The following is a 72,089-nucleotide window of genomic DNA, read 5'->3' as shown; positions in this document are numbered from 1 at the left end:
AGTTATGTGTCCGCCCTTGAGGCGTGTTGTTTGTCCCCCTATGTGGGTGTTGTATGTCTGTCCCCCTATGTGGGTGTTGTATGTCTGTCCTCCTATGTGGGTGTTGGTGCTTTATTGGTGTTTTTATTCTAAGGGTTTTGTGGACGTGATCCATTTTGGGCTTGACCCAACCCTTACCCTGGCTGACCCTGTCTATTGCATGTACGACAGTTTGGTCCTTGTCCACTCCTTGGTTTCGTTTCGAACATTGTGTTCTCATGCAGTTATATTTGTACTTCTTTTAGTTATATGAATGAAGTGTTGTTTATGAAAAAAAAAAGATCAATTATTGGAGTATGACGTTATGATAATTCATGGAAGACGATCTTCCATATATGTTTAGTTTAGGGATAAATTAATTAAGGAGGATAATATTTTGATGCTTGAACCGTTCAGAATTAAAAGCTGCCAAAGAAAGAGACTTTTAAAAGAAAAGAGTAACGCCAAGCCCCCCTTTCCTCTCTTTTCTAACCTCCAGCATTATGCGTCAATCTCAGATCAGAGACTTTTACAATGAAAATTAAAGGTTCAAAAAGCGTAAAGAAAAGCGCCCCTCCCCTCACCCAAAAAAAAAATCATAGAATATCTTTTGTTGTATGCATCAACATCATGACAACATTTGGCAAAATATAAAATTAACGGTTGAGATTAGATAAAGACATTTTAAGTAAAAAGTCAAACCGTTTTAATCTTTATTAAAGAAACCCATTTATCCTATCCATCCATTTCGGCTAGATTAGCTTTGAAGCTTTTTGTTTCCCTTCTTCGTCTCTGAACGAATGAGTTCTAAGTTCAACGATACATTGAAGCTGATCACGAATTGCATGGAAGTTAAGTAGGAAGCCACGGATCTACTTAACAGATCACCAAGAATTTACTAGATTTTTTTCACCAATGCAAGGTTGGTAGAATGGTAAAGACTCATACTTCTTAGTGAAGAGGTTATGGGTTTGATCCTTGCGAAGACATATATAATTATCCGGCCCATCCCCTACATGTAAAAACTTATTAGATTTTAATTTAATTCTGCTAGATGCCCTACTGCGTCCTTGCATTACAAGGTTTTTACATACCTAACCAATATGAAGACGAGGGTTTATTGAAGCAACAACAAATGCAACAAAGGTAGATTTGTACTCTTCCCCAAAGCTTCAGTTTGATTCTTTTGGAAATTTTCCTCTTGAATTTCCATGTGATTTTTCTAAATTCCTTGGTTTACTTTCATCTGCAATTTTTAGAAAAGCTAGATAAGAATTCGATTAAGATCAAGATCACCAAGACACTCTCAACTCTCGTGGATGTTCGCTGGGGTTTTCGTTCTCATTCTAAACTATCTCCATGTTCGCCAACAATGGAGGGGATAGATGAAGGGGAAGTGTTCTTAACGGACAAAAACGAAGAAGGGAAGCCAGGAAGATTCGGGTGGGGATGAGTTAAAAGGTTTCTTTTGGGTGAAAAATTCATCCCATCTGGGTTTTCACCCTTAAAATATATTATTTTAATTTTAACCCTCAATTTGGTAATTTCATGTGTCAAGTTGTGGTGGTGCACTGCTATGGACAACAGATGATCCGTACAACAGAGATGTTTTCCCCTTCTCCTTTAAGTAGGGAATTTGGGAACGAGGAATGGAAGTAGAAGCTCTCAGCGATCATGTTCCAGAGAACTTTAATACAGATTCACAAACATTATAACACAAAATTGCAATTCTAGGGTTTCAATCAATATGGCGCGGATGGGGTGTTGGTGAGAATTTGGGTGGGTGATTGTTGTCGTTGTTTCCAGAGATGGTGACTTGTAGTGGGTGGAGAGAGTGAGGGAGAGAGAATTGTGTACATGAAGAAGAGGTTAGAGCAAAGAGGATGAGTGAATAATCAAGGGGTAGGTACATAATATACCCTTCAAAGGGTATTTGAGTAATTGAACTTTTAAATTTAAAATGAGACATAAGGGGTAGTTGTCATTATACTCCAATAAGGGTAATATGGTCATTTGACATGTGACTTGACAGAATCTTAGATGAAAGTCGACCAATGTGCAACTTGTAATTTTACAACTGAGTAACCATATAATTTGGGCCACTATTGTGAAATATCCAGATTTTCACCCCCTATTATAGTGTGCAACCTGTAAAAAACTCTAAAACGTTTTTTCCCCTTGGCTATGGATGTAACTTTCGATTGAACTACATAAATCTTGTCCTATAAGTGCTTTTTGCATTGCTTTTTCTAACACGATTTAGGTGGCAAAAGCTCTTTCTAAGGTTTTATACACTTTGGGTTATCAAGTGAGAGAGGGGTAAGCAAAGTTAATAATTGATGCGTCCAAAATCTGCTCAGCCCTTGGATCTCCACGTGATGTCCTGCAAAACGAAAGCGTCAGATGTGGCCCGACCGCTGGGGTCGGGAGTCCACCTCCGAAGGCTAAGTCAGTTGATGAACTTAATCACAAACGGCTCTGCTAGAAGCACAGAGCTAATGAATGAAGAAACGGGAAAGGTGATCTAGATAGCAGATCGCTGATAGTCTAGGTCTATCAGTATGTATCTGAACCTGAGTCTCACATAGTATTCTTTTTGATCGATTGATCCGTCCTTCACCTTGTATGGTAGTGAGGTTTATATAGAGTGTACCTTCGAGTCTCCTTCGTTGGATGCACTTGAGCCTTCTTCGGGTAGTCGTTGGATTTCATCAGTGAGATCCGTTGAGCGATAGACTTCTACTAGTTTGGGCTAGTAGAGGACTCCTGAGATAACCGTTAGGTTATGCGATAGTTATCCCTTTGATAATGATTATCCGCAGCCGTCAGTTTGAGTCTGCCATTATCAGGGTGATTACCCTAATCCATAAGTAAGATTAGGGCACGCTTGTAGCTGAATAAGCTTTCTTCTTCAGCAAGCCATCTTCCGGATCCGGTTCGCTCGGGAGCGATTGGGTTTTCTCCGTCTCGACCGGGGTCGAGGGTCGGACCAGGTATGAACCCGCTCTGATCATAAACTCTCCATATCACGAGCCCCCCAGACCAAGCGTTCGGTTGATCCCGAGGGCTTGGTTTTTAACTGGGTTCGTCGTCAGGTGATGATCTCTGCGTGCTTCATTAAATGTCATATCACATTTAATGCGGTGGTCACTTTTCCTCGAGCGTTGTGAGTGTAAGGCCACATATCTCGTTGCAGTTGATCTGTCGTGGCTCACGTCATCCAAGCGACGGTTTCCGAACGCCTATTTCAGATTCGTGAGTTCAAACTTTCAAAACGTCTTTCGATCTTGATCGTTGATTTTGAATCAATCTCAATCGTTCAGATTCCCGAACACTCGTGCGGGAGTTTTAAAAGCGGTTCGTTGTCTTCGTAGGTTTCATTCTTCCTGTCTGGAATTTGAACCTTTGTCGTCTGCTTCGCGCCTTCCTGCTCTCAAGCTTCCGTCTCACTGAATTAGTAAGTTCACCGGTCTTTTCTTTTTGTAGTTTACTGAAACGAGTAATGGCGGACGATAGGGCTTCTTTAGTACCCCATGTTGGTGATAGCAGTGATGCTTTTGCTTCTCTTGCTCCCGAACAGTCGGATAGTGATAACAAAACCCTAACCGTCCTCTGGCAAGAGTTCGCTGAAGTTTCTCAAAAAGGTTTTGAAAGAAAAACCGAAACTTCTCCTGTCCTCCTCGAGTCTGGATCTTCCAAGATTGTCGAGTCTTCTAGGCAGCCTCAAACCTCCGGGTCCAATGGTGGACTGGCTCGCGTTCCTTCCATTTATAATGGAGAAACCCGCTGTCCAAGATTTTGACCTTCCTTCCTCATATCAGGTTAGGGCTCCCCACCCTGATGAGAGGGTTGATTCATCCCTTTCGGGTGAATTTTCTCTGTATATAGATGCACTGGAAAGCGGGGTTCGCCTTCCCTTTTTTAATCCTTTGTTCTTCGCAGTTTTGAATCAATGGAACATTTGTCCCGGAATGCTCCTCCCCAATAGCTGGCGTCTCATCGTCGGCTTCTTGGGTTTGTGTTTTGAGCTTGGCATTACGCCATCTCTTTCTCTTTTTGTACATTTTCATGTTCTTTATATCTCCCATCCTCCCGGATGGGTCTTTCTTTCCAAACGCAATAAGGCTGAACTTGATTGGAGGGGCAGCATCCTTGTCAAAGGAACTTGCCCTTCTAACCACAAAAGATGGCGCGAACGATACTTTTTCTGTCGAGCGCCTCCATCAGATCTTAACTTCCCGACCACCTGGAGGAGGTTTACTTCTTCGTCCGAGAGTAACCGGGACCTTCCCTTATCCAGAGAAGACGAGGCGGCCATCAGAAAGATCAAATCCATTCCGTGGTATCAAGAGATACATGGATATGAAGTGGAGTATAACTCCATCCTTCAGTACTGGGGCTTGGCTCATTGTGAGCTTCTAACCATCATCCTTTGATTTGACTGAAGTGATATGTCTTGAATTTTGATTCTTGTCCTTCTTCTTTGCAGTGCCTCCCAGAATGAATCCTGAAAGCCTGCGGGTGAAGGCCGCTAGGACCGTTGTGACAGCCGAGCAACGATCGCCCAGGGTCTTGACCGTAGATCAAGAGGCTTCTCTTCCCTCTCTCGACCCCTCTTATAGGGGTATCAGGAATATCAGGCCTGTAGCTGATGCTTCGGGGAAAGGGAAGAAACCAATGGTGGAGAGGGCTAATGTCTCTTCTTCCGCCCGAACCAAGAGGAGGCATGACACAATTGATGCTCCCTCCAACAAAAAATCCAAAGCTTCGGCGGATGGTGAGGAGGTCTTCATCCCCCAGTGGACCCTGAAAATGACCGACAGGGTTACTCGGGATCCCGAGAAAGCTGCGAGAATGGAGCTCCCTCGGTCTTGCTCCTTCGATCGCCAGGAGTTTGAAGCCCTGGATGACACCTCCCTTGTTAGTCAATCTACAAGGTACCGGTCTTCTTGCTTACTTATGTTTTCATAATTTCTTATGACTTCTTCTGATATCTTCCGTCTTCCCAGGAATGCTGTGTTGAGCTTTTATCAACACATGGAAGCATTGAGCCGGGTTGGTCGCACCAGCTCCTTGCTGCAAACTTGTGAAGAGAAATTGGCCAAGGCCAATTCTGAAATAGACCAGTGCTGACTGCAGCCTACCGTGGAGCTGCAGAAAAAGCATGAGGAAGAAGTAATCTCCCTCAAGGAAGCCCTCGAAGCTTCAAAAATTCGTGTCTCTGCTGCCGAGCACGAGGACAGGAAGCAAAAGGCAGCTGCCACGTTGTTTGGTGACAGCCTTGAAATCAAAAGTAGGGAGCTTGAAGGACATCTGAAGTTGGCGATCCCTAGCAAGCCTGAGCATATAAAGCCAGAGCTTCGGAAGGAGTGCATTCGGAAATACCTGAACAGCGTACCTTTCTCCGAGTTGCTAGGTCTCTACAACATTCAAGCTTATCGCATGGGGCAGAACGACGTTTGGGAGCAAATCCTTGGAACGATCCCTGACTTCGACACTGCTCCTTTTCGTGAGGTATGCCACCAAGAGGTCTTCGGGAAAGTTGGTATGGATCTCCCAGACTGGGCTCAGGGAGAAGATGATCCTTTTCCAGCTGACCATCAATATGAGGCATATCTCAATGACGAGCCGGCACTTCCAGAGGAGAAATCACAAGTCGAGTCTCAAGTTGTTGTTGTAGAGAATTCAGCCGATGCCACTCTTGAGGAAGGCTCTTCTCATGGTCCTGAGAAAAGTCCTCCCGACCAGGGTCCCTCGGGCAACAATGAAGAAAAGGCTTAGGGAGTTGCTCTTTTGTAAAGATTTACCCTCAATTAAATGAATAGACATTTCTTTTTTCATGTTGGCCTCTGAATTTCCCCGTCTCCTGCCGAAATCTTGCCTTGAATATCAAAGTATTAATGATAAAACTTATCACTTAACTTTTCATTCCTCGCCGAATAATAATCTTGTAGAAATATTGTGAAGATGCGTTTCGGGAAGATGCATTAATCTTCCCCACTACTTCATTTATTGCAAAGTCCGCACGTTTCCCTTCTGCGAAGTTCAAACGTTTTCCTGCTTTTGTATACCATTCACTGTTTCCAATGAATCGGAAATACATCCATTATTTTAATGGCAGTGCGACGATTGGAGGTTTCTCTGCATCAGGTGCTCGCTTCCACATGTTTCCATGTGGCATCCCTTCGACCGTTGATCTTGCTTTTTGCGGATTTCGAAGCGTCATTTCGATCTGGGTTGTCGGTTGTCCTTAGCCTTCAACCGTCGTCTTATACCTGAGGCTATTTAAAGCCTTTGTGGGTACTCTCCATCTATCCTGACTTCTGCAAGATAGATTTGCTAGAGTGCCAAAGTAACCTTTCGTCCTTCGGTCTGCTTCCGTATTCCTCGTACTCCAACAACGGCTCTATCCACTTCTGAACAAGTAAGTTTTTTGGTTACTCATCTCTTTCCCCACTTCCCCCCTGAGTAAACTGCACAGTAGTTATACTTGGGGTTTAGTTTTTTGGTTTGTCAGAAGTTGTAGAAAACTAGGGTTTCCCCGCTGTTGCTGTCGTTTATTTTTGTACTGATACGGCTGTTTTTTTTTTTTTTTTGTTGTTTTGCACAGTGGCTCCCAAGATCAACCCGAACTTTATCAGAGCAAAATCTTGCAAGAAAAGTGTTTCGTCGGTGGTGGTTGGGGCCAATGTGGTGGTTTCAGCTAGTGAATCCTCCAAGCGTAAGGCGACTGCTGGCGGTGAATCTTCAAGTCAGATTCCTGCAGCTTCTATTGATGCCGTCCCTGCGCCTCCTTTGCCCGAAGTGATCGCCCGTCTTTCCCAGGAAGATCTTGATCACTCCGTTGCCGATGGTACTGCCGGCGTTCCTGCTGGTGAGCCTGTTGGTGCACCCCCGAAGGAGACTCTTCGGGCATCTGAGGCAACTATGTTGGCGTCTGATGAAGGTGTGGTCCCAGCAGTGCTGCTCCTATTTCTAACTCTAGTGCTTGTTTGGCATCCTCCTCCTCTCCTTCTGAGTTGGAGGATTTTGCCACTAGGAAGCGCCGTCGGGTGACAAGTGATGAAGCTCATCCTTTGCTTGGTGTAGTTCATCCTTCTCATCCTTCGCCTGAATTAGTATCAAACGAGTTTGACAGAGCGTTGGAATGGTGTACTGCTGCTCGAATGTCTTCTCGAGAGCGCAGCTTCTTTCCAAACTTCCGGATGAAATCTTTACGAAGTCACTTGGTGATGTAAGTCTTTCTTCATTATCCTCGATTCTGAAAAATTACTTTTCTGCTCCTCGCTAACTCGGAAGTTGTTTGCAGGAGTCTTCTTGGTAACTTCCACAACCAAGTGGAAGCAGTTACTAGACTCGGTAGGTTGAGCAATGAAGTTTCTAGGCTTCGGGAAATCTCTCGAAGCTAAAGATGTTGAGATTGCTCGCCTTCGGAATCTAGCTTGGGAGGTGGCGGGAGAAAAAAATTCGATGATTGGTCATCTTCGGTCGGACTTGGATGATGCCGGGGAGAAGATCCGGCGATCGGAGCGAACAGTTGGAAAGTCGGGAGCCAAAGGATCTGAAACGTTACCCGAAAGGCAAGCTGTCGTTCCTTTGCCCGAATCCCTTCCAATTGATGTTCGCAGAGCCTGCGTCTTCAAGTATTTACACAGTAAACCCTTTGTTGATATGTTGAATGCTTATAACTTGCGGGCGTCTTTCGGGATGGTGAGAACTAAGTATGGGAATCAATATTAAGGAAAGATCCTCATTTTGATACGACTCCCTACGGTCTTGTTTGCCATCCTGAAGTATTTACCGACACGGGTATTCCTCCTCCCGACTGGACCAAGGATAAGATTGATCCTCCACCTTCCGATCCAGATATTATGCAATATCCTGGAAGATTCTCCCTGTTTATTCTCCGCTGGAAGAAGTCAATTATGACGAGCTTGTACTGAATGCGAGTTTGGTCGATGACCATTCTTCTCCTGGACAAGCTGGACAAAGAGTATGAAATTGCGGAGGATTTTATGCATACCGAAATATTTTTGTAATCCTCATTTCTTCTCTTCTTTTCCTTGACTCCCCACCAATGGTTGACTCATATGTTTGTTCTAGCAAAGTCGCGTCGATCTTGTATAACTTGTTAACAGTCACCTGTAATGACTTTCTTCTTTGATCGAAGATTGTATCCAGCTCTTGTAATTGTTTTGATACTGGCCTCTTTGGATCTTTTGAAGAAATAAGAAATTACTTTATCTTGAACTTTGCTAGCCACTTGAATCGCCGTTGTATTAGGTCTTAGTTGTCTGAAACAATGCCTTTACTTAAGGATTTCCGGAGAAATACAATAAGTCTGAGAAGGAACTCACTCGGGTTTTAAACCGATGCCTTATACTTAAGGATTTCCGGAGAAATACAATAAGTCTGAGAAGGAACTCACTCGGGTTTTAAACCGATGCCTTATACTTAAGGATAATTCAAAAATTCAATAAGTCTCGAAGGAACTCACTCGGGTTTCAAACCGACGCCTTGCAAAAGGAACTCACTCGGATTTTCATCCGATGCCCCGACTTAAGAAAGTTCGAAAAATTTCCATAAGTGTTGAAGTGTTGAAGGACCCATACGAATTTTCATCCGATGCCTTATAGTTGGATCTTGTTCTTGGATGTGGTGTGTGATGCCCCCCAATCAAAAGATAGTTTGTTGAAAGCCAAAAATTGCATTGATTGAGTTGAAAATGATTACATCGCGAACAAAATTGAAATCATCCTCAAGGATAAAACTTTTTGAGATGCCTAGCATTCCACGAACGATCCAACTCTTTCTGGGAATCGATGTTCTTCATCCTGTAAGCTCTTGAACCGACCAGTTTCACAACCATATAAGGTCCTTCCCAGGAAGGGTCCAACTTTCTTTGGTGACGCGGGTCGGAAGCTAGGGTGTTTCTCAACACCAGATCTCCGGTTAAGTACCGACGATTCTTCACTCGAGTATTATAATGAGACGCTATCCTTCTTTGATAATGTTGAGTTCGTGCTATTGCCTTTGCTCGAACTTCATCCAACAAATCAAGACTATCAAGCAGTCCTTGTTCATTTGCTTTTTCCTCGAACTCACGATCCCGTAATGTCCCCGCCATTATCTCCACTGGTGCTAATGCTTCGGATCCATATGCCAACCTGAATGGAGTTTCTCCTGTGGGTGTTCGAACCGTAGTTCTATAAGCCCACAGTACATTATGTAGTTCTTCGACCCAAGAAGCTTTGTCGCCTTCGAGTCTTCTCTTTATTCCTTCCAAGTAGCGTTCGGTTAGTAACCTCTACTTGGCCATTGCTTTGGGGGTATGCCACTGAGGACATACGATGCTCGATCATATATGTTCCACAGAATTGCTCAAATTGTGGACAGTTGAACTGAGTACCATGGTCAGTGACAATAATCTTTGGTATCCCAAAGCGATATATGATTGATTCAAGCACAAATTTCTCCACTTTTTCTCAGTAATTGTCGCCGCAGTGCATCGGCTTCTACCCATTTTGTGAAGTAATCAATTGCTACTATCGGATATTCCCGTCCGCTTCGATGCCTTGGTGAATTTGCCCATGATATCAATTCCCCACATTGCAAAGGGAATGGGATTTAGAATTGAAGTCATAGTTTCCGTCGGGCGCTTCGATACTGTAGCATGAATTTGACAGTTACTACATCGACGAACATAGTCCATAGCAGCCTCTTGAACCTTAGGCCAATATAACCCAAGTCTTAAAATTTTGTGGGCTAGGGCTCTGCCACCCATGTGAGCGCCACAAATTCCTTCATGAACCTCAGCCAAAGCTGATTTTGCTCCTTCGGGGCCTATACATCTCATAAGGGGTCCAGCATAAGATCTTTTGTATAGTCTCCCATTCTGAATGACAAATCTAGCTGATCGAATCTTGATCAACCTTGCCTCCACTGGATCCTCAGGTAACTTGTCATCCCTTAGATACTCGATTATTGGATCCATCCAGCAACGTTCTGCTTCAATATAAGAAATTTCTTTCTCATGATAACTTGGAAAAGTTATCTCTTCAATGTAGACCGAAGGGTCTAGATTCTTTTCCTTGGCATTGGCTAGTCGGGATAGCTCATCTGCCACTGAATTTTCATTCCTCGAAATCTGAGATATCTTCAAATTCCGAAATTGGTTTTGAAATGCCTGCACTATCTCCCGATATTTTTGCAAGCGGGGTTCTTTAATGCCATACTCCCCTTGGACTTGGTTGACTATAAGCTGAGAGTCACTATAAATAGTAACATCCGCAATAGCTATTGCTTTTGACAACCGAAGTCCTGCTATCAGGGCCTCATATTCTGCTTCGTTATTACTTGCATCAAATGCGAATCTCAAAGCATATCAAATAATAAATCCTGCTAGACTTTTTAATAGAATTCCAGCGTCTGCTCCGTCTTTATTACTCGAACCATCCACATATACCTCCCAAGTGGTTGGTATAATGGGATCCTCAATGGTGGGTTCCACTGGTGCAGTAGTTTCTACTACAAAGTCGGCTAATGCCTGAGCTTTGATTGCTGTTCTGGGCTTAAAGCTCACTTGGAACTCGCTGAGCTCAACCGACCAGGATACCATCCTTCCAGACAAATCAGGTTTGTTAAGAACTTTACTAAGAGGAAAAGTTGTAAATACCTCAATTGGATGAGCCTGAAAATATGGCCTTAGCTTCCTGGCGGCCATCATGAGAGCCAGAGCCTGCTTCTCAATCTGCGAATATCTCGTCTCCGCATCTAGCAACACGTGGCTTACATAGTAGATCGGCCACTGTTTCTTATCTTTCTCCCGGACAAGTACTGCACTGACCGCCGAAAGGGATGTCACTAGATATAGCTGTAATATTTCCCCTTTCTCTGGTCTGGACAGAATCGGTGGTTGTCCAAGTGCTTCTTTTAATTCCTCAAAAGCTTTCTGGCACTCTTCAGTCCACTTTGCTTCCTTACTACCCTTCAAGTCTTTAAGTGCCTTGAAAAAAGGCAAACATTTTTCTCCAGACTTGGAGATAAATCGATTTAAAGCAGCAACTCTCCCTGTCAAACATTGTACATCCCGAACGGTTTTGGGAGCCTCCATATCAATCGAGCTTGTATTTTGGCAGGATTAGCCACAATTCCCCTCTGTGATACCATGAAACCCAAAAATTTGCCCGAGGAGACTCCAAAGGCACATTTTTCTGGGTTTAACTTCATTTGATGCTTCCTCAGGACTGAGAAAACCTCAGTCAAATCTGCAATATGATTTGCTTTTGTAAAGCTTTTTACTAGCATATCATCAACATACGCTTCAACATTCTTTCCTATCAGCTCTTTGAAAATCTTGTTGACGGCCCTCTGATATGTTGCTCCTGCATTCTTCAGGCCAAAAGGCATGGCCTTGTAATAATAGCTCTCACGATCAGTCATGAAAGCCGTATACTTCTCATCCTCCTTATTCATAAGGATCTGATTATACCCGAGTAGGCATCCATGAAACTTAAAGTTTCATATCCTGCAGTCGCATCTATCAAGAGGTCAATCCGAGACAACGGGTAGCAATCTTTTGGGCAAGATTTGTTTAGATCTGTGTAATCTGTACACATCCTCCACTTCCCATTCGCCTTTTTCACCATCACCACGTTGGCCAACCAAGTTGGGCACTCGATTGGTTCTATGAAACCAGAATTCTTAAGTTTTTCAACTTCGCTCCAAACGGCTTCATACTTTTCAATAGAGAAATTTCTTCTTTTTTCGTATCACTAGTTTCGCCTTAGGGTCTATCTAGAGTTTGTGCTCTGCAATGGCCCGATCGATCCCGGTGCATGTCCTCAGCAGACCATGCAAATACATCCTTATTCTCGTTGAAGAAATAACTTCAACTCATCTTTAAACTCTTCCACTGTTCGGACCCGATATAAGTAATCTTTTTCTCATCCTCGGTACACAGCTGGATTTGCTCCGATTTCTCCACTGGTTCGGGCCTTTGCATCTCTCGTCTCTTCCCGATCATCTCGAACTTCTATGGGGAGGGCAGTAACCTTCCTCGGACCCTCCTTGTCTTTTAAATAGGCAACATAACACCGCCGAGAGATCTTCCGGGTCGAGGAGACTTGACCAATTCCCATATCAGTCGAGAATTTTATCTTCAGGTGTTTTGTCGAAACAATAGCACCTATCTTGGATAAAGATGGTCGCCCGAGAATCATATTATAGGCTTGTAGTTCTCGAACCACCAAAAAATTGATTCGGACAGTTGTTTCTTTAGGAAAACTTCCAGTGGATAGATCCAACTGAACCGATCCTTCCGCTACCGCAGATGACCCCGCAAAGCCATATAGGTGTGTAGATGAAGGTTTCATCAAGTCCCGATCCACCTTCAATTTTTGATACACTTCGTAGGAAATTAGGTCAGCTGCAGACCCTGTATCAATCAAAACTCTATGCACTTCCAACCGTGCAATCTCTACCTTGATGACTATAGCATCATCATGAGGTAAACATACGTCTCTTTCATCTTCTTCGCTAAAGGTGATAGAATCCTCACCATTCAGCTTCTTTCGCTTCTGCGCCTCTCCGGCTCCAACAAATTTGGATTTGGTTTTTAGACTCCGGAATGATTCGGGCTCTGGACCCCCGAAGATGGTAAGGATCGGTGACCGAGTAGCAGCTTCAATCACCTCCTTGCCTTTTTTAGACTTCGGGGCCTCCCTCAATCGTTCTGAACTAACCGAATGATCCCTTTTTGGAGCAGCCGCACGTGGCCCACGTGGCTCCTCCCTTCTCCCGCTAACAAACTGGACAGATGTCCCCGAGATATCAATCTCTCAATATCCGCCTTCGGATGACGACAGTCATTAGTATAATGACCATAGTCCTTGTGGAATCGGCAATACTTTTCCCGATCCTGCTGCTCTCCGGGTTTCAAAAGAATTTTAGGCGGCCACTTCAAAATATTTTTTCTTTTGTGGATATTCAAAATATCAGCCCGAGGAGCATTCAATGGAGTGTACTCACTTCTACCGGGGGATCTTTGGCGCCAAGGCTGGGATTTTCCAACCCGATCGCGAACATTCTTCTTTGGCTTTCGCTTCGCTCAGAGCCTTTTGTTCCTTATTGGAGACTTTATTATCTCCTTGGCGCGCATCTAGAATCTCCATGACTTTAGCTTCGCTTCGGCATCTCTCGTACCAACTCAAGCATAAGTCGTGGGTATATCCCGTAGTAATAACTCCAGGAGTTTCCGATTAGTGAGTCCCGTGAATAGAGCGGTTCCGGCTACTTGTTCGTCCAAGTTTTCTATCTCCATTGTCACTTTGTTGAATCTTTTCGTAAACTCTCGATCGATTCGTTCCTTCCTTGTTTGACAAGTAAACAAGGTTTCTTCCGTTTTCTTAACTCGTATCCCACTGGAATCGCCCTATGAATTGGCGCGCCAATTCGTCAAAGTTTACGATCCTTCCGAGAGGGAGGTTAGAAAACCACTTTTGTGTTGCTCCAGTTAGAGATGAACCAAAAACCCCGCATAAAATTTCATCGAATTACCGAAACTGCCATGGTCTGCTGGTAATAGCCGATGTGAGCTGTTGGATCTCCGGAGCCATCGAATGTTGAGAAGGTAGGCAAACGAAAGTTATGGGGAAATCGATATCCCGCAATTGGCTCAGCGAAAGGAGTTTTCCGAATGACTGAGTAAATATCCTCAGTTATTCTTCCCTTAGCCAAGTGCCCTAACTTCTCATTGATGTTGGCCAATTCTTGACCAATCTGAGTCGGGTGATCTTCAGCAATATGATCACGACCTCGATTAACACGATCATCCCGCGCTACTCGATCATCACGAACAACCCGTCCTTCACGAACATTCCTCTCGTCACGAACTGCTCGATCATCACGAACGGTTCTTCTGACAGTGGGTGAGTGAGTTCTTACCCCAGTATCCAACCTTGTATTTGAATCAGTTGTACTCTCTTGCGGTCTATCGAACCGATCGCCTCGCCTCGGTTGATCATCAATCCTCCGAAGTCCTCGGTCTCCTTCACGGAAATTCTGATCAACATTCCGGTCTTCAGCCATTCTCTGGTCACGTGGCAATGCACGTCTCCCTGAATCGCGTTGATCAGGCTCTTGTGGTAAAACCACTCGTCAGGTGAGCACGCGGAGTGCTTGGCTCACCTCCAAGAGTTGAATCTTTACCTGATCCAATTGATCTTGGATTGTATCAGGAGGAGGATTACGTCCTCCCTGGCCATCATCCACTTCGATAGGATTTTGGCTTTCCTGGGGAATATCTGGATTATTCACTCTAGGTATCTGAACACTGGAATTGCGTTGTGCAGCGGCTGCTGTGGCTGCTGATCTAGTCACCATGGCTTTTCAAGTCGTTTCCCACAGACGGCGCCAAATGATGCGTCCAAAATCTGCTCAGCCCTTGGATCTCCACGTGATGTCCTGCAAAACGAAAGCGTCAGATGTGGCCCGACCGCCGGGGTCGGGAGTCCACCTCCGAAGGCTAAGTCGGTTGATGAACTTAATCACAAACGGCTCTGCTAGAAGCACAGAGCTAATGAATGAAGAAACGGGAAAGGTAATCTAGATAGCAGATCGCTGATAGTCTAGGTCTATCAGTATGTATCTGAACCTGAGTCTCAGATAGTATTCTTTTTGATCGATTGATCCGTCCTTCACCTTGTATGGTAGTGAGGTTTATATAGAGTGTACCTTCGAGTCTCCTTCGTTGGATGCACTTGAGCCTTCTTCGGGTAGTCGTTGGATTTCATCAGTGAGATCCGTTGAGCGATAGACTTCTACTAGTTTGGGCTAGTAGAGGACTCCTGAGATAACCGTTAGGTTATGCGATAGTTATCCCTTTGATAATGATTATCCGCAGCCGTCAGTTTGAGTCTGCCATTATCAGGGTGATTACCCTAATCCATAAGTAAGATTAGGGCACGCTTGTAGCCGAATAAGCTTTCTTCTTCAGCAAGCCATCTTCCGGATCCGGTTCGCTCGGGAGCGATTGGGTTTTCTCCGTCTCGACCGGGGTCGAGGGTCGGACCAGGTATGAACCCGGTCTGATCATAAACTCTCCATATCAATAATTTAAAATTCTGACAGCTTGAAGCCTTGAACGAGCTTTGTCATTCAAACCCCCGCAACACCTGAATAAAAAAAGCCAAAAAAAAAAAAAAAAAAAAAGGACTACCTGGAAAATAAAGTTTTTTTTATCATATCATACTACTATATAAAAGGAAAACCTCCAACACTTGTGGCACGTATTTTCTTAGACCAAAATACCCCTCCTAAATAGACATGAACCTTCTCAAAAAACCCATAATCAAACGACCGCACCCCTTAAAACAATTGAAAACTGAGCCCCTACACTCCCGTCCGTAGAAAAGTAAAAAAAAAATAGAAAACAACCCAAGAATGGAAAGCGAACCATCACATGACCTCACTCAAACAATAGCAACAAATATTACCTCCCACACAGATATAATAAACTGAACCCTCCAACCCCATATCCACACATTATCAATCAATTACAATTACACATTACACAGTTAAATATCCAATTACCATCAAATCTTAACTTAACTTTCTTCAAAGTTAAATATTCAAAGACCGAATCCCCAAACACGAGATTCTTAACTTAACTTTCTTCAAAGTTAAATATTAAAAGATTGATTCCCAAAACACGAATTGTATAAAAACAAATATAGCCACCCACAGAGATAAGTATTGAATTACCACTACCCCAAAGACGGATGAGACAAAAAACTGATGAACCACACCGAGTTACAAAATTAATCTTATAAACTACTCATATGGGCTGCTCGCCTCAAATTTGATGAACTGACACCTCTTCAGAAACACAACGACACAATCGCAACATGTTGCTCCACTAATTGGCAGCTCTAAAACCCAGAGTCAACAAGCAAGATGTCCCTAGGGTCCCACGAGCCCACCTACAAATAAAATAACACACAATGAATGACGCCCAAAGTTTAGACATTACCAACAACTGCAACTTCCAAAACAAATCACTCCCAATACACTTATGGAGACTAACAACAGCACATAGGTATGGGAATTCCACCTATTATTGTACTCACCATGCACAACCAGCAGAAAAACACACTAACATACAAATCTCCTGCAAGGCTCGACAAACCGGAACGAACTGTAAAACATCAACTCCCTCAAACTTCACCAACAAGAATGGAAACTCAAAGCGACCGTACTACAAAAAAGTTGCATCCACGAATACAACATTGCTAAGGGATCTGGCCGATTGCAAAAAACTATACTACTGGATGAAGAGGTCAGTAACCCTATCCACTCCTGTTTCCACTCCCCGTCTAAAAGAGCATTCCCTGGACTGGAAACACAACCATTAAAACAATTGCAGATTAAATATACCCACATACCCATCATAGCATGGAAAACATTGAAGAGGCATGGGCTACGAACCAAACCACTGGTGGGAGTGAACACACAACTAAGAGTAAACCGAATCCTCCCTTTTAGCTTCTGCTTGACGATTACAAGTTAGAGTCAATGTTTCTTTTGTGCTCTGAAACAACTGAACAGTACTTACAATCCTTGATTCCCTCACAGCAAATATGTTCTCTAATCTTTGTATCTCTAGGGACAAACCATCAAACACAACTAAACTAAATTACTAATATTCATACAAGTTTAGGACTACAAAATGGAATGCTTCAGTGAATGAGTGTGAACCAAATGCAGCATGACTTGCACCATGTTAATTGGGATGTCTGATTGTTTGTTGGTGAATGTTTGTTCATCTATAGCTTCGTGTTGTACTCTTGAATTCAAAAATGTGACTGATTGTCGTAGTTACACTCATTAATTTGTTGCACAAGAAGCCCACTGAAATCCCAATGCACAAACAACCCTTCAAATATAAACTATACTACCATATTCACCAACAGCCATGTAGGTAATACTCCATACAATTTTCAATTACATAATTGATAGGGGAAGATCCTTACCTGGATTCGCTTTCCTAAATTATAGAGTATCTGCAACGGAAGTAAATTGGATCCACGTCTTCATTCCTCCACCAAAGCTCCATTGGGGTGATTCCACAATCACTAGGAAAGGGAACAAGTTCCACAACCCAAATGCCGTGTGGAAAGGATGGTCAGGAGATCTAAGGCAAGGAACTCCTTTCCTGCGTTTTTAGGAGAGAAGGAGAGGGAGAGATGGGAGCCGCCTCTTTTCTGGAAAACTTACGCACGAATATTGTAATCACTCAAGTGATACAGTGGTTACAAATATATAACCTATATTTTGTAACCGCCCTAATAGTGAGTTTCCAATATTGCCCTTGGGCATATAATTAAATTAAGAGATAATTACTGTTGCCCCCTTGTACTTTGATTTTATTACTACTTTATCCCCTGTACTTTTTAAAATTACTATTCCAACATTTAACTTTGTCAACAATTACTAACCCCCTACCGCCAAGCTCCATCAGTCTACTGATGATGTGGCATCTATATATTTTTTCAAAATCTCAAAAATAACCCTGCAATTATCTTTTTACTTATTTGCTCTTTTTTCAAGTTATAATACTACCCTTAATAGGAAAAAATTAACTTTAATTTCATTTTTCTTTTTTAAAAAGAAACCACCAAATAAAGGAAAGATGTGATTTTTTTTTCTCTAAAAATGAATCACCAAATAAAGGAAAGATGTAATTAAATAGAAACTAAAATATTAAGAAATATCAAATTTAATTCAAAGCTGAAAATTGAAAATCACCTAATATATGTTGACCATTATGTATGTTACCAAATTTTCTATCAATTAGATCTTATATGCTAATTTGTTTGTAAAACTTCCATCATGGTGATTATGAAAAATTTAAGTGGAATGTGAAAGTTTTAACAATCATAAGTATGTGGTCCCACCAAATCCAAAACTAATTCTAAAATATAAGATTTTAAGGATATAATTGACATACAATATAGTTTCTATACATGAGGGTAATGCCATATTTTTTTACTTCTTAATTTTAAGGGCAAAATAGACATTTCATATTTGATGTTAACAGCCACTTAACACCTTTAGAAGTGAGGGGGGCAGTAGTAATTTCACAAAGAAGGGGGTTTGATTAGTAATAAAACCAAAGTATAAGGGGGCAATAGTAATTATCCCTTAAATTAATAATTATAAAATCCCAACAAGCCATTTAAACATGCTATCCTAATCCTAACAACTAAACCCACAAAAACAGGCAAACATACACCCAAAAAGAAAAACAAACATATTTGAAACATAGACAAAAAAAAAAAACATAGCATGAGAACACAACTGAACAGTACTTACAGCTCCTGATTTCCTCACAGCAAATATGTTCTCTAATCTTTGTATCTTTAGGGACAAACCATCAAACACAACTGAACTAAATTACTGATATTCATACAAGTTTAGGACTACAAAATGGAATGCTTCAGTGAATGAGTCTAAACAAATGCAGCATGACTTGCACCATGTTAATTGGGATGTCTGATTGTTTGTTGGTGAATGTTTGATCGGATTTACGTGTTGAATTTGCACCATGTTCGTTTGGGATCTCTATTCCATGGGAGTTGGTTCAGTCGCTCACAAATCTACTTACCGTCATTTCTAGGGTACAAAAATCCATGCAGTGCTATTCAACGAGACAATTGACAAATTCGAAAACAACTTGGTAGAAGGGAAAACATATACCATAGCAAATGGTATGGTCAAGAGTGTGAACACAAAGTACAAGAACATCCATGAAAGGTATGAGCTGTCCCTGAACAACCACACCACAATTGAAGAAGAACGTGCCAACCACACCACATACAGCATGAACTACAACTTCGTTGACCTCAAAGACATCACCCAAACCCTCGGCCAAGACATGGCATATGCTAAGAAGTGACAACAACAACCTTCTATACTGCATCATGAAGTCAAAAAACCTTAATCAACAACTCACCGTCAGCTACTACCTTGTTCTGCAGATGTGATTGGCGTACTCATACAAGCTGGACAAGCAATCCCACTAAAATCATCCATAGGTGCAGCAAACAAATACAAAAGAGAGATACAACTGGCAAGCCCCAGGCAAGTACTATTGAGACCTAAAACAAGCAACAACCTACATTATCATTACATTATGACTTTTACAAACTACCCACTCACTGCATCAAACTGGTTCTTCTACAGCTGTGACCCAACACTCTTAACACTATGGGGTGATTATGCCACCAACGAAGGAGAACAACTAATGAACATCTTGCCAAACAAGCCAGTAGTTGCAGTCACTTCAGTAATCCTGTCATCATACCAAGGTAAGAACATAAATCAACTACCTTCCACCTACTCTTGACACACCCAATGAACTGTTGCATACCATTACACTAGCATACCAATGACAAATTTTATGTTGTTATAACACAAGGGCATCAATTATGACAACAGCTGGTTCAACAGTCCAAATAGACCCACCCATCCAACAGACCCAACAATTGAAGCAATGGTAAGGTCAAACCCGAGACACCAACAACTACACAGAACATAATAATTGATACAAAATCTCCCCTACCAAAACCATGCAGGACTCAAACTCCAGCAGGAATATAGGGGACATCTCAAACTGTAGCGCAACACATAAAGTAGAAAAAGGCAGAGCATGTCAACATAAGAGATCTAACTTCCAGCCCCTCATCCTCATTCCAAGTAAGCAACTCACAACAGAATGAACCCCCCCCCCCCAAATACCACATCCCCCATTATTAAAATGGAATAAAGCTTCCAAAAACCGCATCAAATCCAAGCACCAAATCTGTATGTGGAAGGAGTGATCAAAAATCTAGAGGATGCTGACCCATGCTATAACACTTGCAAAACATGCAACAAAATGGTGCAACTAACAACGCAACATGCATCATGCGACAAGTGCAACAACACAAACTCTAAGTACATTAAGAAGTACAACAAATGCCTAATATCTAGCCCATTTCATGCTATTTGATTCACTCATGTTGTACACAACACTAACCCAATCTCCCATAATTGCAAGTACATGCTATGAATCAGGGTGACAGATACAACAGACATGATAACTATAACACTCTTTGATGGTGTTGAAGACTTCACAGGTTGCACAGCAAACGAGTACTGCAACTCCATCAAAGAGGTAAACTCTAAAACACAATAACTCGACACCCACCTCCCGTATTCCTCTTCAATAAATAAATTTAAAAAAAAAAACTAACTAATAGTCCTCCTCCTAAAATTGGACTCCCAACAGCATGAAGAAAAGTTGCAGAGCTGCATGACCAAAGCATATCGATTCTTCTTCAAAATGAGCCGAGTTAATAAACAAAGCAGGACATCGAAGAAAATAGTGGCAGACCATGTTATAGAAGTCAACAACGAAGAAGCACCCTCTACCTGAGACACAAAGCGAGCAGTCAAGAAAAGAAAGATATAGCGTTGATACCCCCCCCTCCATAGTAGTGACAACTTTGTATCCAACTATGTACAAGTCCAAAACCCTTTTTAATAAACTTAGGGCCAAGATTAACATATATGAAAAACATATAATTTATGCAACACACCTTCCAGGGTCTTTCACAACATTTATAAATGGTTTGAAAATTATAATTTAGAAGCATCTATTGAGTCTCTCTTTTTTTTCTTTTTCTTTTTTCGGATGAGGTTCATCCGGGCCACACACAAAGCATGTTATAGAAGTCAACAACGAAGAAGCATCCTCTACTGCAGACACAAAGCGAGTAGTCAAGAAAAGAAAGATATAGCGCTGATACCCCCCCCCCTCCATAGTAGTGAAAACTTTGTATCCAACTATGTACAAGTCCAAAACCCTTTTTAATAAACTTAGGACCAAGATTAACATATATGAAAAACATATAATTTATGCAACACACCTTCCAGGGTCATACACCACATTTATAAATGATTTGAAAATTATAATTTAGAAGCATCTATTGAGTCTCTCTCTTTTTTTTTTTTTTTGGATGAGGTTCATCCTAGCCAGCTTACGCGCACCACGATTACATCCTCAATGGAGATTTTATATATATATATATATATAATTAATGCTATCGAACGGGTGCGAACCCAAGACCTCCCCTAGGGAAGTTGGGCCTTTCACCGCTTTAGTAACCATCATTGGCGACCACATATCTATCAAATGAGATATGCAATAGAAAGAATACAAGAATAATACAATCCATGATGTCTACCTACATAATATGTTAGTAGTGAAGAATAATAATGAATACACGAAAAACCAGATGGTACGCTCAACCTAAAGTTGAATTAAAACAGTACTTACAATCCCTGATTTTCTCACAGCCAATATGTTCACTAATTAGAAAAGCATGCAATATATGAACAAAGTAGAATAAAGAAGTATAAAAGAGGCACCAAAAATAAAAGAAGAGAGGAAAATAATCACATCAAAGTGGAGAAGAATGATATGAGGTAGAAAAGCAGCAGCAGGAAGAAATTGTCGAAGGTTGGATAACTATTTGTTGAATAAATCAATGTGAGGATTCATAGATACGTCACTAACCTAATAGGCTCTTGACTCTGTTAACATCTAACTCAATCAGCAAGTAAAGAGGAGGACTAAAGTCTGAAATTAAACCTCAAGGTAAACAGAGAATTGATGTTTTGATTCTTACCACAATGCAGAGCTTAGGTGTGATGCTCTAAGGGTTTCACCCAGTGATTTATATAGCCTTAGACTGAATACGAACAACTAACAACCAATTCTGGCCAAGATATCGAACAACAGCCAACTTCCAAGTTGAGCAACTAAGGTTAGGGATGGAGAATTCTGGAACTTATGGTCTAACTGTGGAACTTGGGACTACCCCTTAAGTTGAATTCCAATAAAGGGAAATGGGTTGTTTTGTCCAGAAACTAGACAGACCTAATGGTTGGATTACATCTGGGGCTAAGGGTTATGCCTAGGAATTCAAAAAGAACTTTGTATGCAACCTAATTGCCCAAAGTGTATGCCCATAAAAAAGGTTATTTTATAAAAAACTGTAGGATCAAAGACCCAATCCTTGATTACCTAGCGCAATCAATAGGGAATTTAATTCTAAAATAAAAAGGAATGAGAGTCTACCCTAACTAAAATATTAGGAGATGAACCTGACTAATATAAACCAAAATATAAACCAAAATCCAACTGAATAAAAAAACCAAATGGACCCAGTTCTCAAAAGTTTGAGTCAATCTATAAATATGCCCTTGCATAGCTGAGTCTATCGCATTGTTTACATGAGATGCGTCTATATATAGTGTAGGTGAACAGTAAATAAGCAGTACAACTAAAGACAAAGCACTCGAGTAATGTATTAAGATGGATTTCATTTCATGTTAGTCAACCAATTCAAATGAGACAATCAACGATAAATTTAAGATAGAAGAGAAATTACGGAAAGAAGAGACAAGTATGACTGATTGTATGGGGATAATTCTCCATCGCTACCTCCAAGGAAGAAATTTGGTCATGCTTCAATATTCAGCAACTATCACAATCCTCCAAGCGGGAATAATATCTACTTGATCATCAAAGTTCAAATTTATACCATTCAAATAACAGAGAAAAAAAAAAACAATAAAATGCATATGTAGAAAAAGTTCCTCTTATCTTCTCTATTGGCAACAACACAATGGAAGATAAAACATATAAAAATGACTTATCTTCTCCACTTGCAACAAAGAAATGGAGAATTAATATAAATGAGTAACCCAGGTGTAGAAAGTAATTCCAACTCCAATAGTCAGCTATTAAAATTGATCTCACTTCAAGTAGTAGTTTTTTTGGGTCGTATTTGTACTAGACTTGGTGGGGATAATTCTCCATCGCTACCTCCAGGGAAGAAATTTGCTCATGCTTCATTTAATTGTTGCTCGACAATCTGCCCACCAAGTTTATTTCTTGCAATTGGGTTTGACGTAGATCCAATTTCTGAAAAGATACCTGATGTCCTTCACAAGCATCCTACTTGTCCAAGATGGTGGAATCAAAGAACGGAAAATATCGAGCTATTAGAATCATTGAAAAATTTGGCTGTAGTTTATCAACTTCATTCATGGCTAGCATGAAACAACCCTTAGCTGCCTTAACATTATACCATGCTTTGCCATTCTTATCTACCATTGTTCCATGTTAATCTCAAACTCACCTGTTTAAGCTGCTGATGCATCAAAGTTAGTTTTGACAGTACTTCCATCTCGAGTAAACTAGACAAAAAGGCTAAATTGAGGTCTTCCACTCCTCAGCTGGCTTTCATCTAGGGGTGCTTCCCATTGTTGATTCGACAAATAATAAATCAACAAAACCTAGCACCGGCACCGGAAAGATTGAGAAAGTTCCATTGGGCTTGACCTACGCCCTGAACCACCGGATAGCCTGACTCATTCGAAGATTAAGAGCCTACCACCAGTAAGAAAGATGCAAAAAGCCCTAAATCAACAAAGAAGACTGGGTGGAAAAATATTAACAAACTCACAACAGAAGTGAGCTGTTAAAAACCCCAAAAGTACTAACAAACTCACAACAGATTGGATGTATTACTGAAACACGAATTAACCTTACCTTGGGCTTACCTTGTTTAAAACACAAACGTTGAAGGAGAGATTCAGGCTGAAGATTACAACACACCACTAACGTGACAACCTACCGAGCGTGCCCCAACACAGCTTTTTAGTAAGCAGCTTGCAACGCTTTCCACAACTACTAAGTTCATGTCTTTCCCTCCTCAGCTAGCTTACAATCACGGGTGCTTACCATTGCTGATTCGAAAAATAAAACAACACCAAAACCTAGCGCCGGCACCAGAAAGAGTGAGCAAGATCCATTGCGCTTGACCTACACCCTGAATCACCGAATAGCCTGACTCATTCGAAGACTAAGAGCCTACCATTGGGAAAAAAACATGTAAAAAGCCCTAAATCAACAAAGAAGGCTGAGTGGAAAAGGAAACAACTCATACCCGGTTAAAGTATAACTAACAAACAAAAGAAATAAAAAAAACGCAACTCAAGTAATCTCACACTATCACTATCATAGCTCTTTAACCCACGGTACACCATAATTAGAATAAGACAAAGGAATAGAAACAAGAAAGGGAACGCTGCGATCCTAAATAATTAAAAAAAAAGACACGGAATACCACTAAAGAATAAAATAACACATCTTCAAAGACTAAAGATTAAGTTACAAACTCAAAAAGACCACTACAAAACTAGCAACCGTCACTTCCGATTACATGTAAACCGCCATTAAACAAAACCTGCAACATTTAAGGCCCAAAACGTGAAAGCGGTCATTACGATCTGCAACACTCACTTTCAATTATCTGAAAACCACCATTACTTAATATAATTAAAAGAAAACAGCATACAATTAGGTTAAAGGACTATCAACGACAATAACTTAAAATATAAAAAACCCAAATAAACCAGACATCAAACCCATCAACAACCGTTCATCTGATCGAGTCCACCATAAACATACGTCAATAAATGACCCTCCATAACGGCGCCTCTACAAAAGAAGACCAGACACATGCCTATCAAACTGTGAATAACGACACGAAATGTCATTGATGCACCCACACTCGCAGAGACAAAAACTCGAAGAAAGTAAAAAATTCAGAAGTAAAAAATGAAAACACCACCAAACCAACGTCTCAGAAGGTATTAACACACAAACAAACTTCTTCCTATGTATGTTGTAGGTCAATGAACACACACTTTACATCTCACTTTGCAATTACATCTATAATATGTTCATCCATCAATTCATTAAAATTCAATTTTGATAAATGCATTACAGGTACAATATCTCACAATCCCAGCGGCCTATCCAACAACAAAAGTCAAAAACAAACAAAAGGCACTGGAATTTAAGAGACTTGCTTCAGTAATGCAATTACAAAAACGGAAGACAACAACACACTACAGGTAACAACCAACAACTCACAGTCTACAATAACAATACAGATAGAAATAAAGACTGCTACTCTTGTTGTACACATCAATAAACCACACACTCTGCACTACCTATATAAATAAATGCAACTACTCTTTCAGCATATGTGAATAAAATACTCATTCTGCATTGCTACCTATATAACTAAATGCTGCTACTCATTCTGCACACATGAATAAAGCACTCATTCTGCACATAGGAGTAGAACAATAGACCAAACAAAAAATGCCCACCAGGACTCCGCTGACAACAGCCCAAAAACAAAGGGTTAACGAAAACAGAAGGCGAAGGAGGCGGAATTACAACAAAGACCAGCAAGATCTGCAAAACATCGATCAACCACATACAAAATGAAGGTTGAACCAATCATACAATTGTATATCTGAATAACAACTTTTTAATGTAGGAAACAAATGTCGACAACTTCAGCCGCAACATTCTCTTGATCCTCAGGTCCCACAAGAGGATCAACTAGCATATAAAAAATAGGAGCAGCATCAAAAAATTCATCATTTGGTGGAGCAATCTGAACATTCTCTTCAGCGACATCGAAATAACATTGATGTTCTGGAATAACATTGTTAAAAACAGGGGCAGGAAAAACAAGATCGGGTATAGGGGGAGCAAGAACAGGAGCATTATCAGCAACATCAGTTTCATTTTCAAGAATATCCTTAGGGATATTCTCTTCAAGCGTAACTTCAGGAGGGGGAACAGAGTTATCCTCATCAAATAGCTGGTCAGCTATTTGTTTAATGATATTACCTGCAGCATGAGCAATAATCTCTTCAACCATTTTCTTCAGCTGATCAAGAAAGTAATCAGGAATTTCCTTACCTTGGTCTTCATTCTCAACCATCTTCTCTGGGAGATCAGTTTCATCATGAGGTGACATGGGTGATATGGGAGGAGTGTAAATTTCATTCCTAGGAGAATAAGCAGGTTCAACAATCTCCTCAGCCACCTTTTCAGTGTCAATAGGAGTTTCTTCTTGAAGATTTTCTTTTTCAACAAGGACTTCAGCAACAGGAACAGGGGCTTTAGCAGAAGGAGAAACAGAGGATTTCTTCTTCTTACTTTTCTTAGTGGCAGATAGCTCATGACCTGAAGAAAGACCCATTGGAGCGAAGCCTACTTCTCTAGGTCCTTGTTCTTCCAGCAGGACTGTCACCAGCTACCACTTTAACAAGCCGAATATCAGAACTTTCAACATCAACATTTTCTTTTTCTTGGTCAGCTTCAACATCTTTTTGTACCTGGTTCACCTTTTGCTGACCAGGTGGAGATTTCTTCTCAACAGACTTTTTCTTAAGAGATTTCTTGGGACTTCGGTCACTGGGAAGACGAATGATAGAATGTTTTCTTTTCATACCTGGTTTCTCAGGTTTGGGATTAGATTTACCTGACTTCTCAAGTTTGGAATCAGGCTTTTTCTCTTCTGAAGCAGCCTTTCAAAGTTCAGAAATGTTGGAATTTGATAAATATCAGTCCCTAGAAAAGAAACAGAGATCAGAATGTATATAAAAAATAAAATAAAATAAAAAATCTCTTATGTACCTGGTAAAAGGTTGTGACTTGCCAGACTAACATCAGTTTTGAGGTTGGTTGCATCAACTGGTTTTCCGAAGGGATCAGGGTTCCATGTCTCATACTCACTCAACGTGGGACGTTGGTTTAGAGGAAGAAGAGATTTCTTTGTGTGAAAACACCATCGAGAACTGTAATTGGGGATGAGGATGGCACAGAAAAAATATTTCTCTCTTCATTTCTTGTTATCATGGGGAATAGAAGAAATGGTGAAGATTTTGGCGTTCTCACCTAATTCATTAACAATGCAAGTTCTTCGGGAAAAGTGGATATAACCACGCTCAAAGGAAACTTTGATAGTATAATAATTTTTGAAAAGTTCAATAGATGGGATGCGACCCATTCTACGAACGAAAGCAAAGAAACAGTAAGCTAACTTCTAACTGTTGGGAGTAAGTTGGCAAGGGCAGATGCGGTAGTAGTCAAGTAAAGATTGGACAATGGGAATCAAAGGAACTTTGAATCCAGAATCAAGGTGATGGAGATAAATGGCAATAACGCCAGAGCTAGCATCATATGGACGTTTAGAAGGTTTAGGAACCCATAGCTTGGCGTCGGAAGGAAATTGGTAATCTTGACGATAAGAGGGCAAATGCGACTTCTTTATCGTGGTTGGATACCATTCAGGTCCAGCATATTTGGGATCCAACTTCTCTTTGGTGGTGTCCAGAGGAACGTAAGGAGTAATCTCTTCATCTTGGGCATAGGGAGCAGGAACCCAGTCTAGTGGAGCCTGTTCAGAAGAAAAGGCACTCAAGGTTCTGTCCAAGTTAACGTCTGAGGAAGTGATAACTTGTTTAGAGGTATTGGGGGCTGAGGGGTTAGTAGATGGATCCATGGAGAAAGAAAGCAATGATGAAGGTTTAGGATATGAAAGTAAAACAGGAGGAATAATGGAGGAGTTGCAGAAGATTGCAGTTTGAGTTCGAAGAAGAAAAGTAGGTTATGGCCGAGCAAATGACAGAGAATGAATAAATACGGAGATGAAGTGACGTGATGGGAAGTTTCTTGAAAATTGGAGGGAAATATACAATGATTCAGATCGACGCCTGTAACTGTTCGTAATCGACACTTGGGGTTAATCGGTGGATTTGGAAACATTGCGAAAGTAAAACACAAGAGGAATAATGGAAGGGTTGCAAAAGATTGCAGTTTGAGTTCGAAGAAGAAAAGTAGGTTATGGCCGAAAGCGGATGACAGAGAGTGAATAAATACGGAGATTGAAGTGACATGATGGGAAGTTTCTTGAAAATTGGAGGGAAATATACAATGATTCAGATCGATGGCTATAACTGTTCGTAATCGACGCTTGGGATTAATTGGTGGATTTGGAAACATTGCGACCAGACACGTGGATGGGATAAAAAAGATTAAGGAAAGTATTATAATCATGCAATGGAGAATAAAAAATATTTATTGATCAAACGACAGGAAAGAGGATAACGTCAAGGAAGCTAAAAAGGTGCATTAATGAGGGATAAAAAGGTCTTGACAAATAAAGATTTTTGGCTGATCCTCGAGGTGATTTGGGGGCTGAGCACAGTGTTTGATGATTACAAAGGATGGTTCTACTTCCAAGATGGATTGTGGTTCGATCTTTTAAACGGATTAAGATCAGCGTTCAAATTTACGATGACCTAGGAATTCAAAGTTGCAAGTTTGGAAATTATGGTTTTTGGAAGGAATATGAAGCGTTGATGGATTAAGATTTTGCCACATGGAAGGGAAAGTGGAGATTTAATAAGGAAGATTAAGCGCATGGAGAAAAGCAGTTGAGATTTAAAAAGTCAAATACAAAAGGAACGGTTCTGATTGAATCCAGTATCTATTGATTGATCTCTCCAGCTGAGTTGAATTGGGCGATACTGATGAGCTCCAAGGTTGACAAATGAGCTTAGAATTCTGATGAGCTCTACAAAGCTATAGATTGATCTCAAAATTTCTGATGAACTCTCTCAACTGAAGGATGAACTCAGTGTCCAAATAATCCCTCATAACTGGAGATGAGCTCAAATACTAAAGAATTCTCAAAACCAATACAAGATATAGAATATTCTACAGTCATTTGGGAGAGAGATTCAAACCTCCTAACCAGAGTCTCATACAGTTCAACCTGATCAGCAGGCTTGGGGGCTCGTGTTGTGACTAAAATGCCCCAATTCCGGTTCAGGCCAGTTCGCTCCGGTTTTAAGGCGATTCGACCGGTTTAAGCTGATAAGATGAGATCATTAATGGGTCCGCCCAAAAGTCAAATAAAGATCTAATCATGACCATTCAATTTGTTATTATGATCCAACAATCACAGTCAAAAGGAGATCAGGTGAAAAGTCTATAAAAGGGAACGAAGCTCTCATTCAGAAGGTAACTCACTCAAATTCACTAAAAACTCTCGTCCGATTCCTGTCTACCTTCATTAAAGCTCTTCAGAACCTCTGAGACCCTACCTTAACTATCGTCTGACAAGATCGTCGGAGACGCGACGCCGATCAAGACAATCGGATCCGTTTCTAACGTGTTCACTGTCTTACAGGAAGCGCGAGTTCCATTTAGCTCAATCTAAATCGGTTTAGATCGATCCTGATCTGAAGAGTTTGGTGTTTGATTCACGGTCTAGAGATCACGACGAAATCTGCACCAACATTTCAACAGGATATAATCATAGGAATGAAAGTGGCCCCAATTAGTTCTACAAAATCCCCTCAAGCGCTTTCTTATGAAACTCAAAACCCCCATCCTTGACTAGAAAAATAATAACCTCAAAACTCTCTCCGAGGAGTGTAGAGAAATTGTTTACCTATTCTCAAATTACTAGGTTCTTTCTTATCTGTCTTGACAAATATCAAAAATGACTTCCATGCTTTCTTTTATTTTATTTAAGGAAATCCCTTCACTACAAGAAAAGGCATCATTGGTGACACTTCTGGATTTTATATAGTGGTGGTTTACTGGAAACCACCTCCAATTGGCATCAATTAGTGCTAGTTTACTAAAAACCGTCATGAATCCACGTTGAATTTCTTGCTCCTTCCAATGGCTTAAAAAAAATACTTGTTTGGTGGTGGTTTTGGCAAACTACCTGTATATAGGAGTTGATTAGTGGCGCCTTTTTTGGTTAACCGCCATTATATAGGACTTTTTAGTTATATATATATATATATAAAATCAACACACTCTTTTCTCTTTGAGGAACACAAACTCGCTTGCTCGCATGATCTCTCAGGAACACGAGCAGGTTGTATCATTGGTTTAGAGATTTCTATTGCTCAGGGATGATGTAAGTTGACAGTCCTTTCTTCTCCCGCAAATTCTTTCACTCTTCCACTTGCAGGTACTGGTTCCACAGGTTCCGGAGGTACTGGTTCCACAGGTTCCGGATTTGTCATACTGTAGAACTAATATCTGATCGGAATTTCAATTATAGGGCGCCCCTGTGTTATTGAGTTTTATTTGAATATGGTTCCTATTTGTCAACAATTCTAGAAATGTTTGTTTGATTTCTAAACCCTAAGGACTCTGGCTGCCAGTATTGTTTTAAGAGCAGTTGAGTTTGCATAATGAATGCTCCTCTCGCGTTGTTTCATTTCTTACTTTAATCATCATTTTCCTTTCCTTAACCAAGAGACTCATGGGAATGAGTAAGAAATTTATGTGAAAGTTTCTCTTCACTGTTCAGCATTTTGGCAGCTAGTCGAGTTATTCTTTTCCAGGTATTGTCGGGTAATTAATACCCACCGAATAGGGCAATCAGCAAATAAAAGGAACAGAAATTTACGTGAAAACCCGTCTTTTTGGCAGCTAGTCGAGTTATTCTTTTCCAGGTATTGTCGGGTAATTAATACCCACCGAATAGGGCAATCAGCAAATAAAAGGAACAGAAATTTACGTGGAAAATCCTAGACGGGAAAAACCACGGGCAAGAGAGAAACTCCAATATTTAATAATAAATACAATGAGGAGGAATATTCTTTTTCTAAATAGGATATTCCCTTCTTTTGTTTTGGTGTGCTTTACAAGAGGAGGGGAGGCTTACTTTATAGCCTCCTCCTCTCCCCTCTAGTACCACATCAGGCAATGTGGGACTAAAATTGTCAACTATTTCAACAATTGTCAACTATTTCAACAGGTATTGGGGAGGAGGACGCTAGTTATGTATCAGGTTCATGTCAAACTGAAATACAGAATGAGATGGCAAGCAATACAAATGCACCTGAGGAAGCGAATATTGGTATTGATAGCAAAACTTGTGAGCGGCTGACTTCTTTTTTAACCACCTAGAAGATTACAAATTAATATCTTCTTCAGTGTTGTTTTTAGCTAATAGATCCAAGAAAGCTTCAAAAGTTAAAAAGAAGGATGGACTCTCACCTAAGATGACTAACAATTTAAAGATAAAGAAAGATATGGTTCACCAAGATGAAGTTCACTACATATCCTCATAGGATGAGGACTACTCAAAAGGAATGATGAGTATGAACTCGATTCTTTAGAGCTCTTCATTTTTTTTTCCTACACAGGGTTGAGTGCTAGGAAAATTATACTTAATATGTGCATAGGACATATAGATATGCCAAAATTTCCCTTTTGTTAATTATATACACTAATACTCATTTTCCTTGTAGACTGGAGAATGCTAATTGGATAGAGTTTTGGGGCCTTTGGAATTCCCATTTTCGTTAGTTTTCTTCAAAGTCTTGTGATGTATCACAATATATCACTTGGGACCATTTTGTGATTGGGCACTCTATTGATCCTTTTCAACTTGCCTTCATTCTCCACAGAATTGTGATTAGAAGCATAATTTGGAAGATCACTTCTTCAATTGGAGTGCCTACTGAAGCTCATACCATTGAGTAACTTAATGGTCTCCTCCCTTTGTCTAATATAATGTCAATTAATACAAGTGTCACCATAATACAACAACAACAACAACCACTAATAAGCCTTTGTCCCAACTAAATGGGCTGGCTACATGGATTATTGCCTTCCAATCAGCTTTGTTTGAGGCCATAGTAGATACAAGGACTAAGCTATGTATATTCTTTCACCACTTCTGTTAAGGTTTTCTTAGATTTACCCCTAGTTCTTCTACTTCCTTCAATTTGGATTAAATTGCTTCTCTTTCCAAGGGGCATTTAAAGACCTCGATGAATATGGTTGTGCCACCCCAATCGACTTTCTCATAATGTATCATTTACTAGAGCTACTCCCTTACCAACTCCAATATGATCATTCATTATCTTAATCTTCCTAGTTTTGCCACTCATCCATCTCAACATCCTCATTTCTGCTACATTGTGTTTACTTATACGGTGCTTCTTAACAGCCCAACATTTTGTACCATACATCATAGCTGGTCATACAATGGTCCAATAGAATTTTCCTTTGAGCTTTAAAGGAATATGTCGATCATACAAGACCCTAGCCGCACCTCTCCACTTCATCTGACCTATTTTAATTCTTTGGGAAGTATCATCCTCTATACCACCTTTTTTAGTTAAGATTGAGCCGAGTTACCCAAAATAATCGCTTTGTGGAATCTTCTCATCAAGTTCCACCACTTCATCATCTGTCTGATCATGACAGAAGTTACAACTAGATATTCCGTCTTCGTGCTACCTAGTTTTAAGCCTTTTGTTTTGGCAAAAAAAAAAAAGGTTTAAAGCCTTTTGATTACAAAGTTGCTCTCCATGATTCTAATTTGGTATTAATCCTTACTTGTATCACTATCATGTATGTACTTATGTTTATTTGTGGATTAGTAAACTTTCTTCTATTTGCCCTTTTTCTTTTGAATATCAATAAAGTAACCCAGAGAACAAGAAGAAGATGGTGAATGTATACTAAATTCCTTAACCCCCCCCCCTAAATTGAAGATTCATATAACAGCTTATTTCATGTAATAGCAGGTCACTGATGTAGTATTTGATTACACATTTTATACAAATAAAAGAAACATGAGAGAAGATTTAACTTATAAATTGATCTTCCAGTTGCATTTCAAATTACTTGAAATGCTTATCTGAGAAGCTTCTTTGAATACAGAGTGGATAATGAATACCATCGAAGTGTACCAGGATTGAAGATACTGCAAGAAAGAATTGATGAGTTGATTACTGCCCATGAGGCACAGGAAGGACAGGTATATTTCTTCTTTCATTATGTAGGGTTTCTGGAAAACTTGGAATGCAAGTGATAGGATCTGGGCAAGATTACATTCATGTGCAAACTTTCAATCTATGTTTCATATGCACATGTTTAATAGTGTCCATCCTTGTTTTCATAAGCATGCAAATTGATCTTTTTGAGTATGTAAGGTTTTGATTGTGTGATCTTCTAGTCATATGATGACGTACTGTGAGTTTGTCATACGTTCCTAGGGACATGGTTAGATGGTTATTCTGCATGCATTTTTCATATTCGTAATTCGGTAGGTTTTCTGTACAAATGCCATTAAAATTTAGACTGTTGTGGTAGATAAAATGAGCCAAAAAAAAAAAAGAAGCAAAGAAGTTGGCTAAAGATTTCTACAGATTTCAGAGAAGCTAAGAGAAAAGGTTAAGTGCAAACTATCATCAATTGATTGGTTCTCAACGTCCTCAAACTGAATTGGTACCTCCTTGTGCTAAAGTAGATGCTGAGATAAATTGAATAACTGGAGAAAGTTGGGTATCCTCTTGATTAAATATAACAGACAAATTGTACGTACAGGTTTCTCTTTAATTGCTTCACCTATATTCATATTGGTATCTTGATGGTTGGGAGTGGCTTTGTTTTGATTTGTTTCTGGTAGGTACCTGAATGAGGCTACTTAACAAGGTGGAATAACTCAAGAAGAAAAAAGGGACTTTGAATAAAAGTTGAATAAGAAACAATACATTTACCAGCAGTAGGTGATTCCTACAGCTACCCAAGAGCAATAGCTCTCATATAAACTTTTCTCTATATCTCAAAACATGTCTCTTCTACTCTTCCTTCCCCCTATTTATAGCAATTACGTCCTACGACACTAATCAATCAACCCAACCCGAATAGGACTCTTCAAAAGTAACCCGAATTCGAATAGGACTCTTCAAAAGTAACCCGAATGTAATATGACTCTTCAATCTAATCCTAAAAAGTAACCCGAATACAATAGGACTCTTCAAATCGCAATCGCTTCCTTCCCTAGAATTTAGGGATTTACTTCCCGTCGAGTGTAGACTTGTGTTACTAGGGACCTATCAATACTCCCCTCCAATAGTTTCACCTTGTCCTCAAGGTGAAAATCGAAAACATCTCTCTGGGGTTTAATGGAGTGGGCTTGACCCAGGGGGTTTCTTTGGGGGTCTAGCGGCCCCCTTTGTGTTGGGTTTGTTTGGGCCTTATGTTTGAGACGAAACATAACCGATTGAGGCCCAAATAACACAATCTTTGGCTCATAGGGATTGGACCAAACCCATGAAGCGGTTGAGGTGAACCGAACCAACCCCAAAACCCAATACCCACGCTTCTTCTTCCTTTCCGCGATGATTTGCCGCAACCCAGCGCCGCCCGAGGTCCCGCGGCAGCGACCGAGCCTCTTCTTCGATTCAGTGGCAAGAGTCCTCGCAGCCCCGACGTTAATCCGGTAGGCACGACACCCGAAACTCTCATTCGAATCGACTTGGATTTTTCAACGTGTACTTTCAAATCGACCGGCACGTTGTCTCAACCACCATACCGTGGTTGTCCAAAGCCGAGATGGATTTCTTATCGCCTCATCTCGAACCCATCTTAAGGCCTCCGGAAGTTCGCCCAATCCAGCGGCCAGCGCCCGGACCCAATCTAACGCATCATCTTCCGATGTTCGAGTGCACCCAAGCGTGTTCTTGCTGAATCCGATGTTGCCCAGAAGAGCTGACTTCAATCAACCATTCCTCCGCCGTCTTCGCCCGGAAAGATCGACAATGTCATCTCACTCCCGGGATCGTGAATGCTCTGATACCATTTGTTAGGTACCCGAATGAGGCTACTTAACAAGGTGGAATAACTCAAGAAGAAAAAAGGGACTTTGAATAAAAGTTGAATAAGAAACAAACATTACCAGCAGAGGTGATTCCTACGCTACCCAAGAGCAATAGCCCACATAAACTTCTCATATCTCAAAACATGTCTCTTCTACTCTTCCTTCCCCCTATTTATAGCAATTACGTTCCTACAGTAGTAATTAACCGAATCAACCCAATTCGAATAGGACTCTTCAAAAGTAACCTGAATTCGAATAGGACTCTTCAAAAGTAACCTGAATGTAATATGACTCTTCAATCTAATCCTAAAAAGTAACCTGAATACAATAGGACTCTTCAAATCTGTCAATCGTTTCCTTCCCTAGAATTTAGGGATTTACTTTCCCTGTCGAGTGTAGACTTGTGTTACTAGGGACCTATCAGTTTCTCTTGTATTTCCTCTTTCTCCATTTCCCATCTTTTTCTATTGGTCCAGTTGTTATCGTTGTTGCTATAGTGACCTAGATTGAGTGTTTTCCAATTGAAGAATTTTATTCAGTAATTTGAAAACCTAGGATTAATTACTATTAGAGGATAGAAAAGTACGAATTTGATTAGAAACACTATTCAAGAGGTAACATATAGATTAAAACTGGATATGTATTCTGTTTTTAAATATAGTAAAGCATAGGAGGCAGCTGAGAACAAAGATGAAGATGATGACTCAATGGATCAAATTGATTCACCTAAGTCAGCTACTTTGGATTGTTTTTGACAGTTGTGATCATTAAAATTCAGTTCATACTAGGAGAGCGGGGGCTGGGGTCTAGGTTAAGATTTATAAGATATGTCTTAAATCGTAGCTGTATTTCAATTTTAGGCCAGTAAATTCACATTTGAAACTTTCTTTTTTTTTTTTTTTTTTTTTTGGGGGGGGGGGGGAGAGAGAGGTGGTGGTAGGTAATCCTGAGTCTTTGTTAATGTTGATTACCAGCCTTTTGTGTCTTACTGTGGATTATTGAAGAGCCTGTAAAACGTATATGGCACTCTTCTCCTATCATTTTAATATTTTAGCCACTAAGTTTGCTTTTCTTCCCTATGACTCTAGATTTAGAGCTTCTAGCTACTATTTTGTTTGATTTTATTCACGTGATGGTAGTTCAACCTGTTTTCCTGTTAATTTTTTGCTATCTTGCATATGGACTACATCAATGATCAATGCATAGCCATTCTTGATATTTTTTTATTCCCAGGTGTTGAAGAGAAACTCGATGCAGCAGATGCTCCATTTGTGTTAAATGACCCAATTGTAAATGCAGCAGATGTTCCTTTTGTTAGGGTTAGGGTTTAAGCACGTGGTTGCTTAAAGCATTACACCCTGAGTATCTAGTTTGGAATACCCAGACCGCTGCTTCCAGCTAGTATTTATAGAATAAATACTGATATCTATTGGTAATTGGACTCTCCTCCAAGGCCCATTACACCGTTAGATCGTAACTAATCTGATGGCTCATATTAGAACATAAGTTGAGTATGACCCAAATACCTCAACAATAAGTTGGGTATAACTTGAGTACCTCAACCTAATTGGGTATGACTCAAATACCTCAACAATCTCCTCCTATGTTCTACATATGGCTCTAGGATTAGTCCCAGAAATGTAATGTTCAAACTCAATACAGAATCATTCATAACTTTCCAAATTGAATAATATCCAATTAAATTCAAATGAATACTTTAAAATAGAATCATTAGTTTTAGAATCAATCTAAACAAAATCAAATCAAATTTAAGGTTCTACATAAACTATTTAATTTGTATGGACAATTAATAGTTCCTTCTAGCCTTGAGCGATTTTACTCATCAAGTAAATCATTCTCGTCGAGCTCCAGATTAAGTTGTTCTCCTCCATTTTCATCATTTCCTGTAAATTGTCAATGAATTTCATAAGAAAATGAATCCAATCATTTAGACAATATATATATATACAAGTATCTAGTTCTACTAAAAGAACTTAGTACATTTCCACATAATGACTGAAAGAACATTTGCATTCTCATCAAGTTTCTATACAAGAACAAGATCTAAATGGTTTCTTTTACCAAGAACCATACCATGTTTCTATTTGGAATGTTATAATCATCTTGTCCAACATAGTTGTTGATTGTATCATCAAAATTGGAATGACAAATCTTTCTATGGAAGACATATCATCAGATGTGGAATGATATATAGATAATAATAATATCATTGAAACATATTTAACAATTTCCATATTTCTTGTTTGGAATAATAAGGTAATCAAGCTTCATATAAAGGTTGTTACATCATCAAAGTGGAATGACTTCACAAAGCTTTATACTTCACAATCTTACCAAATTATCTGAAATATGTACATTGTCATGAATGCTAACAATGGCTAAATCATATTCGAAACACTTCAAAATAACATAGAATTTTGGATTAAGACCTACCTATGTGGTCTTTAACCCCATTTCCCCCACAGTTTTGAATGTTCGATCTTTGTCTAATCCTTTTGTAAGGGCATCTGCCATATTCTTCTTTGATCTTACATCAATCAAAGAGATCACTCCTTGTTCAATAAGATAATTAATTCAGCACGGCTTGTCTTAGCCTAATTTGTCTCCTCTTACTATTATAGAGTGAGTTATTAGCTATCATTGTTGTTGCTTGATTATCACAGAACAAACTCAAAGAAGTTACCTTCAAGTTAACCAATGGAATATCCAGGATCACATCTTTTATCCACTCTACCTCATCTCCTGCTAAGGCTAGAGCATATAATTCTGATTCCATAGAGCTCAGAGCAATGCAAGTCTGTCTCTTAGATTTCCACGCAACAGCTGCTCCACCTAGTGTAAATATATAACCACTAGTGGATTTGCTGTTTCCTATGTCTGAGCACCATGATGCATCAGAATATCCTTCCAAAATTGGAGGATGTCCAGTATAGCAAAGGTTATAGTTTGTAGTACCCTTAATATATCTCATTATCCTTTCAAAGGCAGTCCAGTGCTCTGTACTAGGATTACATGTGAAGCGACTCAGCATGCCTACTGTATAGGCTATGTCTGGCCTAGTGCAACTCATTGCATACATGAGACTACCAATCAGTTTAGAATATTCTGATTGATTCATAGCTTTACCAATATTCGGTATAAGCTTTTTGTTATAATCATATGGTGTCTCTACCAGTTTGCATTCACTATATCCCCATCTAGAAAGTAGTTTTTCGATATAACTGGATTGGCTAAGGGTAATTCCTTGCTCAGAAAAACTTACTTTCATACCAAGAATGATGTCTACAACACCAAGATCCGTCATGTCAAATTCTTTAGCTAAGGTTTCTTTGATGTCACTCACTACAGAATGATCAGAACCAAGAATCAGCATGTCGTCTACATACAAGCAAATAATTACAACCTTATTCGACATAGACTTATAGTAAAGGCATTTATCAGAGTTACTAGTTTGAAACCCAAAGCTCTTTACTGTTTTGTCAAATTTTTGATGCCATAATTTAGGTGCTTGTTTAAGACCATATAAAGATTTATTTAGTTTACAAACTTTATGTTCGAGACCTTTCATGACATACCCTTCAGGCTGGTTCATGTAAATTTCTTCAGTTAAGTCTCCATTGAGAAAGACTGTTTTTACATCCATTTGATGCACAACATAGTGCTCAATAGATGCCAAAGCAAGAAGAATTCTAATCGTGGCTAGATGGCAGACTGGTGAGTAGATATCAAAATAATCCACCCCACTGATTTGAGTATAGCCCTTAGCTACTAAACGTGCTTTATACCGAGCTACAGAACAATCAAGATTTAGTTTCTTCTTCAATAGCCATTTACAACCAACACACTTGGCACCTTTAGGTAAATCAACTAAAGTCCATGTGTTATTTTGTTGTAAAGAGTGCATCTCATCATCAGTTGCCTCTGTCCATAACAAAGAATCCCTAGATCTCATTGCTGCCTTATAGGTAGATGGATCATTCTCTAAATGGTAGGTTACATAGTCATCACCAAAATCTTTGGGTACTATCTCTTTTAGAAGTACGCCTAAGTTCTGATTCAATGATTAAATTGGGATTAGTGTCATGATAATTGATTCGATTCCATTATCGATTCTCGTAACCATTTTCGTTAGACCTAGTAAGGTTCTGCCTTGATCTCGAAGAAACTTATCTTCAAAGAACACTGCATCCCTAGATTCTATCACCACATTGGTTGATAGATCCAAGAACCGGTCTGCAGCACTATCTTCTGCACATCCTAGATATACACAAATGTTTGTTCTAGGTCCTACCTTTGGTCTTTTTGGGTCTTGTATCCTTACATAAGCAATACAACCCCAAGTCTTTAAGAGGTCAATTCTACAAGGATGTTTATACCATAGTTCATATGGAGTCTCAATCAATTTTGAATGTGGTAACCTATTGAGAATGTGATTCGCGATTAATCTTGCTTCTCCCCAATAACGGAAGGCATACCAATGATCAACAACATGGAGTTCAACATTTCTGTTAACGTCTTGTTTTTACATTCAGCTATACCATTTGATTGGGGTGAGTAAGGTGCAGTAGTTTCAAAAAGTATACCTTCAGAGGCACAAATCTAGGGATGTCCTTTTTATTTACAAGACCAATAATCAATGACATAAGAATCATGAGACTGAATAATAAAAAAAACACAATAGTCTTCTATAGAACAAATTCAGACTCTTTCATCCAAATTTTGTTCCTCTTTCTTGAATTGATTTTAGACTAAATGAAGGTCTCCAACTTGGTTAGGTTAATTGGACGCATATCTCCATTTAGGTGTTCTCTCTTTTCCCCTCTTTTTTTTTTTTTTTTTTTGAAAAAAAAATAAATCTTTCTCGATTTCAATAGTAACAAGGCATCCGGTAATATTTAAATTCTCCATTCTTTGCTCAAAGCATCTGGAAATATTTAAAAATTTTCATCCACATAATTCCACCTAAGTTTAACGGTTAAAAAAAAAATCACTATGATTTTAAAGCCTTAATAAACAAAAACATCACCTTTACCAAGGCTGCCAATACCAATATTCAACAAAGAAATATATATAATCTTCATACAAAATTCAATTCAACCACGACTAAGTGAAACTTAGAATGGTTGAGAAACCATCACTCAAATGGTGAGAATAAAGTTGGTTTGTGCTAGCCTCAGTGGTGGAACATTTCAAACCAATGATTCATGAGCATCTAACAAGAATCACAAGTAGTAGCTAATGATTGCAACATTAATCAAGATTAACACCCATGCTAGATTTAAAAATCAAAATCAACAATTCAATGTTAAATGAAAGATGAAACTACGGAGGAAAGATTATAAGTACCTTATCTGTACATTCAAGAGTCATACTTGAAAACAAATACGATTGTACCTTCTTGATAGAGTCAACTATAGATATGAGAAGAGGACCATGATTCTCTCTCCACTTCTAGAGCTCTACTAATCCGGAGCCAAAGTTTAGCATTTCAACCAATTGCGCTAGGGTCCTACACCTCCAAGAGAGAGGAAGTAAAGCATCCAGCGTTGGGCTTATTTTCCTTCTCAATCTTTGCAAGTGGTGGGCCCAACAGCATCTAGAGAAAATAATTCTCAAATGTTGCAAGGTGGTGGGGATGGGGCCCAACAGCATGAAAGACAGCATACCAAGATGCTTGATTTTAGGTCCTCAAAAGAACAAAGAAAATCTAAACCATAACACTTGGCCAGCTCTTCGTTGACTGGAGAGACAGCAGGTGGTTTGGGCTTTGGCGGTGGGCTGCCTTCTGTTAGGAGAAGAGCGCGACCGTCTTGAAGATGCCAAGAGAGGTGGACGCCGTGAACGCTGCCAGAAACACCATCTATATGCGCCGTGTAAGATCGAAGATGCTGGAAAATCAGATGGACGGAGATCTGTATATGATTCTCCATACTCAAACATGTTAATGGATGCCATTCCAGCATCTTCTATCATACTCCATCTGCAGCTTGGCACGGAAAATTTCAAAAACAAGTCCCTGTTTCGTGACGATTAAGCCTAGAGGAAGAACAATGCTACGAACTTCAAGAACCCTAACTTGAAATTCTTAGTAAATCCTGTTCTCTCTTCTAGCAGTAACGAGCAGTAACAGGTTCACAATAGTCAACCCAGATTCCACCAAGAGGCGATCGAAGATTTGACAAAGCAAGTCATCTATACTCTGCTTCTCAATAGTGCCATTGCCTGATTGAACAAATTCGACTGAACTTCGCGAATAGGGTTTGGAATCGCCCAACTGGAGTACCCATCAACTATTCGATTTGAGGTGCCAAAAACACGGTTAATTTAGGGTACGACTCACACAATTACTAATGCTTTAAGATTGTTAGGGTTAGGGTTTAAGCACGAGGTTGCTTAAAGCATTACACCCTGAGTATCTAGTTTGGAATACCCAGACCGCTACTTCCAGCTAGTATTTATAGAATAAATACTGATATCTATTGGTAATTGGACTCTCCTCCAAGGCCCATTACACCGTTGGATCGTAACTAATCTGATGGCTCATATTAGAACATAAGTTGAGTATGACCCAAATACCTCAACAATAAGTTGGGTATAACTTGAGTACCTCAACCTAATTGGGTATGACTCAAACACCTCAACACCTTTTAGTTCTGGGACATGAGCCTGTGTTGGATAGAAGATTGCTATACTAGGAATTGCGCTTTATTTGCATCTTTGATCAAACAGTATGAGGTTTGGCCTACTGCACACTTTTTCTTATTCTGTTGGTTACCTGAAGCTTCTTATGTAGAATTCTAGTTGAGGAAAGACATGCATGGTCTAGGTCTTGTTCCAAGTGTGATCTCATATGGAGCTTATTGGAGGGCAAGTATCAATGTAGTAGGGACCCATTTGGCTAAAACTTCTGAGGTGGAAAAGGATAGGTTTGTTGAAGAGCTGTTCTACTCTATCGGTTTGTAGTATCCCCAGCCAAAGAGGCCAACCTCCAAATCCCACTAAAAAGAAACAGAAAAAAGGACTTTCTTTACTTCTATTTCAAAGCCAAGGCCTGGTCTGTTCCCATGGTTTTGAGACTCCACAGCATAAACTTGAAAAGACTAAATTGCTGCTACAGTGTTAATTGGGAATTATTGATAGGTACTTAGCGTTTTTTTGAGGCTGAAGATTCTAGAAGAGAACAAGCATTGCAGTCCCCAGGAATGCTCGATTCATGTTTGTCACTCCACAAAATATAAATCCGAGTACCTAATAATGGTAGTGCCATCACTCCTATTTGAGTGTCGTAGCTCTTTATAGGTAATATTAATTGTCAAAGTCTTTGTTATATCTAATGTCTAAACATTGGGGTTTCAACATCTTTTACAGTAGTTTGGACATCCATTTGTGTTGATCATTCAGAAAGGTGAGACTCCAGCTGAAATTAAAATGTATATACACAAGAACTTGCATGTTGCTGATAAGCATCTATGTCACATCCCGCTAAATCCACCCAGCCTCTACCCTATCTGGGTTACCCGGGAGAGTGATCCATAGCCCAAAAGATCAAGTTTAGGAATGATCATATCCATTTAGCATAATAACATTATCAAAAACAAGAACAAATCATTGTATTCTAATAAGTTAATAATAACATTCAAGAAATGATCTCAGAAGGATCACTAAGAATATCAGAGTGCGGAAAATATGATACCAAATAAAAAGGTAACTGTAGAGTATAGCGGAAATATACTCCATAGACATATGCGGAAGGTAGATCGAATTCTAAAGCAAAGCCCTAAGCTAATGCAAGTAAAATAAAAATCTAGAAGAAATAAGAGAAATCTAATCCACATCTTCAGTCAGCTCTTCTTCTTCTTCAATCTTCATCTTCTTCACCCTGTGCTTCCTCGTACGTACCGTCATAGTAATCCGAACCTGTAGAGAAGTCTAACAAAAGATATGGTGCAAAAGGAGTGAGTTTCAAAAGAAACCCAGTAAGGCAGTTAAATCCATAATAACATAAATGGTAGGATTTCAAAGCAAAACATGAATGCAATATGGTATGAGACAAACAATGAATGTATGAATCTAACTCTAGGTATGCTGGTCTCTATTGGCAGACATGCTTTAAGTCAAAGCACCATACTTCTTTGGGTAGGTCAATCACACAACGCCGTTTGGTAGTGGGTCCGGCATCCCTTGGGACATTCCATGGCTGGGGTTTAGGTCACCTCTCTCTCACATCACCATTGGTCTAAGTATTGGTGCATGTCGAAGGTAAAGCCTAGCCAAATGCAAGTCTTCTACTTAGTTATATCAATTCAGTTCTAGATACGTCCATTCCTCGCCCCTAGCGATCCTTTCCGGTATCCTTCACACTAGAGTCCTCATAGTCCCTGACTACGGACTCATCAACTCTATTGGTTATCCACATATGTTAAATGGGCAGCTCTCATGTCCCCTCACGGGTTGGTTACCGGTCTTGAGCGCCCATGAGCCCAAGTCTATCCATATGCAACCCTACCAATGAATGGCCCCCACAATGTGATTTATGTCCTTTCACGGGTTGGTTACCGGTCTTGAGCGCCCACAAATCCCCATTTCTACCACAGGTCGTTCTATCACACCCCACCCGCCCGTCTCGGTTACCCGCCCAACAACCCGTGGGGGTGAACCGTCACAGGATCCATGGTCTTACCCATCAATAATAATAAACACAAGTATAGACAATCAAGAGCAAAAATAAGTGCAATAATTAATAAAATGTTACAAGAGTCCAAATACTCCAATAAAATCAACGAACAAAACGAACGAGAGAAAATCAAGAATCAAAAGTAAAATCGAGTTCAGCGGAAGCAAAATAAATAAACTAAATAATATTCTCTATGGTTTTCTTTTCTAAATCTAAAAACTAGTTTTCTAAATTAGCAAGTAAAGATGTCCTCCAATCTTTCTCCATACGATCATCAAAATTCTGGCAATCTGCCTTCGTCGGCCATCAATGGGTGCTAAAGGTGCACACAAGTATCTTCAAAAGGCTTCATGCTCTGCAAGTTCATGTATCACTGTCTGTGCCACATCAGCTTCATACTAGAAGGCTCTTTCATACGAATCATCTCCAACTTCCGACGTTGTGCAACCATCTATACAACTCATACAATATATACAATAAAAGGAATGAGTTCTAACGAACTCAAGTAAAAAAAGACAATTCTCATATAGATGTCAATACAATCCACGAATGCACATATGAAATGATATGGATGGTATGCAGAAATATGAATGCTACTAAGATCTAACTATGCAAGTCTCTAACAGCTGACATGCTTTAAGATATACACCAGCCCTCCTCTGGGTAGGTCTAGTCTCTCTGATCTGGCAAGGACTGGTTACCTCTGTAGGGATCCTGGGCAAAGGGTAAGTCCACACCTGGCTCTCAAACAATGGTTGGAGGTTAAGTCAACACTCTCTCACCACGACCATTGGCAATGAGTACTGGCGCATGTCGGGGTTTCTAATCCAATGCAAGTCATAATGGTAACATACTATATGGAGTCCAGATACTTCCCCTATGGCACCAACCAACTCGATTCAGTATCCTTCGCAACCTAGGAGTGAGAACCCTCACAGACTGGCTACCGCTGTTGGACTCCACTTCTTAACCCTATGGTCATCCACATATTATTGGGGCGGATGCTCTCATGACTCCTCGTGATACCCGGTCCGTTCCTTGGACGTCTATGAGCCCAACCCTAACATATGCAACCCTACCATTGCAAGACCAACAGTGGACCACTGAGTCTCCGCACGGGTTTGGTTACCGCTGTAGGATGAAACAGAGTCATGTCACCATTGTCACGGGTCACCCGACTTCAATTCCCTTGCCGAAAGGGTAATAGCATGTGGAGTACCTACCCATGCAATTCTAGACTCTCCTAGGTATGTCATCCAGTAATCATGATAGTGCTAGAGGCATCAATGAGCATGTGTCCCATACCACACCCCTCTGATATCTCTAGCCAAGATATCCCAATGGAATACCCCTTCCATCACAACTACACTACATCACTCTTTATCATACCATGAACAGTTGTGCAATATCATAAAAGATGAAGTACATTAAGGAACACCACAAACAACAAGTATACAATAAGATTCACATACTTTATACAATTACAACAAGTTACATGATCAAAGAATAGTAAATAGAACAGCTGAAACATCATGTATATGCAATTGCATATAAATAAGAATGCATGTCCTTACCTGTAATTATGTAAAATTCCTCTAACTTGAAATCCAAAAACTATTATAAGACTTTTACTTCAAACAGAGAACACCTATATACAGGGTTACAATAATATATAAGTTAATTGAATTAAATCCGATCAAAACCAAAAGTCAATTGGTCACTATTTACCAGCCGGTCACTCACTTAGGTTGAGCGACCGCCACTAGTGACCGCCCCAAAAACAGAGAGTTTAAGATCCGAAACTTAGGCTTTTGATCATCCGTTTTCAATCTAGATTTCGAGTGATCATAGTCTGAATCTCGAATCTAACACTCCTATAGTTAATAGGTGATAACAAAACCTAACAATCATTATAAATGGATTACCCAAAACTCTCCCCTTGACTGGATTTATCCTTTTCACGAAAGCAGGGTTTCGTTTTCGGATGGATCACATCAAGAAGATTGGAAAGAGAGCTACAATTAAGTATAAGGGTAGCCACTACGATGAGGGGATGGGTTAACACGAAATTGAAAGACAAGGGAGATAAAGGATGAAGGGTGAATCCATTACCTCACTTCAGAATACCAGAAACAGGGAAGGATTGATCTCCAGATCACTACCAGCACTTTAGATCTGCTTTCGGCACTTCTCCCCAGCCATCTAACATCCAAAAACGGTAACCACGAATATAATATTCGTAAATTAGGCGAGGGTTCCCTTTTATAGAAGTCAAGGGGCAAAATAGGGCAAAACTCCGAAAACAGACCAGGCGGTCGCTTGGTTTGATCTACCGCAACTAGCAACCGCCCCCATGTATATTGCTATACAAGGGTGCTTTGCTCATGGGGTTAATGGCCAAGCACACCCTAACCCTAATGAAGACATGGGGGAGATCTTAGTCCAAAATTCAATCTCAATAGGTCTATATAAAGGGGTTAGGGTTTCATCATACATAACCTATGGCTCTCATGGAAAGGCTACGGAGAATCAAGATTCACCCTAGGGAAAGAGAAACAAAGAATGCACAATCTAAAAAAAGGTGTTGGGGAGTTTCCAACAGATAAAAGAACATTAGGGTTTCATATATGGTTAACTCTCATGAGAGTTACCCATAATTAACTCTCACAAAAACAACCCAAGATAGATAAAGGAATATCTCATTAGCATTTCAAAATCAAGAATGGCATTGGGAAGGGTCTAATAATGAGAGAAAATAATGTTCTCAATTAAAGTCAAATGAAAGAAATTCAAATCATACAATTGGGGATTTACTAACAAGAATCCGTGTATCCCACGGAAAGACTAGGGAGAATAAAGATTCACCCTTAGGGCAAAGAATTTACAATCAAGAAAGGTTTTGGGGAGGGTCCAATGAATTAACAGAAATAAAAGGGTTCCCAATTGGTTACCCTCTCATGAGGCTTACCCAAGAATTTCCCCTCAAAATCTCTCCCTTTTGGTTTCCAATGGTCCAAGGAATATTAGGGATCAACTCCTCAATCATGAGGACACAAGGGAAGGTCATGCTAATAGTATGAGACCTTCCCCACAATCATAAAGATAGGTAGAAAAATCAGGGAAAGTGTCATCAAGATCTTTGGTGGAGTTAAACTCAAGAATCATCACCATATGGCTTCAAGAACATAGAGTGAATTGGGGGATTCACTCTAGGGCTAAAAGAATTAGAGAAGTGGTAATTACAGTAGTGTAATACCCTTCTCATAATCAAAAGATCAAAAGTAGAGAAAAAAGAATGAATTAAAGAAGAAACGAATTAAATACTAACCTTTTAGAAGAGAAACCGATAAAGAAACCTGAACAGATGCTTGAGGATCTTCCTTGGCTTTGGAGGAGAGGTTATAGGGTTCTTCCCACGTTCTCTAGAGGTTTAGAAACTAGTGGGATAGTTTACCACGAAACTCAAAGAAATGAATCTTTTAAGAACCTTCAAAACAGAAATTTACCAAAATGCCCCCGGCCGGACAGCTTATTCAAAAAAAGGATTTAATGGGCCTAACTTCAATATTTTTGGATGGGCTTCTTTCAACACATCATACTACTTACCTAGTATGGAGGGATGTCTTCAAACCAGGTCCAACTAGGCTTTAGGCACATCAACCAAGTTCTTCTTCACAAATGAGTAGTCCAACTCCAAATCAAATAAGGTTTCCATATGGAAACACCATCATCAATATCCATGGGTTTTGGGTCAAACACCATATCTTCTACTGAGATGGCCCACAAAGACTTCTTCCTTCATTTTGGGACATTGGGTCAACCCTAAGGGAAAGGTCTGACATGGCTTCCTAAGACTTTCAAAGATAGCAATACTGAAATCAAGGTCCAACTTCAAAGTCAACATTAAACAAACCCTACTTCACACAAAATAGATAGGGTGTTCAGGGTAGGTTTGGGCTGGATGTCACACGTTCGGTCTCAATACCCCTCTGACTACGGTCTGATATAAAGGGGACATCCTAGCCAAACACTGCTTAGACAGTCCTAGGTATGACAACCAACAGTTCAGGAAGGTGTCAAAGGGCATCTTCGAAAACATCCCATAATATTCTCGTTGATGTCCAAGGACTGAACTGTCAAAAGGACACCTCTCCTTTCCAAACCATACCTAATCAGTCACAATCATCAATCAATCATATTACAAGTATAGTAACTCCCCATATGGAAAGTAATCAAGAACATGATCCAACTCATATATAATTGGCAAGTAAAGTCATACATAAACTAAATAATGTAAACAAGTAATGCTACTATAATTAGAGTAGTTGCATCAGTAGTACATCTATATATGAATCTATTTATGGAAATAAATCAGAAAGATTCAAATATGGAAACTAAATCATGCAACCTATGTAATTAAAGAAATAACTATCCTTACCTTAAATAATTCGCAAAGAATCCCGAAAATCAAGGAAGATCTTTTCTAAACTTGGAAGGGGATCCTAGACAATGTACATACCTTATTAGGAAAGATCTCCAGAAGGTAGGAATCAAATCATCCAAAAATAAACCAAAACAGAGGCTACTGTCTTCTTTGGTCGATTGATTGGTCTACTGACTCATTCGACCAATCAGTCGACCAACAGAGTCAGTGATAGACAAAAACAGGGATTTCTGATCCGAAATCCGAATTTTGTGATTCGAATTGCCACCAAACAAGAAGGGAATACTATGATAGTGTATTGGTCTAAAGAGGAATTCAAAAACCTAACAACATCAAGTCCTAAAGTCAAAGAATAGGAATTGAAACTTACCATAAATAGGTCAGTCAGGGTTCTTGGAGAAATCATGGCAAATTCATGGAGGGGAAACTAAAGAATGATAGATCACTAATCTGATAGAAAATTCATGGAAAACATGTATAGAACTTCTAGAAAAACAGATCTAAGATTGAAGAACTTTGAATCAAAAAGAGAACAAAAATAAAGACATGGTTTCCTTCAAAAGCAAGTGATGATCTTGATTAAGATCATCCATCAAGCCTTAAATCCTTAGGAAAAATAGAGAAATGAGTGGAGTGATGGTTGCAACAGAAATGCAACATCAACCCCACTTGTTCTCAGTCAGAAAAGAAAAGAAAAACTAAAGAAAACTAAAGATGGAGAAGAGAGGAGGGTGATCACATACCTTGTGATGCAAGAGCAAGAGAAATGATGAAGATCCAACAAGAAAACCACCAAAGGTGTAAAGGAGATGACTTGGGGAGAGCTCTGGTTGGTTCCAGAGGCTTAGGAGGCAGAGGAGGCAAAAAGAACTCGAGCATGCAATTAAATAGAGCAGCCAAGACCTAATTCAGAAAAATAGATCTCATTGGTCGATTGATTGGTCTACTGGCCCCAATCGACCAATCAGTCGACCAATGGGGACAGCAAGGCCAAAATGCATTGTTTTGGTCATAACATCTTCGTTTGAAGTCCGATTGATCCGAAATTCGAAAGGGAACCTCACACAAACATACCAAGATTATCAAGCATGAATTGGACATCATCCATGGTCAGAAATAAGTACTTTATAATTTGAGAACATGAGTTTCTAAATTGGAAACAACATGGTTTTCATAGCAAATTCACCATGGATTCAAGGGAAGAATTAGAGAGAACAAGGCTTCACTCTAATGGAATATCAAAAACATATGAGAGGCAAGAATAACTAAATAGAAAATCAAAAGAATACTAATCCTAGAATGAGAGGAATCAAAAATAGAAACTTACTAGAATGCTTATATCAATGATCAACATAGAAGGCTATAATGGCTAGAAAGAAAAGGGGAATTGATTCAAAGAGATGAAATACATTAGAACAGCAGTAAATGCTAAGATGAAACATGTTAAACATTAATTAGAAAATAAGCTACAATAGAATGATCATGTTGTCCAAAACTAAATTAAATAAATGAAGAATTGAGGAGATTCACCATGTGGTTTCAAGGAATGCATAAAGTCATTGGGGGTTCACTCTGAGACATAAGGAGATTAGAGAATAGGTAGTTACAGTAGTGTAACACCTTCTCCACAATCAAAACATCAAGATAGAACAGTAAGAAGAAGAAAAGAGAGAAGAAGGAGATAGAACACTGAAATCAAGGTCCAACTTCAAGGTGTAACATTAAACTAACCTTTCTCCACCCAAAACAGACGGGGGGGGGGGGGGGGGGGGGGGGGGGGTACCCAAAAAGGGGGGAAATTTTTTCCTTCTCTTTTCCTTTTTCTTTTTTTGTGGCTTTCCCGCCCGCCGGCGCGGCCGCGCCCGGGCCGCCAACCAGCCCGAACCTCCCCCAAAAAATTTTTTCCCTCCCCCCTCCCCCCCCCCCCCCGAGTGTGATCCACAGCCCGAAGATCAGGTATCGAGTGATCAACCTCCCACATAAACAATAACATAATCATGAACAATCATAACATGAGTGCGGAAGATAAATCATAGATCCAAAAATGAAAGAATGAATCATAAACGAATCGGAATAATAGACATAATCAGAGTATCAAACAGATAAGTAAAGTGAAACAAAAATCCCACTTTACATCCAGCGGAAAAGTAGCTCTAAAGAATAAACTAGATAAAAGCTAATCCCAGTAGCAAGTACATTGGGTAACTAAATTATTCTCCACTTTGTAGACGACATCCTTGTATGTATAGATCTCATAAATAGCACAAGGACGCTTCCACTCAATGGTCGGACTAAGCATCGTACGGAGCATAACCACCCGTGGGATCTTCAGAGTAATTGTAGTAACCGCAATCACCTTCCTGGAGATATGTCTCTTCGCCTTGCGCTTCCTCATAGGAACCGTCATAGTACTCAGTACCTGCAGGATAGTCTAACAACATTGTACAATAAAGGAATGAGTTTCAAAGAAACTCAGTAAGGCAATTAAAATCCATAATAACATAAATGGCAGGATTCCGAACAAACATAAATGCAATATGATATGAGACAATCAATGAATGAATGAATCTAACTCTATGTATGCTGGTCTCTATTGGCAGACATGCTTTAAGTCATATCACCGTACTTCTTTAGGAAAGTCCACTCACATCCTCAACCATTTAAGATATCTTGGATTCTCTCACGGATCATTTCACCGGTCTTGAGCAGCCGATTGGTAATGGGTCCTTCATCCCTCGGGACAAACCTTGGCGGGGGTTAAGTCAACACACTCTCTCACAACCATTTGGTATAAATCTTGGCGCATGTCGGGGTAAAACCTAGCCAAATGCAAGTCTTCTACTTAGTTACATCAAGTCGAGATCCGGATACTTCCATTCCTCGTCCCCGACGATCCTTTCCGGTATCCTTCACACTAGAGTCGGCGTATCCTATGGCACCGACCAACTCGGACTACGGACTCATCAACCCTATTGATCATCCACATATGGTAAACGGGAAGCTCTCACGTCCTCTCACGGGTTGGTTACCGGTCTTAAGCGCCCGTGAGCCCAAGTCTAACCATATGCAACCCTACCAATAAATGGCCCCCACAATGTGATTCCTGTCCTCTCACGGGTTGGTTACCGGTCTTAAGCGCCCATGAATCCCCATTGCTACCACGGGTCGTTCGGTCTCAATACCCCTCCGATTAGGGTCGACATAACAGGACATCCTAGCCAAACACTACTAGACAATCCTATATATGTCATCCAACAGTTTAGGAAGGTGTCCAGAGGGCATCTCCGGAAATATCCCATAATATTCCCGTAGTAGTCCAAGGACAGAAGTGTCAAAAGGACACCTCTCCTTTCCAAACCATACGTAAGCATACACATGCATCAATTCATATCATCACATATATGGTAACTCCATATATGGAAAGAAATCGATAATTACAATCACTTGTATAACATTGGTAAGTAAATCATACATGAATCAATTCAATATGAATAAGTAATGCTACTGTAATCAAAGTTATGCAACCGTAGTATATCATTGTAAGAATCTAATTTAGGAAACATATTAATGATATTCAAATATAGAAACTAGATTCATGCTATCTATGTAATTAAGGAAATAACCATCCTTACCTTTTATAACTCGCAAAGAATCCTAAGAAATCAAGTAAGATCTTGGCAAACTTGAGAAGAAGGTCCTAAACAAGTATATACAACATATTAGGAAAGATCCCTAGCAGAATATATATCAAAATATCCGAAACGGACCAATTCCGGAGTTGTTGTACTCATTGGTCGAGTGGATTGGTCGAGTGGTCAGTCGACCAATCAGTCGACCAATGCGACGATAGCTTATAAAATCAGAGTTTTAAGATATGAAATCCGAATTTGGTGGTTCAAAAGGGTACTAATCAAGGGGTAGACTATATCCGTAGTATTCTAACATAAAGGGGACCTCAAAACACTAATCAAATCAAAGTATCAAGATCCAAATTAGGAAACAAAAAGTTACCATAAATAAATCAAACATGGATCTTGATGAATTTTGAAATAGAAAACAAGGACAAGAACTATAGGAGGATGGATCATTGCTTTCGGTAATGAAAACATGAAAACATACATAGGTCTTCATGGAATAAGGCTTAGAAGCATAAATCTAAATAAGGAAATAAAACCTACCATATATGTAATTATCATGCATCATGAAGAACACATAGTAAGGTAGAAGAGAACAACTAGAATTCTATGGATTATGGATCATGGAAAGAAAACACAACCATTAACCACTAACATGATCAATGAAAGAAGATCCAAAGAGATCAGAATTCAGATTAGAAGATTAACAGAGATTAAATCATAGTTTGATCATGAATCCTTCAAAAGCTTGCAATGATCATGGTTAAGATCATTGTTCTAGCCTTAAATCCTTAGGATGATCATGAGAACATGTTCGAGAGATGTTTGCAACGAGAGAATGCAGCATCTCTTCTCTGTCTCAACTCAAAAAGGAAAGAAAAACAAAGATGGAGGAGAAGAAGAGAGAGTAGACATACCTTTTGATGCAAAAAGAAGAGTTCCGACGAAGATCCGCCAAGAAAACTCCAAGGATGCAAGAGAGATGACTTGCGAGAGGTCTTTGGTTCGTTCCGAGGGTTTGGAGGCAGCAAATACGAAGTGGACTCGAGGTTAGACTTAAATAGAGCAAGAATCAACCTAATTGCCAAAGATAGCACCCATTGGTCGAGTGGATTGGTCGACTGGCCCGATCGACCAATCGGTCGACCAATGCTCGGCAACAAGGCCAAAACAGGGAATTGATGGTCCAGATCAAATCCAATCCTAAAGGGGTTTTGCACACAAGTCAAGTGACTTACCTAGTAGGTAGAAATGCCTTCAAACCAAGATAGAGAGCACTCCAAGTCCATCAACTAATTAGATCTTCATCAGGATTCTGTTTCCATAAATAGAACCTCATCATCAACCTTCATGGATTCAAAGCCGGACACCAAGTCCTCTCTTTGGGATGGCCCAAAGCTGACTTCTTACTTTACTTCGGGTCATCGGACCTACAAATAACAAGGTTTCCGGGTCAAGGTTAGGGCTGGGTTTCACATTCTCCCCCCTTAAAGAAATTTCGTCCCCGAAATTGAAAGCGTACTGTGCTTCCAAAGAGGTAAGGAAACTTCTCCTTCATGTCTTCTTCCTTCTCCCAAGAAGCTTCTTCAGGGGTATGGTTCTTCCACCGAATCTTCACCAAAGGAATGGCGCGATTCCGCAGCTGCTTGTCCTTCCTATCCGAGGATTTCGGCCGGTTCTTCATCATAGGTCAAATCAGCACTAAGTCCTTCGGGTGCTTGCTGCAAAATGTGTTCCGGATTCTCTATGTATTTTCGGAGCATCGAAATATGGAACACATTGTGCACACCAGCAAGAGACGGAGGTAATGCTAATCGATACGCAACAGGTCCAACCTTTTCCAAAATCTCGAAAGGTCCAATGTAACGAGGGCTAAGCTTTCCCTTAACATTGAATCTCATCACACCCTTCATTGGTGAGACCTTCGGAAAGACTTTCTCTCCAACTTGAAATTCCAAATCGGTCCTTCTCTTATCAGCATAAGATTTATGTCTCGGATGAGGCAGACTTAATCCTTTCTCTTATCATATCAACCATAGCACTTGTAGCTTCAATCATCTCGGGACCTAAGACTTTTCTTTCCTGTCTCGAGTCCAGTACAAAGGTGTCCTACAAGTACTACCATACAAAGCCTTGAATGGAGCCATGCCTATTGTTGCTTGATAACTGTTGTTATAGGCAAACTCAACCAAAGCTAGGTGTTCATCCCAATTACCACCCATATCCACCACACAAGATCTGAGCATGTCTTCCAATGTCTGAATTGTCCGCTCAGATTGTCCATCGATTTGTGGATGATGGGCTGTACTCAAGTTCAATTGGGTTCCCAAGGCCTTCTGCAAACTATTCCAAAACCTTGAGGTGAACCTAGGATCACGATCCGAAACAATACTCAATGGCACACCATGCAGACGAACCACATTATCCACATAAAGCCTGGCTAGCTTATCCAGAGTATGAGTGATCTTCATAGGAATGAAATGGGCTGATTTGGTCAACCTATCAACAATCACCCACACAGTGTCATTGCCTTTACTTGTCCGAGGCAAGCTAGTCACAAAGTCCATGGAGATATCTTCCCACTTCCAACTAGGAATAGGAAGAGGTTGAAGTAATCCAGATGGAGGTTGTCGAATGGCTTTCACACGCTGGCAAGTCTCACACTTGGCAACAAAATCATCAACATCCGCCTTTAGACCAATCAACCAAAAATGTTCCTTCAAGTCCTTGTACATCTTGGTGCTTCCCGGGTGTCTGATGAAAGACCGATTGGTGTGCTTCCTTCAATATTTCTTTCTTAACTTCTTCGTTTGCAGGCACACACAGTCTTCCTCTAAACATCAAAGCACCATCCATGGATATACCAAAGTCGGGGTCCGACTCAGGATTCGAAGAAATCTTCTCAACTTTGGTCAAAAACTCTTGATCAGAACTCTGCAGAGCAACAATCTTATCTCTAAGACCAGATCTTGCCGTCATGGCGAGAAAGAATAAAATCAGAATTCTCGGGGACGATTTCCAAATCAAAACTCTCAATAGAAGACCACAATGGTAAACTCAAAGCATTCAAATCCAAAGTCTTCTTCCGGTTCTTCCTACTAAGAGCATCAGCAACAACATTTGCTTTCCCCAGGGATGATCTTGAATATCACAATCATAATCGGAGACTAGTTCCAACCATCTCCTTTGTCTCATGTTCAACTCCTTTTGGGTAAAGAAATATTTCAAACTCTTATGATCCGTGAAAATGGCAATCTTCTCACCGTAAAGATAATGTCTCCAAATCTTCAAAGCAAAGACAACGGCGGCAAGTTCTAGATCGTGAGTGGGGTAATTCCGCTCATAATCCTTCAATTGCCGAGAAGCATAGGCTACGACCTTGCCATGTTGCATCAGTACACAACCCAAACCAATCTTTGGCGCATCGGTATAAGCTGTCATACCACCGGAACTATCAGGTATAGTCAAAACCGGGGCACTTGTCAATCTATCTTTCAACTCTTGGAAATTCTTCTCACAGGCGTCAGACCAAACAAACTTCTCTTCTTTCCTGGTCAACTTAGTCATAGGAGCAGCCAACCGAGAAAAGTTCTCAATAAACCTTCGGTAGTAACCCGCCAATCCAAGAAAACTTCTTATTTCCGTTATCGACTTCGGTCTCTCCCAATCAGCCACTGACTTGGACCTTTTCGGGATCGCACACGAATACCTTCGGCTGAAACTACATGACCAAGGAAAACCACTCTCTTAAGCCGGAAATCACACTTGCTAAACTTAGCAAACAACTTCTTTTCCGCAACCTTTGCAAAGTGAAACTTAGATGACTCGCATGCTCTTCTTCGCTCTTCGAATAGATCAAGATGTCATCAATGAAAACAATCACAAACTTATCAAGCACATCATGAAATACCCGGTTCATGAGGTCCATGAATACCGCAGGAGCATTGGTCAATCCGAAGGGCATGACTCTAAACTCGTAGTGACCATACCGCGTTCGGAAAGCTGTCTTGAAGATATCACTAGACTTCACTTTCAATTGGTGATATCCGGACCTTAAGTCAATCTTCGAGAACACAATGCTGCACCCTTCAACCGATCGAAGAGATCATCGATTACGGGCAGCGGATATCTATTCTTGATAGTCAACTTATTCAACTCACGGTAGTCGATGCACAAGCGCATACTACCGTCTTTCTTCTTGACGAACAAGACCGGAGCTCCCCAAGGTGACACACTAGGCTGTACGAAACCTCTATCAATGAGCTCATTCAACTGATTTTGCAACTCTTTCAACTCGGTAGGAGCCATCCTATACGGAGCTTTAGATACCGGAGCGGCACCGGGGACGAGATCAATAGAGAATTCGACATCTCTGTCCGGAGGCACTCCGATAGGTCATCGGGGAAGACATCAACAAAGTCGCAGACAACTCGACTTCGTCGACTCTTTTCTCCACTATACCCTTGCCTTCGGATGAAGCATCATCCACTAGGGCATAGACTTGCATCGGTCTGAGACAGCACCTTCTTACAAACCCTTCTCTTTTCACCTTGAAATTCAAAGACCGGACTTCCACAAATATGGAACTGAATCTTCTTTGAGGAACAAAGGAACACGGCTTTGTGGGCTGTCAACCAATCAATTCCCAAAATAACATCGAAGTCCTTCATGTCAAGAATCACAAAATTGGCTTCCAAGTTCTTCTCACCAATCAACACGGGACATTTAGATAACCCCTTATCTAGTTTCACATGAGGACCAGTAGGTGTACTAATCAATAAACAACTAGACAACTTCTCGGGGATTAGGTTAGTCTTCTTGATGAATGCGAGATGACATGAACGAATGAGATGCACCCGTATCAAATAAGACAAATGCAGAAATAGAAGCGACTAACAATGTACCCTGTAATCACATCATGGCTTGGATCCTGCTCGATCTTGGAAATACTGAAAACTCTACCGGAGGGAGGAGCGGGAGCACTCTTCACCACCAGGGGCGAGGCTGTTGGGCGGGCCGCTTCGGACAAGCACGAGCAAAATGACCAGCTTGCTTGCGGTAGAAGCAAACGGGATTGCTTGGATCCAACGGGGGTGGCTGCGACGAGAGGGCTTCGAACAAAAGGCCTTGCACTCGCACTTGCACTTGCACTTGCATTTGCTGGTGGTCGGTTTCCGCCATCTTGTTTAAAGCGGCCGGGCTGCTGAAAACCCGTGTTCGACCTACACTCTTAGCACGAAAGGTAGGAGTGGGGTAGGGTGTAGGTCTCACATAACGACGGTCATTGCGATCCACCAAACCAGAATTCCTTGATTGCCAAGGCTTTTGCACACGAGCACTTTCCTTCTCTGTTTCTTCCAACTTCTTCGAGTTCCGCACCACTTGAGCATAGCTCACTATAGGCTGGACTGTGAGATAAGCTTTAATGGCGGGCGCAGTCCTTTGAAGAACTTCTTTGCTTTGGCGAGGTCTTCCTTCAAAGAATCTGGAGCAAAGAAATGAAGCTCCTCAAACTTCTGTTGGTACTCCAACACGGACAAAGTTCCTTGAGTCGGAATCATAAACTCAGCTTCCTTTGCATCCTTCACCGCCTCGGGAAAGTAGTTCATACAAAAAGCCTCTTTGAATAACTCCCAAGTTACAACTCCTGCATGCAAACCTTCCAAAAGCAGGACGAGTGGAAATCCACCATGCATCGGCTTCTTGTTGCAACACGTTCGGCAAACAAAATCTTCGAGCTTCCGAGCATTGCGGATGCCGGAAAGCCTTCTCCAACTCACGAAGCCACTTGTTAGGAAACAAGGGGTCCTTGGTAACTCCGGTAAAAGTGGGTACTTGCATCTTGAGAAAACTCTCCATCGGGCGAGTATGAGGAGTTCAGCTAAACCTCCCGCATTCGGGACTGCGGCATGAGGATTCACATTAGCACCAGCCCGGGTCTCATTATGCGAGTCATGAAACCCACCAACATCTGGTTGAATTGAGCTGCTTGCTTTGCATCATATTGCCCATAATAGTGGCAATATCTACGAAACTTCCAACATTCGGGGCACCGGGGGATCTCATGAGTACCACGATCAGCATTTGGTATCTCACCACCTCCATGAGGTACTTCACCACCTCCCCGAGGTATTTCACCACCTCCATGACCTTTGGATTCACCACCTCCACTTCTCGGAGTAACCATTCGCAAAACCGAGAACATCAAAATACCGAATTTCGAAGATTCAACATAAACCACAAGTCCAAATGATTTGAAAACTTAAATCATGCTCAAAAATATCCATATAGTCATCAAACAATATTCCATAGGGCAAAAATCACATTTTCCAAAAATTCAACAGCAAATGAAGTCACTGTGACCATTGGTCGAGTGGTTGGTCGAGTGACCCGGTCGACCAATCGATCGACCAATGAAGACGAGAATGCGAAAATTCGCATTATAAGCCTCATTTCCACATTCCAACCTCATTCTAACTTCTTCCAAAGGTGAGAGAGCTCTAGGGAAAATATCCAAGAGTTCCCACAAGTGTTCTTGAGGTGATTTAGTGCTTCAACAACAACACCACAACACACCATCTTCACAAACAAGGTAAATCTCTCATTCTTTCTTCCATTTTCATCTTCTCATGCTTGCATTTCAATAAAACCATGCTTTACTTGTATCCAATGCTAGAAATCATGCTTAGGAATGCTTAGAAACATATTCCCTAGGTTTTAAACACAATGACATGCATAGACAACAAGTTTTAACACATTTGGTGCTCATCTCGCAAAGTTTTATACCAAAATCGATATCTTTAGAAAAATTTCGTTTTCTCTCAAACCGCTTGCAATTTTCGCACGAGATCAAATGCTACATGCTCAAGATGACATTGTAGATAGGTCCATACAATTTGATTTAACCAATTTCAACTTTTCAAAAATCCAATTTTGACCTAAATTGCAAAATCCCCAAATTTCCTTCTTGCTGAATTTTTCGCTTTAATCCATGTTTTCGATCGATTTTCATCAAAACAACTTCATAGACATGAAATTCCAAGTATTGTGCACATGCTAGTATGTTCAAATCAAATTTCCCCCAAATTTGAAATTTTCCGAAAAATTACGAAAATACCCTTTTGGCTCAAATCTTGAAATAGCACTAATTGGAAATGTCTCTTGTCTCTTCCACGGATACATCATGCGAGAGGGGAGGACGAGGAGGAGGTAGAGGTCGAGGTCGCATCGTAGGTGCTCTTAGGGGCAGAGGTCGGGTTCCTTTCGAACCTAGAGAGGAGGTTAGGAGGCCGGACCTATTTGACACACCTCGGGCCGAGTTTGCGTACGAGGCCTACTTCAGCTATTGTAACATCGAGATGGGGCGTCTACTTCACTTACGCCAGCTCGGAGCCTTTAGGATCCGGCAGAGGTTCGACACTTTACGGTGGACTCACCTCTTCACCGAGGATTTGCCGGTATACCGGAGCTAGTGAGGTTGTTCTTCGGCAACCTTACTTACACGAGAGGAGGCTCGGGGCCGGGGACATCCACTCGGACTTGTCCTCGGGAGCGGGGTCCTTCGGACTCGGATTCGCTTCTCTACCCGGACAACGGCCGAGATCTTGCAGGTCCCTTACTATCCACGGCGGTGTGTGTGGATACTGCGAGAGAGCAGATCCGGACAGCCATCGATGCCGTACGAGCTTCGCGAGATATGCTCTACGCTATGGGATAGCCGCCGATGCTTCACACCGTGGACTAGCGGACGGATGACGGGTTCTGCACGTATTATCGGTCGCATAGTCGGCCGAAACATCATGCCGAAAGCCGGACATCACCATCGGGTCACGGTGATGGAGGCCTTGGTCATTTACCGCATCTACATGGGCTTCGAGATCGATCTCTCCTACATCATTCAGCGGGTCATGCTTTGGACTTAGTTCTGCGGCCTAGCATGCGGAACCTTTGCTATGGGAGGCTTCGACTTTGATCTTCGGGCATTTCGGGGTGAGTTTCGAGGATACTCCGATGGACACTAGATCACGGGGATACCCCATTGGGACTCGGACCATTCGACGGATGAGACTACATCGGTTAGAGAGATCTCTGGTCCGGAGGGTGAGGATGATGATGAATCGAGAGGATGAGGATCGGGGATCGAGAGGATGGAGGAGAGGATATCGGTCCGATAGTGATGATCGGGCCGGAGATGATCTGAGATATGCGCGAGGCTGAGCTCTGTGCATCACGAGTTTCCTTCATCACACTTCGAGGCGGGCGGCCCTTCGCATGCGGTTCCGGAGACTTCGGATCTTGGTGCACGAGATGAGATCGATGACTTCCATGCTAGAGAGGATGGAGGTCGGACGAGGGAGCAGATGTACGAGAGGATGGAGTCTCGACGGGACAGGATAGAGCATCGGGTGACTCAGCTAGCGGAGGAGTTCGAGCATATAGAGATCGAGTAGATCACCTAGATAGTTGTACCTTAGGATTTTCCATTTATGCATTTCAGATGTAATCATTGTAAAAACCTTTGAAATTAATGAAGTTCATTTTGTTTCTCTTTAATTATTGTATGTTATGCACTTTTCTTTTCCTTGCATTAGTGACATTTGTTCAAGTATAATTATGGTATGTTATTCAGAAATGTTCTGTTATGCCTCAAAGTTCAAGTTTCTAATTCTGTGTTCTATTATTCACTTCTAAGAGTAGAAGAGTCATTTCAGATCAATGACTCAGGAATGTTCGATTGTTGTCTTTTGTGGTTAGGATCTCCTCGAACCTTGGGCTCACGATACCAATCTGTCACGCCCTCCCAGCCGGTACCCTATCTGGCATACCCGAGAGTGTGATCCACAGCCCGAAGATCAGGTATCGAGTGATCAACCTCCCACATAAACAATAACATAATCATGAACAATCATAACATGAGTGCGGAAGATAAATCATAGATCCAATAATGAAAGAATGAATCATAAACGAATCGGAATAATAGACATAATCAGAGTATCAAACAGATAAGTAAAGTGAAGCAAAAATCCCACTTTACATCCAGCGGAAAAGTAGCTCTAAAGAATAAACTAGATAAAAGCTAATCCCAGTAGCAAGTACATTGGGTAACTAAATTATTCTCCACTTTGTAGACGACATCCTTGTATGTATAGATCTCATAAATAGCACAAGGACGCTTCCACTCAATGGTCGGACTAAGCATCGTACGGAGCATAACCACCCGTGGGATCTTCAGAGTAATTGTAGTAACCGCAATCACCTTCCTGGAGATATGTCTCTTCGCCTTGCGCTTCCTCATAGGAACCGTCATAGTACTCAGTACCTGCAGGATAGTCTAACAACATTGTACAATAAAGGAATGAGTTTCAAAGAAACTCGGTAAAGGCGATTAAAATCCATAATAACATAAATGGCGGGATTCAGAACAAACATAAATGCAATATGATATGAGACAATCAATGAATGAATGAATCTAACTCTATGTATGCTTGGTCTCTATTGGCGAGACATGCTTTAAGTCATAGCACCGTACTTCTTTAGGAAAGTCCACTCACATCCTCAACCATTTAAGATATCTTGGATTCTCTCACGGATCATTTCACCGGTCTTGAGCAGCCGATTGGTAATGGGTCCTTCATCCCTCGGGACAAACCTTGGCGGGGGGTTAAGTCAACACACTCTCTCACAACCATTTGGTATAAGTACTGGCGCATGTCGGGGTAAAACCTAGCCAAATGCAAGTCTTCTACTTAGTTACATCAAGTCGGATCCAGATACTTCCATTCCTCGTCCACGACGATCCTTTCCGGTATCCTTCACACTAGAGTCGGCGTATCCTATGGCACCGACCAACTCGGACTACGGACTCATCAACCCTATTGATCATCCACATATGGTAAACGGGAAGCTCTCACGTCCTCTCACGGGTTGGTTACCGGTCTTAAGCGCCCGTGAGCCCAAGTCTAACCATATGCAACCCTACCAATAAATGGCCCCCACAATGTGATTCCTGTCCTCTCACGGGTTGGTTACCGGTCTTGAGCGCCCATGAATCCCCATTGCTACCACGGGTCGTTCGGTCTCAATACCCCCTCCGATTAGGGTCGACATAACAGGACATCCTAGCCAAACACTACTAGACAATCCTATATATGTCATCCAACGGTTTAGGAAGGTGTCCAGAGGGCATCTCCGGAAATATCCCATAATATTCCCGTAGTAGTCCAAGGACAGAAGTGTTAAAAGGACACCTCTCCTTTCCAAACCATACGTAAGCATACACATGCATCAATTCATATCATCACATATATGGTAACTCCATATATGGAAAGAAATCGATAATTACAATCACTTGTATAACATTGGTAAGTAAATCATACATGAATCAATTCAATATGAATAAGTAATGCTACTGTAATCAAAGTTATGCAACCGTAGTATATCATTGTAAGAATCTAATTTAGGAAACATATTAATGATATTCAAATATAGAAACTAGATTCATGCTATCTATGTAATTAAGGAAATAACCATCCTTACCTTTTATAACTCGCAAAGAATCCTAAGAAATCAAGTAAGATCTTGGCAAACTTGAGAAGAAGGTCCTAAACAAGTATATACAACATATTAGGAAAGATCCCTAGCAGAATATATATCAAAATATCCGAAAGCAGACCAATGCGGAGTTCTTTGTACTCATTGGTCGAGCGGATTGGTCGAGTGGTCCAGTCGACCAATCAGTCGACCAATGCAGACAGTAGCTTATAAAATCAGAGTTTTAAGATATGAAATCCGAATTTGGTGGTTCAAAAGGGTACTAATCAAGGGGTAGACTATATCCGTAGTATTCTAACATAAAGGGGACCTCAAAACACTAATCAAATCAAAGTATCAAGATCCAAATTAGGAAACAAAAAGTTACCATAAATAAATCAAACATGGATCTTGATGAATTTTGAAATAGAAAACAAGGACAAGAACTATAGGAGGATGGATCATTGCTTTCGGTAATGAAAACATGAAAACATACATAGGTCTTCATGGAATAAGGCTTAGAAGCATAAATCTAAATAAGGAAATAAAACCTACCATATATGTAATTATCATGCATCATGAAGAACACATAGTAAGGTAGAAGAGAACAACTAGAATTCTATGGATTATGGATCATGGAAAGAAAACACAACCATTAACCACTAACATGATCAATGAAAGAAGATCCAAAGAGATCAGAATTCAGATTAGAAGATTAACAGAGATTAAATCATAGTTTGATCATGAATCCTTCAAAAGCTTGCAATGATCATGGTTAAGATCATTGTTCTAGCCTTAAATCCTTAGGATGATCATGAGAACATGTTCAGAGATGTTTGCAACAGAGAATGCAGCATCTCTTCTACTGTCTCAACTCAAAAAGGAAAGAAAAACAAAGATGGAGGAGAAGAAGAGAGAGTAGACATACCTTTTGATGCAAAAAGAAGAGTTCCGACGAAGATCCGCCAAGAAAACTCCAAGGATGCAAGAGAGATGACTTGCAGAGGTCTTTGGTTCGTTCCAGAGGGTTTGGAGGCAGCAAATACGAAGTGGACTCGAGGTTAGACTTAAATAGAGCAAGAATCAACCTAATTGCCAAAGACAGCACCCATTGGTCGAGTGGATTGGTCGATCGGCCCGATCGACCAATCAGTCGACCAATGCTGACAGCAAGGCCAAAACAGGGAATTGATGGTCCAGATCAAATCCAATCCTAAAGGGGTTTTGCACACAAGTCAAGTGACTTACCTAGTAGGTAGAAATGCCTTCAAACCAAGATAGAGAGCACTCCAAGTCCATCAACTAATTAGATCTTCATCAGGATTCTGTTTCCATAAATAGAACCTCATCATCAACCTTCATGGATTCAAAGCCAGACACCAAGTCCTCTACTGGGATGGCCCAAAGCTGACTTCTTACTTTACTTCGGGTCATCGGACCTACAAATAACAAGGTTTCCGGGTCAAGGTTAGGGCTGGGTTTCACAGTATCTGTTGAAGCATGTCTCATGGACCCCAATCTATCTTTTGGCTGTATAGGCTCTGTTATCTGTCTAGGTATCCTTTACCCCTGTTCGTAATCGAACTACCAGAAGGCCATGAAAGAGTAAAATCTTGATAAACAAAATCAGCAAACTGTCTAATGGGTTTCAGTTCCTCTTTTCATTCTGTGAGGTGTGCGTTTTTTTAACCGAGTTATCTCAAGTATCTGGAGAGCACTTTGGATCTGACTGCACCATTGGAATGAGATGCTCAGAGATGGACTGTTGAAATGTTCAAACACAAATGGAGCGAGGATAGGTCTAGGCATGGATGGAGTAGTCACAAACCCAGTTGATATATGGTCTTTTTCCATGACTGATCAGAGTTGAGTTACAATACAAGTATATCCTTTCTTACCACTTCTCCTAATGTAGCTCCCCATTTTATCCATCTACCTTGATGTGGTGGGAAACATCAGCTTCTATATCCTATTATCTGAAGTAATCAGTTTGTGGTAGCTATCTGTCCTCAAGGTTTCCCACTTCATCACCTCTCATGGTTTGACCATAGATATCATTTGTAAATTCAAATGAGGAGAGATATAAATTCGTTTAAGTGTTAGCACAGGTTACATCCCCAAATCAAATAAATTTTCCCAAAATTGATCACAAAAATAAGGTTAACTTTTTATTTTCCCTTTTCTTTTAAATTTCTTAGGTTTTGGAGAGAAGGATGTTGATAACTAGGGGTGCAAGTTTGGCCCTGGCGGCCTTGACCCGCCCTAAGCCCACCTTGAGCCCAAATAGGGCTTGGGCTAAAAATTTTGGGCCTAAGGCCGGGTTAGGGCCAAAATATTCTGGCCCTGGACTAGGGCCAAGGGCGGGCTTGGGATTACTCTTTGGCCCGCCCAGCCCATCCCAGCCCGCCCCTGATTTTTGCCCTAATCTTGGCCCTGATTTTGACCCTAATCTTGGCCTTGATCTTGGCCCTGATTTTGGCCCTAATTCTGGCCCTAATTTTGGCCCTGATTCTCGCCCTGATTCTAATCCTGATCTTGGCCCTGATTCTAATCTTGATCTTGGCCCTGATTCTAGCCCTGATTCTAACCCTGATTCTAGCCCTGGTTTGAGTCTGGACCCTCCACCGGTCCACCCATATGGAGAGGAATTAATTCTAATCCACATGGGTGAATACTTGACACGTGTCAAATTTTAAAAACATGATCATGTTTTGTAAAAAATTAATAAAAATAAATTATATCTTCATTACCAATGTATAAGCATCCATATGATTTTGGCCCCATCCTGACCCTAATTTTGACTATAGTCTTAATGTTAATTTGACCCTGATCATGTACTAGATTTTTACCTTAATCTTCATATTAACATTGATATAACTATAAATCTCAACTTTGAAAAACCTTCAATCATTTTGATCATAGTAGACCATGAGTTCATTTTTTATATTATTTTTAAGATCATTTTTATTTTTCGAACTAAGTCATTTTTAGTTCCCAAAAATTATTGATTTTTTTTTGGACTAAGGCGAGATAATATATTATTGCTATTATATAGAGAATTAATATCTAACAAATTTACACCCCAATTTTTCATCATAAATATGGACATATTTCTTTTGCCTCCAATGTGATATTTCAGAAAAAAGAAAAAAAAAACTTATTAAGGGTAGATAGCTATGTTTGTAACTAAATTATCATTTTCTTTAACTATGAAAAAAAAATATCATTACTAAATTATCTTTGATTTACTTGTTAACAAAGTTTTGAATATAGATTTTTTTTGTTGAATAAGGATATCAATGGAAAATGTTTTCAATTTCCATCACCAAAGCAATGGGAGACTTTCAGAGCTCAATATAGAATTATGGAGTATGAATTTATTTATGTTTAAAGCAACACTATCAACTTATTGACTATTTTATCATTTTGTATGAGCTTGAATCATCTTATATTTCTATGAATTTTATTTTTAGTTTACTGGTGATACTTTTATTTGTATTATTATTATTATTATTATTATTATTATTATTATTATTATTATTATTATTATTATTTGATATTTTAGGTCTAAGGACATGACCAATTAAGGCTAGGGCCAACATTAGGTCAATTAGGGCTAAGGACAAGGCTAATCAGGCTCAGAGTCAGGGACAGGGCCAATCAGGGCTAGGAACAGGGCTAAACAGGGCCAGGGTCAGGGCCAATCAGGGCCAGGGTCAGGGCCAATCAGGGCCAGGGCCAATCAGGGCTAATCAGGGCCAACTCGGCCCAATTAGGGCCAATTAGGGCGGGAATGGGCTTGGCTTGACCATGTAGGGCGTAGGGCTAGGGACAATAATCCTTGGCCCTGAACTAGGGTTAGGGAAGGGTTAGGGTGGGAATGGGCTCAGGTTAGAACATATAGGGCTGGGCTTGGGATTGCAAAAGCCCGACCCAGCCCGGCCCAGTTGCAGCCCTATTGATAACCAAATAAATAGGTTTCGGATGAATATTTTTATGTTTAATTATCTTGTAATTCTATTTCTTAAAATTAAAGAGATGTCTTTTTACTTAAAAAATAAAAAAATTTAAAGAATTATCTCATAGAAAAGCACTAGGTGTTGACAAGTGATGCGTCCAAAATCTGTTCAGCCCTTGGATCTCCACGTGATGTCCTGCAAAACGAAAGCGTCAGATGTGGCCCGACCGCTGGGGTCGGGAGTCCACCTCCGAAGGCTAAGTCAGTTGATGAACTTAATCACAAACGGCTCAGCTAGAAGCACAGAGCTAAGGAATGAAGAACTGGGAAAGGTGATCTAGATAGCAGAACGCTGATAGTTTAGGTCTATCAGTATGTATCTGAACCTGAGTCTCAGATAGTATTCTTTTTGATCGATTGATCCGTCCCTCACCTTGTATGGTAGTGAGGTTTATATAGAGTGTACCTTCGAATCTCCTTCGTTGGATGCACTTGAGCCTTCTTCGGGTAGTCGTTGGATCTTATCAGTGAGATCCGTTGAGCGATAGACTTCTACTAGTTTGGGCTAGTAGAGGACTCCTGAGATAACCTTTAGGTTATACGATGGTTATCCCTTCGTTAATGATTATCCGCAGCCGTCAGTTTGAGTCTGCCATCATTAGGGTGATTACCCTAATCCATAAGTAAGATTAGGGCACACTTGCAGCCGAATAAGCTTTCTTCTTCAGCAAGCCATCTTCCGGATCCGGTTCTCTCGGGAGCGATTCGGTTTTCTCCGTCTCGACTAGGGTCGAGGGTTGGACCAGGTATGAACCCGGTCTGATCATAAACTCTCCATATCACGAGCCCCCCAGACCAAGCGTTCGGTCGATCCCGAGGGCTTGGTTTTTAACTGGGTTCGTCGTCAGGTGATGATCTCTGCGTGCTTCATTAAATGTCATATCACATTTAATGCGGTGGTCACTTTTCCTCGAGCGTTGTGAGTGTAAGGCCACATATCTCGTTGCAGTTGATCTGTCGTGGCTCACGTCATCCAAGCGACGGTTTCCGAACGCCTATTTCGGATTCGTGAGTTCAAACTTTCAAAACGTCTTACAATCTTGATCGTTGATTTTGAATCAATCTCGATCGTTCAGATTCCCGAACACTCATGCGGGAGTTTTAAAAGCGGTTCGTTGTCTTCGTAGATTTCATTCTTCCTGTCTGGAATTTGAACCTTTGTTGTCGCTTTCGCGCCTTCATGCTCTCAAGCTTCCGTCTCACCGAATCGGTAAGTTTCTTGGTCTTTTCTTTGTAGTTCTTGAAACGAGTAATGGCGGACGATAGGGCTTCTTTAGTACCCCATGTTGGTAATAGCAGTGATGCTTTTGCTTCTCTTGCTCCCGAACAGTCGGATAGTGATAACAAAACCCTAACCGTCCTCTGGCAGGAGTTCGCTGAAGTTTCTCAAAAAGGTTTTGAAAGAAAAACCGAAACTTCTCCTGTCCTTCTCGAGTCTAGATCTTCCAAGATTGTCGAGTCTTCTAGGCAACCTCAAACCTCTGGGTCCAATGGTGGACCTGGCTCTGTTCCCTCCATTTATAATGAGGAAACCCTTCTTTCAGCTGTCCAAGATTTTGATCTTCCTTCCTCATATCAGGTTAGGGCTCCCCACCCTGATGAGAGGGTTGATTCATCCCTTTCGGGTGAATTTTCTCTGTATATAGATGCACTGGAAAGCGGGGTTCGCTTTCCCTTTTTTAATCCTTTGTTCTCCGCAGTTTTGAATCACTGGAACATTTGTCCCGGAATGCTCCTCCCCAATAGCTGGAGTCTCATCGTCGGCTTCTTGGGTTTGTGTTTTGAGCTTGGCATTATGCCATCTCTTTCTCTTTTTGTACATTTTCATGTTCTTTCTATCTCCCATCCTCCCGGATGGGTCTTTCTTTCCAAACGCAATAAGGCTGAACTTGATTGGAGGGGCAGCATCCTTGTCAAAGGAACTTGCCCTTCTAACCACAAAAGATGGCGCGAAAGATACTTTTTCTATCGAGCGCCTCCATCAGATCTTAACTTCCCAACCACCTGGAGGAGGTTTACTTCTTCGTCCGAGAGTAACTGGGGCCTTCCCTTATCCAGAGAAGATGAGGCAGCCATCAGAAAGATCAAATCCATTCCGTGGTATCAAGAGATACATGGATATGAAGTGGAGTATAACTCCATCCTTCAGTACTGGGGCTTGGCTCATTGTGAGCTTCTAACCATCATCCTTTGATTTGACTGAAGTGATATGTTTTGAATTCTGACTCTTGTCCTTCTTCTTTGCAGTGCCTCCCAGAATGAATCCTGAGAGCCTGCGGGTGAAGGCCGCTAGGGCCGTTGTGACAGCCGAGCAACGATCGCCTAGGGTCTTGACCGTAGATCAAGAGGCTTCTCTTCCCTCTCCCTGTAAAATCCAGCTTTTACCTAACCTTGACCCGACCCGGTCATTGTTATGTTTGTAGGTCCAAAGACCTGAAGTGGTGGTAGGAGGGATTTATGGGCCCTACTGGTTGATGACGTAATGTCGGGATTCCAATTTATGGACATTGATGATGCTGCTCCTTCCTTGAGCACATTACCAGTGCTAAGTTAGAATCTGCGCACTGATGAAGAGCGAAACAGTTGAAATAGCAAAGGGACTCCTGTGCATAATCCGAAGGTACTCCCTGAAACTAGACCTCTTGAGTGAACTGTAGGAGAAAACCCCATGCAATTTGACCTTGTACAGCCCTCCAAGTCCGCACCTAAAGTTTCTGAACTATTCTATAAAATTTCTGCAGAGATTGTTTTGGTCGATACTATTGGTCGATACCATCGACCAAAGGTATCGACCAACAAGTCTGCTGAGCCCAGATTTAAAGATTCTTGGAATATTCTTTTCTATTTATTTATTCCTCGAGATTGGAGCCCTATTCTCGCGTTTTTAACATCTGGGAACGTGAGAGAGCCTCCCAAGAACTCCTCCTTGGTAGTGGTGAAGCATCTTCTTCATCAATCATTGCCAACCACTCATTCCTACTTTCTTGTTCCACTTTAAAGGTATGACTCTCTCTCCTAATCACTTTCTCACTCATCTTTTCTCTATTTTACTGTTGGGACCATGGCCAAGGTGCTGCAACCTTGCATACACCTTGCCATGAACCTTCTAAACCCCATACAATGATGTTTTCACCGATATGACTATGATTGATTCACCTCATGATCATTGACTACACATTTCCATGATTTATTGCTTACCAACTTGCTTTATTTACCAAAACTGAGATGAAGCTCATGATTAACCTAATCTATACCTTGCATATGTGCTCCATGTTACTTCTAAACGATTCCCTACCTAATCCCCCATGTTTTCCCCTAATTTGCATTGAGATATAGCCAATGCCATGATCTACAACTCTTAACCTTAATATGTCAATTTGGGGATTTCCAAATGGACCATTGGATTATGAAAGTTTCTTGATAATTAGTGTCCCCATGTTGTGCTTAGACTATCCTCCAAGTTTCATGTCAATCCGAGAACCGGAAGACCAAATCTGGGCAAGAATCCGAAAAGCCGACTTGCTGTCCGGAATTGATTTGGTCGATACAATTGGTCGATACTATCGACCAAATGTAGCGACCAATAGAGTTGTTGTCGGCAACTTTTGCCCAGCTTCGATTCGTTTGATCTCCGATTGTTCCGATTTCTTCTCTAACCTTTCATATATGCTTGTTTAGGACTTTAAGACTATTTGGGCCATCGCTTGTGATCTTGGACCATTCTCTTCTCCAATTCAAGGTAAGGATAGTTATCGATGTAATTACCTAGGATATGGAAATCTTGACTTGGTATTCCTAACCTAGTAAATATAGTTTCTATTTCATATTCTTATCGTGTTAGACTTGCTACATATGTCTTTTAACGGTAGCTTTGTGTTTACATTATATTACTTCAATGTTTTATCATGTTTATCAATTTCAATATATGATGACTTATGTCAATGTCATGAATTGAATGTTTATTATGACGTTGTATCTTGTGAACTGATATGATGAACTTGGGCATGTGATTGCTTAAGTATAACTTGGGATTGAGGGGTACCCTACTGGTGCTTCTGTCCTTGGACATCGGAGGGAATAGTATGGGATGTTCTCCGAAGGTGTCCATTGACGCTTTCCCGGGTTATTGAATGACATGCATAGGATTTGTCTAGATGTATGGCTAGGATGTCCCTATCATATCAGACCCGATTCGGAAGGGCATTGAGACCGAACAACCCGTGGTAGTAGTGTGGATTTGTGGGCGCTCAAGACCGGTATCCACTCCGTGAGAGGACATAAATTGCATTACGGTTACCCGAAAGGGGCCATTTATTGGTAGGGTTACAAATGGCTAGACTTGGGTTCACGGGCACTCAACACCGGTGAAATGATCCGTGAGAGGGACGTGAGAGCTTCCCGTTTACCATTTGTGGATGACCAATAGGGTTGATGAGTCCGGTGAGTAATATCCGTGACTCTAGTGTGAAGGATACCGGAAAGGATCCCGAGAGGGGAGGAATGGAAGTATCCGGAACTGGCATGATATGATTAAGTAGATGACTTGCATTGGGCTAGGCTATACCCTGACATGCGCCAATACTTAGACCAAACGGTGATGTGAGAGAGCGGTGACCGAAACCCCAACCATGGATTTGTCCGAGAGGGATGCAGGACCCAATTCCCCCGGTGATGAGTGATCGAGACTACCTAAAGAAGTATGGTGCTACGACTTAAAGCATGTCTACCATAGATGACCAGCATACTTAGAATAAAGTCATATTGCATTATATGCCTCATATCATCTGCATCATTTTATGATTATCTTGTGGTTTATGTGTGGTGGGATAACTTCCTTGCTGAGTTCTTTTGAACTCATTCCTTTTCGTTGCAATATTTTGTTAGGCTATTCTACGGGTGATTACTCCGATGGCACCCTCCCGAGGCGGACCCGGATACCTCATACTACCATCCGGAGGCTGGCTACGTTGAAGACTTCGGTGACCATACCGAAGAAGATTACCAGGCGTACCAGGGTTAGCCCCGGAGTTGTATGGGAGCAGTCATGTTGGGTCTCCATGGTCGTCAACTTTGAAGAAGATATATTTATTATGGAGGAGACTTATGAGTAGTTACCCCTTCTTTTGTGACAGTATACTTAGAAGAATTGTAATAACTTTAACTTACCTTTATAACTTGAGACTTGTACTTAACTAAATTTTGACCTCACTTCCGTTTGGTGAAGGAGTGGATTCCGCCCACTGCCTTCTTAATTTATCTGATTTGATATTTATTTCCGCACTCTGATTATGTCTGACACCTTATTTCTGAATTCCATGATCATTCATTGTTAGTTTATGATTATTATCTGTTCATGATTGTATTATTGTCGATGTGGATTATGTGGTCCCTGAACTATGGATCTTCGGGGCTGTGGATCACATCCCGGGTATGCCAGATAGGGTACCGGCTGGGTGGATGTGACACTCCCGACCCCTCTTATAGGGGTATCAGGAATATCAGGCCTGTAGCCGATGCTTCGGGTAAAGGGAAGAAACCAATGGTGGAGAGGGCTAATGTCTCTTCCTCCGCCCGAACCAAGAGGAGGCATGACACAATTGATGCTCCCTCCAACAAAAAATCCAAAGCTTCGACAGATGGTGAGGAGGTCTTCATGCTTACTTATGTTTTCCTAATTTCTTATGACTTCTTCTGATATCTTCCGCCTTCCCAGGAATGTTGTGTTGAGCTTTTATCAACACATGGAAGCATTGAGCCGGGTTGGTCGCACCAGCTCCTTGCTGCAAACTTGTGAAGAGAAATTGGCCAAGGTCAATTCTGAAATAGACTAGCTGACTGCAGCTACAGTGGAGCTGCAGAAAAAGCATGAGGAAGAAGTGATCTCCCTCAAGGAACCCTTGAAGCTTCAAAAATTCGTGTCACTGCTGCCGAGCGCGAGGCCAGAAAGCAAAAGGCAGCTGCCACGTTGTTTGGTGACAGCCTTGAAATCAAAAGTAGGGAGCTCGAAGAACATCTGAAGTTGGCAATCCCTAGCAAGCCTGAGCATATAAAGCCAGACCTTCGGAAGGAGTGCATTCGGAAATACCTGAACAGCGTACCTTTCTCCGAGTTGCTAGGT

Source organism: Hakea prostrata, chromosome 6 (genome assembly GCF_041222555.1).
Source record: "Hakea prostrata isolate BN-2017 chromosome 6, UWA_Hpros_2, whole genome shotgun sequence".
Classification (NCBI taxonomy): domain Eukaryota; kingdom Viridiplantae; phylum Streptophyta; class Magnoliopsida; order Proteales; family Proteaceae; genus Hakea; species Hakea prostrata.
The sequence above is the reverse complement of the archived record's forward strand: the minus strand, read 5'-3'. Positions refer to the sequence as shown.